The sequence below is a fragment of the Lissotriton vulgaris genome, chromosome 10, assembly GCF_964263255.1.
Source record: "Lissotriton vulgaris chromosome 10, aLisVul1.2, whole genome shotgun sequence".
NCBI lineage: Eukaryota > Metazoa > Chordata > Amphibia > Caudata > Salamandridae > Lissotriton > Lissotriton vulgaris.
Genome location: NC_141698.1, coordinates 805,048,823 through 805,120,911, shown reverse-complemented (window position 1 = coordinate 805,120,911; position 72,089 = coordinate 805,048,823).

Below are 72,089 nucleotides of genomic sequence, written 5' to 3'. Positions count from 1 at the left end.
ACCAAGCCAATTCTTACACTGGGAAGGAAACAAGCTTCCAGGGACCGGTTTGTGACATTTCAGCCGTCGTCGGCCCGGCTTGCTTGAATCCTGATGGTGCAATGAGCAAGGGACTCACATCTGAGTATACCCTTCCATGCTTTGGGTGGACAAAATATTTAACAACAAGGGGTGGTGATGGACAAAGTTTCTGAATGAAGCAGAATACTCTCACCCAGTCAAGAGATCAGGGCTAGATCCAACACCGTTTTTTAGCTCACTGCACCATCCCAGCTCAGAACCTGGCTATATGCAAATTAGTCCGTTCCTGTCCCAGTGCATGATGGGAACAGGGCAAACCAAACTACCAAGCCAATTCTTACACTGGGAAGGAAACAAGCTTCCGGGGACCAGTTTGTGGCATTTCAGCCGTCGTCGGCCCGGCTTGCTTGAATCCTGATGGTGCAATGAGCAAGGGACTCACATCTGAGTATACCCTTCCATGCTTTGGGTGGACAAAATATTTAACAACAAGGGGTGGTGATTGACAGAGTTTCTGAATTAAGCAGAATACTCTCACCCAGTCAAGAGATCAGGGCTAGATCCAACACCGTTTTTTAGCTCACTGCACCATCTCAGCTCAGAACCTGGCTATATGCAAATTAGTCCGTTCCTGTCCCAGTGCATTATGGGAACAGGGCAAACCAAACTACCAAGCCAATTCTTACACTGGGAAGGAAACCAGCTTCCGGGGAACGGTTTCTGGCATTTCAGCCGTCATCGGCCCGGCTTGCTTGAATCCTGATGGTGCAATGAGCAAGGGACTCACATCTGAGTATACCCTTCCACGCTTAGGGTGGACAAAATATTTAACAACAAGGGGTGGTGATGGACAGAGTTTCTGAATTAAGCAGAATACTCTCACCCAGTCAAGAGATCAGGGCTAGATCCAACACCGTTTTTTAGCTCACTGCACCATCCCAGCTCAGAACCTCGCTATATGCAAATTAGTCCGTTCCTGTCCCAGTGCATGATGGGAAAAGGGCAAACCAAACTACCAAGCCAATTCTTACACTGGGAAGGAAACAAGCTTCCGGGGACCGGTTTCTGGCATTTCAGCCATCGTCGGCCCGGCTTGCTTGAATCCTGATGGTGCAATGAGCAAGGGACTCACATCTGAGTATACCCTTCCACGCTTAGGGTGGACAAAATATTTAACAACAAGGGGTGGTGATGGACAGAGTTTCTGAATTAAGCAGAATACTCTCACCCAGTCAAGAGATCAGGGCTAAATCCAACACCGTTTTTTAGCTCACTGCACCATCCCAGCTCAGAACCTGGCTATATGCAAATTAGTCCGTTCCTGTCCCAGTGCATGATGGGAACAGGGCAAACCAAACTACCAAGCCAATTCTTACACTGGGAAGGAAACAAGCTTCCGGGGTCCGGTTTGTGGCATTCCAGCCGTCGTCGGCCCAGCTTGCTTGAATCCTGATGGTGCAATGAGCAAGGGACTCACATCTGAGTATACCCTTCCATGCTTTGGGTGGACAAAATATTTAACAACAAGGGGTGGTGATGGACAGAGTTTCTGAATGAAGCAGAATACTCTCACCCAGTCAAGAGATCAGGGCTAGATCCAACACCGTTTTTTAGCTCACTGCACCATCCCAGCTCAGAACCTGGCTATATGTAAATTAGTCCGTTCCTGTCCCAGTGCATGACGGGAACAGGGTAAACCAAACTACCAAGCCAATTCTTACACTGGGAAGGACACAAGCTTCCGGGGACCGGTTTATGATTTCAGCCATCGTCGGCCCGGCTTGCTTGAATCCTGATGGTGCAATGAGCAAGGGACTCACATCTGAGTATACTTTTCCATGTTAGGGTGGACAAAATATTTAACAACAAGGGGTGGTGATGGACAGAGTTTCTGAATTAAGCAGAATACTCTCACCCAGTCAAGAGATCAGGGCTAGATCCAACACCGTTTTTTAGTTCACTGCACCATCCCAGCTCACAACCTGGCTATATGCAAATTAGTCCGTTCCTGTCCCAGTGCATGATGGGAACAGGGCAAACCAAACTACCAAGCAAATTCTTACACTGGGAAGGAAACAAGCTTCCGGGGACCGGTTTCTGGCATTTCAGCCGTCGTCGGCCTGGCTTGCTTGAATCCTGATGGTGCAATGAGCAAGGGACTCACATCTGAGTATACCCTTCCACGCTTAGGGTGGACAAAATATTTAACAACAAGGGGTGGTGATGGACAGAGTTTCTGAATTAGGCAGAATGCTCTCACCCAGTCAAGAGATCAGGGCTAGATCCAACACCGTTTTTTAGCTCACTGCACCATCCCAGCTAAGAACCTGCCTATATGCAAATTAGTCCGTTCCTGTCCCAGTGCATGATGGGAACAGGGCAAACCAAACTACCAAGCCCATTCTTACACTGGGAAGGAAACAAGCTTCCGGGGACCGGTTTCTCGCATTTCAGCCGTCGTCGGCCCGGCTTGCTTGAATCCTGATGGTGCAATGAGCAAGGGACTCACATCTGAGTATACCCTTCCACGCTTAGGGTGGACAAAATATTTAACAACAAGGGGTGGTGATGGACAGAGTTTCTGAATTAAGCAGAATACTCTCACCCAGTCAAGAGATCAGGGCTAGATCCAACACCGTTTTTTAGCTCACTGCACCATCCCAGCTCAGAACCTGGCTATATGCAAATTAGTCCGTTCCTGTCCCAGTGCATGATGGGAACAGGGCAAACCAAACTACCAAGCCAATTCTTACACTGGGAAGGAAACAAGCTTCCGGGGACCGGTTTTTGGCATTTCAGCCGTCGTCGGCCCGGCTTGCTTGAATCCTGATGGTGCATTGAGCAAGGGACTCACATCTGAGTATACCCTTCCACGCTTAGGGTGGACAAAATATTTAACAACAAGGGGTGGTGATGGACAGAGTTTCTGAATTAAGCAGAATACTCTCACCCAGTCAAGAGATGAGGGCTAGATCCAACACCGTTTTTTAGCTCACTGCACCATCCCAGCTCAGAACCTGGCTATATGCAAATTAGTCCGTTCCTGTCCCAGTGCATGATGGGAACAGGGCAAACCAAACTACCAAGCCAATTCTTACACTGGGAAGGAAACAAGCTTCCGGGGATCGGTTTGTGGCATTTCAGCCGTCGTCGGCCCGGCTTGCTTGAATCCTGATGGTGCAATGAGCAAGGGACTCACATCTGAGTATACCCTTCCATGCTTTGGGTGGACAAAATATTTAACAACAAGGGGTGGTGATTGACAGAGTTTCTGAATTAAGAAGAATACTCTCACCCAGTCAAGAGATCAGGGCTAGATCCAACACCGTTTTTTAGCTCACTGCACCATCTCAGCTCAGAACCTGGCTATATGCAAATTAGTCCGTTCCTGTCCCAGTGCATTATGGGAACAGGGCAAACCAAACTACCAAGCCAATTCTTATACTGGGAAGGAAACAAGCTTCCGGGGAGTGGTTTCTGGCATTTCAGCCGTCGTCGGCCCGGCTTGCTTGAATCCTGATGGTGCAATGAGCAAGGGACTCACATCTGAGTATACCCTTCCACGCTTAGGGTGGACAAAATATTTAACAACAAGGGGTTGAGATGGACAGAGTTTCTGAATTAAGCAGAATACTCTCACCCAGTCAAGAGATCAGGGCTAAATCCAACACCGTTTTTTAGCTCACTGCACCATCCCAGCTCAGAACCTGGCTATATGCAAATTAGTCCGTTCCTGTCCCAGTGCATGATGGGAACAGGGCAAACCAAACTACCAAGCCAATTCTTACACTGGGAAGGAAACAAGCTTCCGGGGACCGGTTTGTGGCATTTCAGCCGTCGTCGGCCCGGCTTGCTTGAATCCTGATGGTGCAATGAGCAAGGGACTCACATCTGAGTATACCCTTCCATGCTTTGGGTGGACAAAATATTTAACAACAAGGGTTGGTGATGGACAGAGTTTCTGAATGAAGCAGAATACTCTCACCCAGTCAAGAGATCAGGGCTAGATCCAACACCGTTTTTTAGCTCACTGCACCATCCCAGCTCAGAATCTGGCTATATGCAAATTAGTCCGTTCCTGTCCCAGTGCATGATGGGAACAGAGTAAACCAAACTACCAAGCCAATTCTTACACTGGGAAGGAAACAAGCTTCCGGAGACCGGTTTTTGGCATTTCAGCCGTCGTCGGCCCGGCTTGCTTGAATCCTGATGGTGCATTGAGCAAGGGACTCACATCTGAGTATACCCTTCCACGCTTAGGGTAGACAAAATATTTAACAACAAGGGGTGGTGATGGACAGAGTTTCTGAATTAAGCAGAATACTCTCACCCAGTCAAGAGATCAGGGCTAGATCCAACACCGTTTTTTAGCTCACTGCACCATCCCAGCTCAGAACCTGGCTATATGCAAATTAGTCTGTTCCTGTCCCAGTGCATGATGGGAACAGGGCAAACCAAACTACCAAGCCAATTCTTACACTGGGAAGGAAACAAGCTTCCGGGGACCGGTTTTTGGCATTTCAGCCGTCCTCGGCCCGGCTTGCTTGAATCCTGATGGTGCAATGAGCAAGGGACTCACATCTGAGTATACCCTTCCATGCTTTGGGTGGACAAAATATTTAACAACAAGGGGTGGTGATTGACAGAGTTTCTGAATTAAGCAGAATACTCTCACCCAGTCAAGAGATCAGGGCTAGATCCAACACCGTTTTTTAGCTCACTGCACCATCTCAGCTCAGAACCTGGCTATATGCAAATTAGTCCGTTCCTGTCCCAGTGCATGATGGGAACAGGGCAAACCAAACTACCAAGCCAATTCTTACACTGGGAAGGAAACAAACTTCCGGGGACCGGTTTGTGACATTTCAGCCGTCGTCGGCCCGGCTTGCTTGAATCCTGATGGTGCAATGAGCAAGGGACTCACATCTGAGTATACCCTTCCATGCTTTGGGTGGACAAAATATTTAACAACAAGGGGTGGTGATGGACAAAGTTTCTGAATGAAGCAGAATACTCTCACCCAGTCAAGAGATCAGGGCTAGATCCAACACCGTTTTTTAGCTCACTGCACCATCCCAGTTCAGAACCTGGCTATATGCAAATTAGTCCGTTCCTGTCCCAGTGCATGATGGGAACAGGGTAAACCAAACTACCAAGCCAATTCTTACACTGGGAAGGAAACAAGCTTCCGGGGACCAGTTTCTGGCATTTCAGCCGTCGTCGGCCCGGCTTGCTTGAATTCTGATGGTGCAATGAGCAAGGGACTCACATCTGAGTATACCCTTCCACGCTTAGGGTGGACAAAATATTTAACAACAAGGGGTGGTGATGGACAGAGTTTCTGAATTAAGCAGAATACTCTCACCCAGTCAAGAGATCAGGGCTAGATCCAACACCGTTTTTTAGCTCACTGCACCATCCCAGCTCAGAACCTGGCTGTATGCAAATTAGTCCGTTCCTGTCCCAGTGCATGATGGGAACAGGGCAAACCAAACTACCAAGCCAATTCTTACACTGGGAAGGAAACAAGCCTCCGGGGACCGGTTTATGGCATTTCAGCCGTCGTCGGCCCGGCTTGCTTGAATCCTGATGGTGCAATGAGCAAGGGACTCACATCTGGGTATACCCTTCCATGCTTAGGGTGGACAAAATATTTAACAACAAGGGGTGGTGATGGACAGAGTTTCTGAATTAAGCAGAATACTCTCACCCAGTCAAGAGATCAGGGCTAGATCCAACACCATTTTTTAGCTCACTGCACCATCCCAGCTAAGAACCTGCCTATATGCAAATTAGTCCGTTCCTGTCCCAGTGCATGATGGGAACAGGGCAAACCAAACTACCAAGCCAATTCTTACACTGGGAAGGAAACAAGCTTCCGGGGACCGGTTTTTGGCATTTCAGCCGTCGTCGGCCCGGCTTGCTTGAATCCTGATGGTGCATTGAGCAAGGGACTCACATCTGAGTATACCCTTCCACGCTTAGGGTGGACAAAATATGTAACAACAAGGGGTGGTGATGGACAGAGTTTCTGAATTAAGCAGAATACTCTCACCCAGTCAAGAGATCAGGGCTAGATCCAACACCGTTTTTTAGCTCACTGCACCATCCCAGCTCAGAACCTGGATATATGCAAATTAGTCTGTTCCTGTCCCAGTGCATGATGGGAACAGGGCAAACCAAACTACCAAGCCAATTCTTACACTGGGAAGGAAACAAGCTTCCGGGGACCGGTTTTTGGCATTTCAGCCGTCGTCGGCCCGGCTTGCTTGAATCCTGATGGTGCAATGAGCAAGGGACTCACATCTGAGTATACCCTTCCATGCTTTGGGTGGACAAAATATTTAACAACAAGGGGTGGTGATTGACAGAGTTTCTGAATTAAGCAGAATACTCTCACCCAGTCAAGAGATCAGGGCTAGATCCAACACCGTTTTTTAGCTCACTGCACCATCTCAGCTCAGAACCTGGCTATATGCAAATTAGTCCGTTCCTGTCCCAGTGCATGATGGGAACAGGGCAAACCAAACTACCAAGCCAATTCTTACACTGGGAAGGAAACAAGCTTCCGGGGACCGGTTTGTGACATTTCAGCCGTCGTCGGCCCGGCTTGCTTGAATCCTGATGGTGCAATGAGCAAGGGACTCACATCTGAGTATACCCTTCCATGCTTTGGGTGGACAAAATATTTAACAACAAGGGGTGGTGATGGACAAAGTTTCTGAATGAAGCAGAATACTCTCACCCAGTCAAGAGATCAGGGCTAGATCCAACACCGTTTTTTAGCTCACTAAACCATCCCAGCTCAGAACCTGGCTATATGCAAATTAGTCCGTTCCTGTCCCAGTGCATGATGGGAACAGGGTAAACCAAACTACCAAGCCAATTCTTACACTGGGAAGGAAACAAGCTTCCGGGGACCGGTTTCTGGCATTTCAGCCGTCGTCGGCCCGGCTTGCTTGAATTCTGATGGTGGAATGAGCAAGGGACTCACATCTGAGTATACCCTTCCACGCTTAGGGTGGACAAAATATTTAACAACAAGGGGTGGTGATGGACAGAGTTTCTGAATTAAGCAGAATACTCTCACCCAGTCAAGAGATCAGGGCTAGATCCAACACCGTTTTTTAGCTCACTGCACCATCCCAGCTCAGAACCTGGCTATATGCAAATTAGTCCGTTCCTGTCCCAGTGCATGATGGGAACAGGGCAAACCAAACTACCAAGCCAATTCTTACACTGGGAAGGAAACAAGCTTCCGGGGACCGGTTTCTGGCATTTCAGCCGTCGTCGGCCCGGCTTGCTTGAATCCTGATGGTGCAATGAGCAAGGGACTCACATCTGAGTATACCCTTCCACGCTTAGGGTGGACAAAATATTTAACAACAAGGGGTGGTGATGGACAGAGTTTCTGAATTAAGCAGAATACTCTCACCCAGTCAAGAGATCAGGGCTAGATCCAACACCGTTTTTTAGCTCACTGCACCATCCCAGCTCAGAACCTGGCTATATGCAAATTAGTCAGTTCCTGTCCCAGTGCATGATGGGAACAGGGCAAACCAAACTACCAAGCCAATTCTTACACTGGGAAGGAAACAAGCTTCCGGGGAACGGTTTCTGGCATTTCAGCCGTCGTCGGCCCGGCTTGCTTGAATCCTGATGGTGCAATGAGCAAGGGACTTACATCTGAGTATACCCTTCCACGCTTAGGGTGGACAAAATATTTAACAACAAGGGGTGGTGATGGACAGAGTTTCTGAATTAAGCAGAATACTCTCACCCAGTCAAGAGATCAGGGCTAAATCCAAAACCGTTTTTTAGCTCACTGCACCATCCCAGCTCAGAACCTGGCTATATGCAAATTAGTCTGTTCCTGTCCCAGTGCATGATGGGAACAGGGCAAACCAAACTACCAAGCCAATTCTTACACTGGGAAGGAAACAAGCTTCCGGGGTCCGGTTTGTGGCATTCCAGCCGTCGTCGGCCCAGCTTGCTTGAATCCTGATGGTGCAATGAGCAAGGGACTCACATCTGAGTATACCCTTCCATGCTTTGGGTGGACAAAATATTTAACAACAAGGGGTGGTGATGGACAGAGTTTCTGAATGAAGCAGAATACTCTCACCCAGTCAAGAGATCAGGGCTAGATCCAACACCGTTTTTTAGCTCACTGACCATCCCAGCTCACAACCTGGCTATATGCAAATTAGTCCGTTCCTGTCTCAGTGCATGATGGGAACAGGGCAAACCAAACTACCAAGCCAATTCTTACACTGGGAAGGAAACAAGCTTCCGGGGACCGGTTTCTGGCATTTCAGCCGTCGTCGGCCTGGCTTGCTTGAATCCTGATGGTGCAATGAGCAAGGGACTCACATCTGTGTATACCCTTCCACGCTAAGGGTGGACAAAATATTTAACAACAAGGGGTGGTGATGGACAGAGTTTCTGAATTAAGCAGAATGCTCTCACCCAGTCAAGAGATCAGGGCTAGATCTAACACCGTTTTTTAGCTCACTGCACCATCCCAGCTAAGAACCTGCCTATATGCAAATTAGTCCGTTCCTGACCCAGTGCATGATGGGAACAGGGCAAACCAAACTACCAAGCCAATTCTTACACTGGGAAGGAAACAAGCTTCCGGGGACCGGTTTCTGGCATTTCAGCCGTCGTCGGCCTGGCTTTCTTGAATCCTGATGGTGCAATGAGCAAGGGACTCACATCTGAGTATACCCTTCCACGCTTAGGGTGGACAAAATATTTAACAACAAGGGGTGGTGATGGACAGAGTTTCTGAATTAAGCAGAATACTCTCACCCAGTCAAGAGATCAGGGCTAGATCCAACACTGTTTTTTAGCTCACTGCACCATCCCAGCTCAGAACCTGGCTATATGCAAATTAGTCTGTTCCTGTCCCAGTGCATGATGGGAACAGGGCAAACCAAACTACCAAGCCAATTCTTACACTGGGAAGGAAACAAGCTTCCGGGGACCGGTTTTTGGCATTTCAGCCATCGTCGGCCCGGCTTGCTTGAATCCTGATGGTGCATTGAGCAAGGGACTCACATCTGAGTATACCCTTCCACGCTTAGGGTGGACAAAATATTTAACAACAAGGGGTGGTGATGGACAGAGTTTCTGAATTAAGCAGAATACTCTCACCCAGTCAAGAGATGAGGGCTAGATCCAACACCGTTTTTTAGCTCACTGCACCATCCCAGCTCAGAACCTGGCTATATGCAAAGTAGTCCGTTCCTGTCCCAGTGCATGATGGGAACAGGGCAAACCAAACTACCAAGCCAATTCTTACACTGGCAAGGAAACAAGCTTCCGGGGACCAGTTTGTGGCATTTCAGCCGTCGTCGGCCCGGCTTGCTTGAATCCTGATGGTGCAATGAGCAAGGGACTCACATCTGAGTATACCCTTCCATGATTTGGGTGGACAAAATATTTACCAACAAGGGGTGGTGATTGACAGAGTTTCTGAATTAAGAAGAATACTCTCACCCAGTCAAGAGATCAGGGCTAGATCCAACACCGTTTTTTAGCTCACTGCACCATCCCAGCTCAGAATCAGGCTATATGCAAATTAGTCCGTTCCTGTCCCAGTGCATGATGGGAACAGAGTAAACCGAACAACCAAGCCAATTCTTACACTGGGAAGGAAACAAGCTTCCGGGGACCAGTTTCTGGCATTTCAGCCGTCGTCGGCCCGGCTTGCTTGAATTCTGATGGTGCAATGAGCAAGGGACTCACATCTGAGTATACCCTTCCACGCTTAGGGTGGACAAAATATTTAACAACAAGGGGTGGTGATGGACAGAGTTTCTGAATTAAGCAGAATACTCTCACCCAGTCAAGAGATCAGGGCTAGATCCAACACTGTTTTTTAGCTCACTGCACCATCCCAGCTCAGAACCTGGCTGTATGCAAATTAGTCCGTTCCTGTCCCAGTGCATGATGGGAACAGGGCAAACCAAACTACCAAGCCAATTCTTACACTGGGAAGGAAACAAGCTTCCGGGGACCAGTTTATGGCATTTCAGCCGTCGTCGGCCCGGCTTGCTTGAAGAATCCTGATGGTGCAATGAGCAAGGGACTCACATCTGAGTATACCCTTCCATGCTTAGGGTGGACAAAATATTTAACAACAAGGGGTGGTGATGGACAGAGTTTCTGAATTAAGCAGAATACTCTCACCCAGTCAAGAGATCAGCGCTAGATCCAACACCGTTTTTTAACTCACTGCACCATCCCAGCTCAGAACCTGGCTATATGCAAATTAGTCCGTTCCTGTCCCAGTGCATGATGGGAACAGGGTAAACCAAACTACCAAGCCAATTCTTACACTGGGAAGGAAACAAGCTTCCGGGGACCGGTTTCTGGCATTTCAGCCGTCGTCGGCCTGGCTTGCTTGAATCCTGATGGTGCAATGAGCAAGGGACTCACATCTGAGTATACCCTTCCACGCTTAGGGTGGACAAAATATTTAACAACAAGGGGTGGTGATGGACAGAGTTTCTGAATTAAGCAGAATACTCTCACCCAGTCAAGAGATCAGGGATAGATCCAACACCATTTTTTAGCTCACTGCACCATCCCAGCTAAGAACCTGCCTATATGCAAATTAGTCCGTTCCTGTCCCAGTGCATGATGGGAACAGGGCAAACCAAACTACCAAGCCAATTCTTACACTGGGAAGGAAACAAGCTTCCGGGGACCGGTTTTTGGCATTTCAGCCGTCGTCGGCCCGGCTCGCTTGAATCCTGATGGTGCAATGAGCAAGGGACTCACATCTGAGTATACCCTTCCACGCTTAGGGTGGACAAAATATTTAACAACAAGGGGTAGTGATGGACAGAGTTTCTGAATTAAGCAGAATACTCTCACCCAGTCAAGAGATCAGGGCTAGATCCAACACCGTTTTTTAGCTCACTGCACCATCCCAGCTCAGAACCTGGCTGTATGCAAATTAGTCCGTTCCTGTCCCAGTGCATGATGGGAACAGGGCAAACCAAACTACCAAGCCAATTCTTACACTGGGAAGGAAACAAGCTTCCGGGGACCGGTTTATGGCATTTCAGCCGTCGTCGGCCCGGCTTGCTTGAATCCTGATGGTGCAATGAGCAAGGGACTCACATCTGAGTATACCCTTCCATGCTTAGGGTGGACAAAATATTTAACAACAAGGGGTGGTGATGGACAGAGTTTCTGAATTAAGCAGAATACTCTCACCCAGTCAAGAGATCAGGGCTAGATCCAACACCGTTTTTTAGCTCACTGCACCATCCCGGCTCAGAACCTGGCTATATGCAAATTAGTCCGTTCCTGTCCCAGTGCATGATGGGAACAGGGCAAACCAAACTACCAAGCCAATTCTTACACTGGGAAGGAAACAAGCTTCCGGGGACCGGTTTTTGGCATTTCAGCCGTCGTCGGCCTGGCTTGCTTGAATCCTGATGGTGCAATGAGCAAGGGACTCACATCTGAGTATACCCTTCCACACTTAGGGTGGACAAAATATTTAACAACAAGGGGTGGTGATGGACAGAGTTTCTGAATTAAGCAGAATACTCTCACCCAGTCAAGAGATCAGGGCTAGATCCAACACCATTTTTTAGCTCACTGCACCATCCCAGCTAAGAACCTGCCTATATGCAAATTAGTCCGTTCCTGTCCCAGTGCATGATGGGAACAGGGCAAACCAAACTACCAAGCCAATTCTTACACTGGGAAGGAAACAAGCTTCCGGGTACCGGTTTGTGGCATTTCAGCCGTCGTCGGCCCGGCTTGCTTGAAGAATCCTGATGGTGCAATGAGCAAGGGACTCACATCTGAGTATACCCTTCCATGCTTAGGGTGGACAAAATATTTAACAACAAGGGGTGGTGATGGACAGAGTTTCTGAATTAAGCAGAATACTCTCACCCAGTCAAGAGATCAGGGCTAGATCCAACACCGTTTTTTAGCTCACTGCACCATCCCAGCTCAAAACCTGGCTATATGCAAATTAGTCCGTTCCTGTCCCAGTGCATGATGGGAACAGGGCAAACCAAACTACCAAGCCAATTCTTACACTGGGAAGGAAACAAGCTTCCGGGGACCGGTTTCTGGCATTTCAGCCGTCGTCGGCCTGGCTTGCTTGAATCCTGATGGTGCAATGAGCAAGGGACTCACATCTGAGTATACCCTTCCACGCTTAGGGTGGACAAAATATTTAACAACAAGGGGTGGTGATGGACAGAGTTTCTGAATTAAGCAGAATACTCTCACCCAGTCAAGAGATCAGGGCTAGATCCAACACTATTTTTTAGCTCACTGCACCATCCCAGCTAAGAACCTGCCTATATGCAAATTAGTCCGTTCCTGTCCCAGTGCATGATGGGAACAGGGCAAACCAAACTATCAAGCCAATTCTTACACTGGGAAGGAAACAAGCTTCCGGGGACCGGTTTTTGGCATTTCAGCCGTCGTCGGCCCGGCTTGCTTGAATCCTGATGGTGTATTGAGCAAGGGACTCACATCTGAGTATACCCTTCCACGCTTAGGGTGGACAAAATATTTAACAACAAGGGGTGGTGATGGACAGAGTTTCTGAATTAAGCAGAATACTCTCACCCAGTCAAGAGATCAGGGCTAGATCCAACACCGTTTTTTAGCTCACTGACCCATCCCAGCTCAGAACCTGGCTATATGCAAATTAGTCTGTTCCTGTCCCAGTGCATGATGGGAACAGGGCAAACCAAACTACCAAGCCAATTCTTACACTGGGAAGGAAACAAGCTTCCGGGGACCGGTTTGTGGCATTTCAGCCGTCGTCGGCCCGGCTTGCTTGAATCCTGATGGTGCAATGAGCAAGGGACTCACATCTGAGTATACCCTTCCACGCTTAGGGTGGACAAAATATTTAACAACAAGGGGTGGTGATGGACAGAGTTTCTGAATTAGGCAGAATACTCTCACCCAGTCAAGAGATCAGGGCTAGATCCAACACCGTTTTTTAGCTCACTGCACCATCCCAGCTCAGAACCTGGCTGTATGCAAATTAGTCCGTTCCTGTCCCAGTGCATGATGGGAACAGGGCAAACCAAACTACCAAGCCAATTCTTACACTGGGAAGGAAACAAGCTTCCGGGGACCGGTTTATGGCATTTCAGCCGTCGTCGGCCCGGCTTGCTTGAATCCTGATGGTGCATTGAGCAAGGGACTCACATCTGAGTATACCCTTCCACGCTTAGGGTGGACAAAATATTTAACAACAAGGGGTGGTGATGGACAGAGTTTCTGAATTAAGCAGAATACTCTCACCCAGTCAAGAGATCAGGGCTAGATCCAACACCGTTTTTTAGCTCACTGCACCATCCCAGCTCAGAACCTGGCTATATGCAAATTAGTCTGTTCCTGTCCCAGTGCATGATGGGAACAGGGCAAACCAAACTACCAAGCCAATTCTTACACTGGGAAGGAAACAAGCTTCCGGGGACCGGTTTGTGGCATTTCATCCGTCGTCGGCCCGGCTTGCTTGAATCCTGATGGTGCAATGAGCAAGGGACTCACATCTGAGTATACCCTTCCATGCTTTGGGTGGACAAAATATTTAACAACAAGGGGTGGTGATTGACAGAGTTTCTGAATTAAGCAGAATACTCTCACCCAGTCAAGAGATCAGGGCTGGATCCAACACCGTTTTTTAGCTCACTGCACCATCTCAGGTCAGAACCTGGCTATATGCAAATTAGTCCGTTCCTGTCCCAGTGCATGATGGGAACAGGGCAAACCAAACTACCAAGCCAATTCTTACACTGGGAAGGAAACAAGCTTCCGGGGACCGGTTTGTGACATTTCAGCCGTCGTCGGCCCGGCTTGCTTGAATCCTGATGGTGCAATGAGCAAGGTACTCACATCTGAGTATACCCTTCCATGCTTTGGGTGGACAAAATATTTAACAACAAGGGGTGGTGATGGACAAAGTTTCTGAATGAAGCAGAATACTCTCACCCAGTCAAGAGATCAGGGCTAGATCCAACACCGTTTTTTTAGCTCACTGCACCATCCCAGCTCAGAACCTGGCTATATGCAAATTAGTCCGTTCCTGTCCCAGTGCATGATGGGAACAGGGCAAACCAAACTACCAAGCCAATTCTTACACTGGGAAGGAAACAAGCTTCCGGGGACCGGTTTGTGGCATTTCAGCCGTCGTCGGCCCGGCTTGCTTGAATCCTGATGGTGCAATGAGCAAGGGACTCACATCTGAGTATACCCTTCCATGCTTTGGGTGGACAAAATATTTAACAACAAGGGGTGGTGATTGACAGAGTTTCTGAATTAAGCAGAATACTCTCACCCAGTCAAGAGATCAGGGCTAGATCCAACACCGTTTTTTAGCTCACTGCACCATCTCAGCTCAGAACCTGGCTATATGCAAATTAGTCCGTTCCTGTCCCAGTGCACTATGGGAACAGGGCAAACCAAACTACCAAGCCAATTCTTACACTGGGAAGGAAACCAGCTTCCGGGGAACGGTTTCTGGCATTTCAGCCGTCATCGGCCCGACTTGCTTGAATCCTGATGGTGCAATGAGCAAGGGACTCACATCTGAGTATACCCTTCCACGCTTAGGGTGGACAAAATATTTAACAACAAGGGGTGGTGATGGACAGAGTTTCTGAATTAAGCAGAATACTCTCACCCAGTCAAGAGATCAGGGCTAGATCCAACACCGTTTTTTAGCTCACTGTACCATCCCAGCTCAGAACCTGGCTATATGCAAATTAGTCCTCCGTTCCTGTCCCAGTGCATGATGGGAAAAGGGCAAACCAAACTACCAAGCCAATTCTTACACTGGGAAGGAAACAAGCTTCCGGGGACCGGTTTCTGGCATTTCAGCCATCGTCGGCCTGGCTTGCTTGAATCCTGATGGTGCAATGAGCAAGGGACTCACATCTGAGTATACCCTTCCACGCTTAGGGTGGACAAAATATTTAACAACAAGGGGTGGTGATGGACAGAGTTTCTGAATTAAGCAGAATACTCTCACCCAGTCAAGAGATCAGGGCTAAATCCAACACCGTTTTTTAGCTCACTGCACCATCCCAGCTCAGAACCTGGCTATATGCAAATTAGTCCGTTCCTGTCCCAGTGCATGATGGGAACAGGGCAAACCAAACTACCAAGCCAATTCTTACACTGGGAAGGAAACAAGCTTCCGGGGTCCGGTTTGTGGCATTCCAGCCGTCGTCGGCCCAGCTTGCTTGAATCCTGATGGTGCAATGAGCAAGGGACTCACATCTGAGTATACCCTTCCATGCTTTGGGTGGACAAAATATTTAACAACAAGGGGTGGTGATGGACAGAGTTTCTGAATGAAGCAGAATACTCTCACCCAGTCAAGAGATCAGGGCTAGATCCAACACCGTTTTTTAGCTCACTGCACCATCCCAGCTCAGAACCTGGCTATATGTAAATTAGTCCGTTCCTGTCCCAGTGCATGACGGGAACAGGGTAAACCAAACTACCAAGCCAATTCTTACACTGGGAAGGACACAAGCTTCCGGGGACCGGTTTATGGCATTTCAGCCGTCGTCGGCCCGGCTTGCTTGAATCCTGATGGTGCAATGAGCAAGGGACTCACATCTGAGTATACCCTTCCATGTTAGGGTGGACAAAATATTTAACAACAAGGGGTGGTGATGGACAGAGTTTCTGAATTAAGCAGAATACTCTCACCCAGTCAAGAGATCAGGGCTAGATCCAACACCGTTTTTTAGTTCACTGCACCATCCCAGCTCACAACCTGGCTATATGCAAATTAGTCCGTTCCTGTCCCAGTGCATGATGGGAACAGGGCAAACCAAACTACCAAGCAAATTCTTACACTGGGAAGGAAACAAGCTTCCGGGGACCGGTTTCTGGCATTTCAGCCGTCGTCGGCCTGGCTTGCTTGAATCCTGATGGTGCAATGAGCAAGGGACTCACATCTGAGTATACCCTTCCACGCTTAGGGTGGACAAAATATTTAACAACAAGGGGTGGTGATGGACAGAGTTTCTGAATTAGGCAGAATGCTCTCACCCAGTCAAGAGATCAGGGCTAGATCCAACACCGTTTTTTATCTCACTGCACCATCCCAGCTAAGAACCTGCCTATATGCAAATTAGTCCGTTCCTGTCCCAGTGCATGATGGGAACAGGGCAAACCAAACTACCAAGCCAATTCTTACACTGGGAAGGAAACAAGCTTCCGGGGACCGGTTTCTGGCATTTCAGCCGTCGTCGGCCCGGCTTGCTTGAATCCTGATGGTGCAATGAGCAAGGGACTCACATCTGAGTATACCCTTCCACGCTTAGGGTGGACAAAATATTTAACAACAAGGGGTGGTGATGGACAGAGTTTCTGAATTAAGCAGAATACTCTCACCCAGTCAAGAGATCAGGGCTAGATCCAACACCGTTTTTTAGCTCACTGCACCATCCCAGCTCAGAACCTGGCTATATGCAAATTAGTCCGTTCCTGTCCCAGTGCATGATGGGAACAGGGCAAACCAAACTACCAAGCCAATTCTTACACTGGGAAGGAAACAAGCTTCCGGGGACCGGTTTTTGGCATTTCAGCCGTCGTCGGCCCGGCTTGCTTGAATCCTGATGGTGCATTGAGCAAGGGACTCACATCTGAGTATACCCTTCCACGCTTAGGGTGGACAAAATATTTAACAACAAGGGGTGGTGATTGACAGAGTTTCTGAATTAAGCAGAATACTCTCACCCAGTCAAGAGATCAGGGCTGGATCCAACACCGTTTTTTAGCTCACTGCACCATCTCAGCTCAGAACCTGGCTATATGCAAATTAGTCCGTTCCTGTCCCAGTGCATGATGGGAACAGGGCAAACCAAACTACCAAGCCAATTCTTACACTGGGAAGGAAACAAGCTTCCAGGGACCGGTTTGTGACATTTCAGCCGTCGTCGGCCCGGCTTGCTTGAATCCTGATGGTGCAATGAGCAAGGGACTCACATCTGAGTATACCCTTCCATGCTTTGGGTGGACAAAATATTTAACAACAAGGGGTGGTGATGGACAAAGTTTCTGAATGAAGCAGAATACTCTCACCCAGTCAAGAGATCAGGGCTAGATCCAACACCGTTTTTTAGCTCACTGCACCATCCCAGCTCAGAACCTGGCTATATGCAAATTAGTCCGTTCCTGTCCCAGTGCATGATGGGAACAGGGCAAACCAAACTACCAAGCCAATTCTTACACTGGGAAGGAAACAAGCTTCCGGGGACCAGTTTGTGGCATTTCAGCCGTCGTCGGCCCGGCTTGCTTGAATCCTGATGGTGCAATGAGCAAGGGACTCACATCTGAGTATACCCTTCCATGCTTTGGGTGGACAAAATATTTAACAACAAGGGGTGGTGATTGACAGAGTTTCTGAATTAAGCAGAATACTCTCACCCAGTCAAGAGATCAGGGCTAGATCCAACACCGTTTTTTAGCTCACTGCACCATCTCAGCTCAGAACCTGGCTATATGCAAATTAGTCCGTTCCTGTCCCAGTGCATTATGGGAACAGGGCAAACCAAACTACCAAGCCAATTCTTACACTGGGAAGGAAACCAGCTTCCGGGGAACGGTTTCTGGCATTTCAGCCGTCATCGGCCCGGCTTGCTTGAATCCTGATGGTGCAATGAGCAAGGGACTCACATCTGAGTATACCCTTCCACGCTTAGGGTGGACAAAATATTTAACAACAAGGGGTGGTGATGGACAGAGTTTCTGAATTAAGCAGAATACTCTCACCCAGTCAAGAGATCAGGGCTAGATCCAACACCGTTTTTTAGCTCACTGCACCATCCCAGCTCAGAACCTCGCTATATGCAAATTAGTCCGTTCCTGTCCCAGTGCATGATGGGAAAAGGGCAAACCAAACTACCAAGCCAATTCTTACACTGGGAAGGAAACAAGCTTCCGGGGACCGGTTTCTGGCATTTCAGCCATCGTCGGCCCGGCTTGCTTGAATCCTGATGGTGCAATGAGCAAGGGACTCACATCTGAGTATACCCTTCCACGCTTAGGGTGGACAAAATATTTAACAACAAGGGGTGGTGATGGACAGAGTTTCTGAATTAAGCAGAATACTCTCACCCAGTCAAGAGATCAGGGCTAAATCCAACACCGTTTTTTAGCTCACTGCACCATCCCAGCTCAGAACCTGGCTATATGCAAATTAGTCCGTTCCTGTCCCAGTGCATGATGGGAACAGGGCAAACCAAACTACCAAGCCAATTCTTACACTGGGAAGGAAACAAGCTTCCGGGGTCCGGTTTGTGGCATTCCAGCCGTCGTCGGCCCAGCTTGCTTGAATCCTGATGGTGCAATGAGCAAGGGACTCACATCTGAGTATACCCTTCCATGCTTTGGGTGGACAAAATATTTAACAACAAGGGGTGGTGATGGACAGAGTTTCTGAATGAAGCAGAATACTCTCACCCAGTCAAGAGATCAGGGCTAGATCCAACACCGTTTTTTAGCTCACTGCACCATCCCAGCTCAGAACCTGGCTATATGTAAATTAGTCCGTTCCTGTCCCAGTGCATGACGGGAACAGGGTAAACCAAACTACCAAGCCAATTCTTACACTGGGAAGGACACAAGCTTCCGGGGACCGGTTTATGATTTCAGCCATCGTCGGCCCGGCTTGCTTGAATCCTGATGGTGCAATGAGCAAGGGACTCACATCTGAGTATACTTTTCCATGTTAGGGTGGACAAAATATTTAACAACAAGGGGTGGTGATGGACAGAGTTTCTGAATTAAGCAGAATACTCTCACCCAGTCAAGAGATCAGGGCTAGATCCAACACCGTTTTTTAGTTCACTGCACCATCCCAGCTCACAACCTGGCTATATGCAAATTAGTCCGTTCCTGTCCCAGTGCATGATGGGAACAGGGCAAACCAAACTACCAAGCAAATTCTTACACTGGGAAGGAAACAAGCTTCCGGGGACCGGTTTCTGGCATTTCAGCCGTCGTCGGCCTGGCTTGCTTGAATCCTGATGGTGCAATGAGCAAGGGACTCACATCTGAGTATACCCTTCCACGCTTAGGGTGGACAAAATATTTAACAACAAGGGGTGGTGATGGACAGAGTTTCTGAATTAGGCAGAATGCTCTCACCCAGTCAAGAGATCAGGGCTAGATCCAACACCGTTTTTTAGCTCACTGCACCATCCCAGCTAAGAACCTGCCTATATGCAAATTAGTCCGTTCCTGTCCCAGTGCATGATGGGAACAGGGCAAACCAAACTACCAAGCCCATTCTTACACTGGGAAGGAAACAAGCTTCCGGGGACCGGTTTCTCGCATTTCAGCCGTCGTCGGCCCGGCTTGCTTGAATCCTGATGGTGCAATGAGCAAGGGACTCACATCTGAGTATACCCTTCCACGCTTAGGGTGGACAAAATATTTAACAACAAGGGGTGGTGATGGACAGAGTTTCTGAATTAAGCAGAATACTCTCACCCAGTCAAGAGATCAGGGCTAGATCCAACACCGTTTTTTAGCTCACTGCACCATCCCAGCTCAGAACCTGGCTATATGCAAATTAGTCCGTTCCTGTCCCAGTGCATGATGGGAACAGGGCAAACCAAACTACCAAGCCAATTCTTACACTGGGAAGGAAACAAGCTTCCGGGGACCGGTTTTTGGCATTTCAGCCGTCGTCGGCCCGGCTTGCTTGAATCCTGATGGTGCATTGAGCAAGGGACTCACATCTGAGTATACCCTTCCACGCTTAGGGTGGACAAAATATTTAACAACAAGGGGTGGTGATGGACAGAGTTTCTGAATTAAGCAGAATACTCTCACCCAGTCAAGAGATGAGGGCTAGATCCAACACCGTTTTTTAGCTCACTGCACCATCCCAGCTCAGAACCTGGCTATATGCAAATTAGTCCGTTCCTGTCCCAGTGCATGATGGGAACAGGGCAAACCAAACTACCAAGCCAATTCTTACACTGGGAAGGAAACAAGCTTCCGGGGATCGGTTTGTGGCATTTCAGCCGTCGTCGGCCCGGCTTGCTTGAATCCTGATGGTGCAATGAGCAAGGGACTCACATCTGAGTATACCCTTCCATGCTTTGGGTGGACAAAATATTTAACAACAAGGGGTGGTGATTGACAGAGTTTCTGAATTAAGAAGAATACTCTCACCCAGTCAAGAGATCAGGGCTAGATCCAACACCGTTTTTTAGCTCACTGCACCATCTCAGCTCAGAACCTGGCTATATGCAAATTAGTCCGTTCCTGTCCCAGTGCATTATGGGAACAGGGCAAACCAAACTACCAAGCCAATTCTTATACTGGGAAGGAAACAAGCTTCCGGGGAGTGGTTTCTGGCATTTCAGCCGTCGTCGGCCCGGCTTGCTTGAATCCTGATGGTGCAATGAGCAAGGGACTCACATCTGAGTATACCCTTCCACGCTTAGGGTGGACAAAATATTTAACAACAAGGGGTTGAGATGGACAGAGTTTCTGAATTAAGCAGAATACTCTCACCCAGTCAAGAGATCAGGGCTAAATCCAACACCGTTTTTTAGCTCACTGCACCATCCCAGCTCAGAACCTGGCTATATGCAAATTAGTCCGTTCCTGTCCCAGTGCATGATGGGAACAGGGCAAACCAAACTACCAAGCCAATTCTTACACTGGGAAGGAAACAAGCTTCCGGGGACCGGTTTGTGGCATTTCAGCCGTCGTCGGCCCGGCTTGCTTGAATCCTGATGGTGCAATGAGCAAGGGACTCACATCTGAGTATACCCTTCCATGCTTTGGGTGGACAAAATATTTAACAACAAGGGTTGGTGATGGACAGAGTTTCTGAATGAAGCAGAATACTCTCACCCAGTCAAGAGATCAGGGCTAGATCCAACACCGTTTTTTAGCTCACTGCACCATCCCAGCTCAGAATCTGGCTATATGCAAATTAGTCCGTTCCTGTCCCAGTGCATGATGGGAACAGAGTAAACCAAACTACCAAGCCAATTCTTACACTGGGAAGGAAACAAGCTTCCAGAGACCGGTTTTTGGCATTTCAGCCGTCGTCGGCCCGGCTTGCTTGAATCCTGATGGTGCATTGAGCAAGGGACTCACATCTGAGTATACCCTTCCACGCTTAGGGTAGACAAAATATTTAACAACAAGGGGTGGTGATGGACAGAGTTTCTGAATTAAGCAGAATACTCTCACCCAGTCAAGAGATCAGGGCTAGATCCAACACCGTTTTTTAGCTCACTGCACCATCCCAGCTCAGAACCTGGCTATATGCAAATTAGTCTGTTCCTGTCCCAGTGCATGATGGGAACAGGGCAAACCAAACTACCAAGCCAATTCTTACACTGGGAAGGAAACAAGCTTCCGGGGACCGGTTTTTGGCATTTCAGCCGTCCTCGGCCCGGCTTGCTTGAATCCTGATGGTGCAATGAGCAAGGGACTCACATCTGAGTATACCCTTCCATGCTTTGGGTGGACAAAATATTTAACAACAAGGGGTGGTGATTGACAGAGTTTCTGAATTAAGCAGAATACTCTCACCCAGTCAAGAGATCAGGGCTAGATCCAACACCGTTTTTTAGCTCACTGCACCATCTCAGCTCAGAACCTGGCTATATGCAAATTAGTCCGTTCCTGTCCCAGTGCATGATGGGAACAGGGCAAACCAAACTACCAAGCCAATTCTTACACTGGGAAGGAAACAAGCTTCCGGGGACCGGTTTGTGACATTTCAGCCGTCGTCGGCCCGGCTTGCTTGAATCCTGATGGTGCAATGAGCAAGGGACTCACATCTGAGTATACCCTTCCATGCTTTGGGTGGACAAAATATTTAACAACAAGGGGTGGTGATGGACAAAGTTTCTGAATGAAGCAGAATACTCTCACCCAGTCAAGAGATCAGGGCTAGATCCAACACCGTTTTTTAGCTCACTGCACCATCCCAGTTCAGAACCTGGCTATATGCAAATTAGTCCGTTCCTGTCCCAGTGCATGATGGGAACAGGGTAAACCAAACTACCAAGCCAATTCTTACACTGGGAAGGAAACAAGCTTCCGGGGACCAGTTTCTGGCATTTCAGCCGTCGTCGGCCCGGCTTGCTTGAATTCTGATGGTGCAATGAGCAAGGGACTCACATCTGAGTATACCCTTCCACGCTTAGGGTGGACAAAATATTTAACAACAAGGGGTGGTGATGGACAGAGTTTCTGAATTAAGCAGAATACTCTCACCCAGTCAAGAGATCAGGGCTAGATCCAACACCGTTTTTTAGCTCACTGCACCATCCCAGCTCAGAACCTGGCTGTATGCAAATTAGTCCGTTCCTGTCCCAGTGCATGATGGGAACAGGGCAAACCAAACTACCAAGCCAATTCTTACACTGGGAAGGAAACAAGCCTCCGGGGACCGGTTTATGGCATTTCAGCCGTCGTCGGCCCGGCTTGCTTGAATCCTGATGGTGCAATGAGCAAGGGACTCACATCTGGGTATACCCTTCCATGCTTAGGGTGGACAAAATATTTAACAACAAGGGGTGGTGATGGACAGAGTTTCTGAATTAAGCAGAATACTCTCACCCAGTCAAGAGATCAGGGCTAGATCCAACACCATTTTTTAGCTCACTGCACCATCCCAGCTAAGAACCTGCCTATATGCAAATTAGTCCGTTCCTGTCCCAGTGCATGATGGGAACAGGGCAAACCAAACTACCAAGCCAATTCTTACACTGGGAAGGAAACAAGCTTCCGGGGACCGGTTTTTGGCATTTCAGCCGTCGTCGGCCCGGCTTGCTTGAATCCTGATGGTGCATTGAGCAAGGGACTCACATCTGAGTATACCCTTCCACGCTTAGGGTGGACAAAATATGTAACAACAAGGGGTGGTGATGGACAGAGTTTCTGAATTAAGCAGAATACTCTCACCCAGTCAAGAGATCAGGGCTAGATCCAACACCGTTTTTTAGCTCACTGCACCATCCCAGCTCAGAACCTGGATATATGCAAATTAGTCTGTTCCTGTCCCAGTGCATGATGGGAACAGGGCAAACCAAACTACCAAGCCAATTCTTACACTGGGAAGGAAACAAGCTTCCGGGGACCGGTTTTTGGCATTTCAGCCGTCGTCGGCCCGGCTTGCTTGAATCCTGATGGTGCAATGAGCAAGGGACTCACATCTGAGTATACCCTTCCATGCTTTGGGTGGACAAAATATTTAACAACAAGGGGTGGTGATTGACAGAGTTTCTGAATTAAGCAGAATACTCTCACCCAGTCAAGAGATCAGGGCTAGATCCAACACCGTTTTTTAGCTCACTGCACCATCTCAGCTCAGAACCTGGCTATATGCAAATTAGTCCGTTCCTGTCCCAGTGCATGATGGGAACAGGGCAAACCAAACTACCAAGCCAATTCTTACACTGGGAAGGAAACAAGCTTCCGGGGACCGGTTTGTGACATTTCAGCCGTCGTCGGCCCGGCTTGCTTGAATCCTGATGGTGCAATGAGCAAGGGACTCACATCTGAGTATACCCTTCCATGCTTTGGGTGGACAAAATATTTAACAACAAGGGGTGGTGATGGACAAAGTTTCTGAATGAAGCAGAATACTCTCACCCAGTCAAGAGATCAGGGCTAGATCCAACACCGTTTTTTAGCTCACTAAACCATCCCAGCTCAGAACCTGGCTATATGCAAATTAGTCCGTTCCTGTCCCAGTGCATGATGGGAACAGGGTAAACCAAACTACCAAGCCAATTCTTACACTGGGAAGGAAACAAGCTTCCGGGGACCGGTTTCTGGCATTTCAGCCGTCGTCGGCCCGGCTTGCTTGAATTCTGATGGTGGAATGAGCAAGGGACTCACATCTGAGTATACCCTTCCACGCTTAGGGTGGACAAAATATTTAACAACAAGGGGTGGTGATGGACAGAGTTTCTGAATTAAGCAGAATACTCTCACCCAGTCAAGAGATCAGGGCTAGATCCAACACCGTTTTTTAGCTCACTGCACCATCCCAGCTCAGAACCTGGCTATATGCAAATTAGTCCGTTCCTGTCCCAGTGCATGATGGGAACAGGGCAAACCAAACTACCAAGCCAATTCTTACACTGGGAAGGAAACAAGCTTCCGGGGACCGGTTTCTGGCATTTCAGCCGTCGTCGGCCCGGCTTGCTTGAATCCTGATGGTGCAATGAGCAAGGGACTCACATCTGAGTATACCCTTCCACGCTTAGGGTGGACAAAATATTTAACAACAAGGGGTGGTGATGGACAGAGTTTCTGAATTAAGCAGAATACTCTCACCCAGTCAAGAGATCAGGGCTAGATCCAACACCGTTTTTTAGCTCACTGCACCATCCCAGCTCAGAACCTGGCTATATGCAAATTAGTCAGTTCCTGTCCCAGTGCATGATGGGAACAGGGCAAACCAAACTACCAAGCCAATTCTTACACTGGGAAGGAAACAAGCTTCCGGGGAACGGTTTCTGGCATTTCAGCCGTCGTCGGCCCGGCTTGCTTGAATCCTGATGGTGCAATGAGCAAGGGACTTACATCTGAGTATACCCTTCCACGCTTAGGGTGGACAAAATATTTAACAACAAGGGGTGGTGATGGACAGAGTTTCTGAATTAAGCAGAATACTCTCACCCAGTCAAGAGATCAGGGCTAAATCCAAAACCGTTTTTTAGCTCACTGCACCATCCCAGCTCAGAACCTGGCTATATGCAAATTAGTCTGTTCCTGTCCCAGTGCATGATGGGAACAGGGCAAACCAAACTACCAAGCCAATTCTTACACTGGGAAGGAAACAAGCTTCCGGGGTCCGGTTTGTGGCATTCCAGCCGTCGTCGGCCCAGCTTGCTTGAATCCTGATGGTGCAATGAGCAAGGGACTCACATCTGAGTATACCCTTCCATGCTTTGGGTGGACAAAATATTTAACAACAAGGGGTGGTGATGGACAGAGTTTCTGAATGAAGCAGAATACTCTCACCCAGTCAAGAGATCAGGGCTAGATCCAACACCGTTTTTTAGCTCACTGACCATCCCAGCTCACAACCTGGCTATATGCAAATTAGTCCGTTCCTGTCTCAGTGCATGATGGGAACAGGGCAAACCAAACTACCAAGCCAATTCTTACACTGGGAAGGAAACAAGCTTCCGGGGACCGGTTTCTGGCATTTCAGCCGTCGTCGGCCTGGCTTGCTTGAATCCTGATGGTGCAATGAGCAAGGGACTCACATCTGTGTATACCCTTCCACGCTAAGGGTGGACAAAATATTTAACAACAAGGGGTGGTGATGGACAGAGTTTCTGAATTAAGCAGAATGCTCTCACCCAGTCAAGAGATCAGGGCTAGATCTAACACCGTTTTTTAGCTCACTGCACCATCCCAGCTAAGAACCTGCCTATATGCAAATTAGTCCGTTCCTGACCCAGTGCATGATAAGAACAGGGCAAACCAAACTACCAAGCCAATTCTTACACTGGGAAGGAAACAAGCTTCCGGGGACCGGTTTCTGGCATTTCAGCCGTCGTCGGCCTGGCTTTCTTGAATCCTGATGGTGCAATGAGCAAGGGACTCACATCTGAGTATACCCTTCCACGCTTAGGGTGGACAAAATATTTAACAACAAGGGGTGGTGATGGACAGAGTTTCTGAATTAAGCAGAATACTCTCACCCAGTCAAGAGATCAGGGCTAGATCCAACACTGTTTTTTAGCTCACTGCACCATCCCAGCTCAGAACCTGGCTATATGCAAATTAGTCTGTTCCTGTCCCAGTGCATGATGGGAACAGGGCAAACCAAACTACCAAGCCAATTCTTACACTGGGAAGGAAACAAGCTTCCGGGGACCGGTTTTTGGCATTTCAGCCATCGTCGGCCCGGCTTGCTTGAATCCTGATGGTGCATTGAGCAAGGGACTCACATCTGAGTATACCCTTCCACGCTTAGGGTGGACAAAATATTTAACAACAAGGGGTGGTGATGGACAGAGTTTCTGAATTAAGCAGAATACTCTCACCCAGTCAAGAGATGAGGGCTAGATCCAACACCGTTTTTTAGCTCACTGCACCATCCCAGCTCAGAACCTGGCTATATGCAAAGTAGTCCGTTCCTGTCCCAGTGTATGATGGGAACAGGGCAAACCAAACTACCAAGCCAATTCTTACACTGGCAAGGAAACAAGCTTCCGGGGACCAGTTTGTGGCATTTCAGCCGTCGTCGGCCCGGCTTGCTTGAATCCTGATGGTGCAATGAGCAAGGGACTCACATCTGAGTATACCCTTCCATGATTTGGGTGGACAAAATATTTACCAACAAGGGGTGGTGATTGACAGAGTTTCTGAATTAAGAAGAATACTCTCACCCAGTCAAGAGATCAGGGCTAGATCCAACACCGTTTTTTAGCTCACTGCACCATCCCAGCTCAGAATCAGGCTATATGCAAATTAGTCCGTTCCTGTCCCAGTGCATGATGGGAACAGAGTAAACCGAACAACCAAGCCAATTCTTACACTGGGAAGGAAACAAGCTTCCGGGGACCAGTTTCTGGCATTTCAGCCGTCGTCGGCCCGGCTTGCTTGAATTCTGATGGTGCAATGAGCAAGGGACTCACATCTGAGTATACCCTTCCACGCTTAGGGTGGACAAAATATTTAACAACAAGGGGTGGTGATGGACAGAGTTTCTGAATTAAGCAGAATACTCTCACCCAGTCAAGAGATCAGGGCTAGATCCAACACTGTTTTTTAGCTCACTGCACCATCCCAGCTCAGAACCTGGCTGTATGCAAATTAGTCCGTTCCTGTCCCAGTGCATGATGGGAACAGGGCAAACCAAACTACCAAGCCAATTCTTACACTGGGAAGGAAACAAGCTTCCGGGGACCAGTTTATGGCATTTCAGCCGTCGTCGGCCCGGCTTGCTTGAAGAATCCTGATGGTGCAATGAGCAAGGGACTCACATCTGAGTATACCCTTCCATGCTTAGGGTGGACAAAATATTTAACAACAAGGGGTGGTGATGGACAGAGTTTCTGAATTAAGCAGAATACTCTCACCCAGTCAAGAGATCAGCGCTAGATCCAACACCGTTTTTTAACTCACTGCACCATCCCAGCTCAGAACCTGGCTATATGCAAATTAGTCCGTTCCTGTCCCAGTGCATGATGGGAACAGGGTAAACCAAACTACCAAGCCAATTCTTACACTGGGAAGGAAACAAGCTTCCGGGGACCGGTTTCTGGCATTTCAGCCGTCGTCGGCCTGGCTTGCTTGAATCCTGATGGTGCAATGAGCAAGGGACTCACATCTGAGTATACCCTTCCACGCTTAGGGTGGACAAAATATTTAACAACAAGGGGTGGTGATGGACAGAGTTTCTGAATTAAGCAGAATACTCTCACCCAGTCAAGAGATCAGGGATAGATCCAACACCATTTTTTAGCTCACTGCACCATCCCAGCTAAGAACCTGCCTATATGCAAATTAGTCCGTTCCTGTCCCAGTGCATGATGGGAACAGGGCAAACCAAACTACCAAGCCAATTCTTACACTGGGAAGGAAACAAGCTTCCGGGGACCGGTTTTTGGCATTTCAGCCGTCGTCGGCCCGGCTCGCTTGAATCCTGATGGTGCAATGAGCAAGGGACTCACATCTGAGTATACCCTTCCACGCTTAGGGTGGACAAAATATTTAACAACAAGGGGTAGTGATGGACAGAGTTTCTGAATTAAGCAGAATACTCTCACCCAGTCAAGAGATCAGGGCTAGATCCAACACCGTTTTTTAGCTCACTGCACCATCCCAGCTCAGAACCTGGCTGTATGCAAATTAGTCCGTTCCTGTCCCAGTGCATGATGGGAACAGGGCAAACCAAACTACCAAGCCAATTCTTACACTGGGAAGGAAACAAGCTTCCGGGGACCGGTTTATGGCATTTCAGCCGTCGTCGGCCCGGCTTGCTTGAATCCTGATGGTGCAATGAGCAAGGGACTCACATCTGAGTATACCCTTCCATGCTTAGGGTGGACAAAATATTTAACAACAAGGGGTGGTGATGGACAGAGTTTCTGAATTAAGCAGAATACTCTCACCCAGTCAAGAGATCAGGGCTAGATCCAACACCGTTTTTTAGCTCACTGCACCATCCCGGCTCAGAACCTGGCTATATGCAAATTAGTCCGTTCCTGTCCCAGTGCATGATGGGAACAGGGCAAACCAAACTACCAAGCCAATTCTTACACTGGGAAGGAAACAAGCTTCCGGGGACCGGTTTTTGGCATTTCAGCCGTCGTCGGCCTGGCTTGCTTGAATCCTGATGGTGCAATGAGCAAGGGACTCACATCTGAGTATACCCTTCCACACTTAGGGTGGACAAAATATTTAACAACAAGGGGTGGTGATGGACAGAGTTTCTGAATTAAGCAGAATACTCTCACCCAGTCAAGAGATCAGGGCTAGATCCAACACCATTTTTTAGCTCACTGCACCATCCCAGCTAAGAACCTGCCTATATGCAAATTAGTCCGTTCCTGTCCCAGTGCATGATGGGAACAGGGCAAACCAAACTACCAAGCCAATTCTTACACTGGGAAGGAAACAAGCTTCCGGGTACCGGTTTGTGGCATTTCAGCCGTCGTCGGCCCGGCTTGCTTGAATCCTGATGGTGCAATGAGCAAGGGATTCACATCTGAGAATACCCTTCCATGCTTTGGGTGGACAAAATATTTAACAACAAGGGGTGGTGATTGACAGAGTTTCTGAATTAAGCAGAATACTCTCACCCAGTCAAGAGATCAGGGCTAGATCCAACACCGTTTTTTAGCTCACTGCACCATCACAGCTCAGAACCTGGCTATATGCAAATTAGTCCGTTCCTGTCCCAGTGCATGATGGGAACAGGTCAAACCAAACTACCAAGCCAATTCTTACACTGGGAAGGAAACAAGCTTCCGGGGACTGGTTTGTGACATTTCAGCCGTCGTCGGCCCGGCTTGCTTGAATCCTGATGGTGCAATGAGCAAGGGACTCACATCTGAGTATACCCTTCCATGCTTTGGGTGGACAAAATATTTAACAACAAGGGGTGGTGATGGACAAAGTTTCTGAATGAAGCAGAATACTCTCACCCAGTCAAGAGATCAGGGCTAGATCCAACACCGTTTTTTAGCTCACTGCACCATCCCAGCTCAGAACCTGGCTATATGCAAATTAGTCCGTTCCTGTCCCAGTGCATGATGGGAACAGGTTAAACCAAACTATCAAGCCAATTCTGTCGCCACATCTCCCGTCATCTCCTCCTTGGCGAATGTTTTCCCGTGCTTCCAATCAGTTAGCCAGGAACAAATAAAAAACACACTGCTGACCATTAAATCAGGCTCCCCCCTCGACCCTTGTCCCCTATCGGTACTCAGACCAGCTTTAGAAGTCATCCTGCCGGCTCTCACACATGTCTGTAATCTGATACTGGGGTCAGGCCAATACCCTAATTCACTCAAAAACACGCTACTAAAGCCCCTGCTAAAAAAAACCTTCGCTCGATAAAAATGAGCTGAAAAATTATCGACCAATTGCCAGCTTACCGTTCATTGCTAAGACCATCGAAAAGATTATGAACATCCAGATCTCTGAGTTCATCGAGTATAACCAGCTCCTGGACGATACACAGTTCGGGTTCCGTAAATTTCACGGGACTGAGACCGCCCTGATTAAAGCCGCGGATGACATCAGGGAGATTAGGGACCAAGGTGGCACTGCCATATTGGTTCTGTTAGACCTTTCAGCGGCTTTTGACACGGTCGACCACAACATCTTGGTCGGCCGTGTCCAAGGATTTGGCATCTGTCACTCTGCCAAAAACTTAATAGCCTCCTTCCTTGCCAATAGAACGCAGGCGGTCATCCTAGGACCCTTTCAATCAGCACAACTCTCCGCCCCCTGTGGTGTCCCTCAAGGCTCATCCCTTAGTCCGACACTTTTTAACATCTATGTGTCGGACCTAGCTAAGACCATCAAAGCTCACGGGATGAGCCTTACCTCGTACGCTGATGACACCCAACTAGTGCTGGCGATCAAGGGGGACGGAGAGCAAGTAGCCGAAAAATTTAAGAAAGGGCTCCTAGACATAGGAGACTGGATGGAAACCAATTGTTTAAAGCTGAACTCAGAGAAAACTGAGGTGCTTGTCTTCGGCCCTTTGTCTCCAGCCTGGTCCACCAGTTGGTGGCCAGAGACCTTTGGTACCCCTCCCACACCGATCTCGAAGGTCAGGAATCTGGGGGTTATCTTCGACGATGGTTTGAACTTTATGGATCACGCTAATAAGACAGCATCCACAGCGCACTTAAAATTAAAAATGATTCGCAAAATTCGTCCATTTCTACCCGAACAGGCGATTAAGACTCTGGTCTCGGCTCTTGTCCTTTCATCTCTGGACTACTGTAATGGCTTATTTCTTAATGCGCAATCTCGAGTCACCACAAAACTTCAAACTATACAGAATGCAGCAGCTCGTCTCATCACCGGCAAAACAAAGTTTGAACCTATTGCCCAAAACATAAAAGACCTGCACTGGCTGACTGTACAAAAAAGGATCCTCTTCAAGGCTTTCTGTATAGTCTTTAAATCAGTTAACAACCAAGGACCACATTTCTTGAGAGACAAACTTCAATTTTACAAACCGACAAGAGCTTTACGCTCTGCCACTCTCAATCAATTGTCTGTTCCACGCACCAAAACAGTGTCCTGGGGAGACCGTCGCTTTCTTGTGGCTGCCCCCAGATTTTGGAACACCTTGCCTCTCAACATCAGACGGAGTGCTACGCTGTTTCAGTTTCGTAAACTCCTGAAAACCTGGCTGTTTTCCCATTAATCATGCTTAACTGTCACCCTGTTCATTCTTTTCTCCTGCCTATTCTTACCTCCCTCCCTTTCAATAATGGTTTTAGCGCCTTGACGCCTAAGGGTATAAGTAGCGCTTTACAAGTGTCAAAAATAAATAAATAAATAAATACATTCTTACACTGGGAAGGAAACAAGCTTCCGGGGACCGGTTTCTGGCTTTTCAGCCGTCGTCGGCCCGGCTTGCTTGAATTCTGATGGTGCAATGAGCAAGGGACTCACATCTGAGTATACCCTTCCACGCTTAAGGTGGACAAAATATTTAACAACAAGGGGTGGTGATGGACAGAGTTTCTGAATTAAGCAGAATACTCTCACCCAGTCAAGAGATCATGGCTAGATCCAACACCGTTTCTTAGCTCACTGCACCATCCCAGCTCAGAACCTGGCTATATGCAAATTAGTCCGTTCCTGTCCCAGTGCATGATGGGAACAGGGCAAACCAAACTACCAAGCCAATTCTTATACTGGGAAGGAAACAAGCTTCCGGGGTCCGGTTTATGGCATTTCAGCCATCGTCGGCCCGACTTGCTTGAATCCTGATGGTGCAATGAGCAAGGGACTCACATCTGAGTATACCCTTCCATGCTTAGGGTGGACAAAATATTTAACAACAAGGGGTGGTGATGGACAGAGTTTCTGAATTAAGCAGAATACTCTCACCCAGTCAAGAGATCAGGGCTAGATCCAACACCGTTTTTTAGCTCACTGCACCATCCCAGCTCAGAACCTGGCTATATGCAAATTAGTCCGTTCCTGTCCCAGTGCATGATGGGAACAGGGCAAATCAAACTACCAAGCCAATTCTTACACTGGGAAGGAAACAAGCTTCCGGGGACCGGTTTCTGGCATTTCAGCCGTCGTCGGCCTGGCTTGCTTGAATCCTGATGGTGCAATGAGCAAGGGACTCACATCTGAGTATACCCTTCCACGCTTAGGGTGGACAAAATATTTAACAACAAGGGGTGGTGATGGACAGAGTTTCTGAATTAAGCAGAATACTCTCACCCAGTCAAGAGATCAGGGCTAGATCCAACACCGTTTTTTAGCTCACTGCACCATCCCAGCTCAGAACCTGGCTATATGCAAATTAGTCCGTTCCTGTCCCAGTGCATGATGGGAACAGGGCAAACCAAACTACCAAGCCAATTCTTACACTGGGAAGGAAACAAGCTTCCGGGGACCGGTTTGTGGCATTTCAGCCGTCGTCGGCCCGGCTTGCTTGAATCCTGATGGTGCAATGAGCAAGGGACTCACATCTGAGTATACCCTTCCATGCTTTGGGTGGACAAAATATTTAACAACAAGGGGTGGTGATTGACAGAGTTTCTGAATTAAGCAGAATACTCTCACCCAGTCAAGAGATCAGGGCTAGATCCAACACCGTTTTTTAGCTCACTGCACCATCTCAGCTCAGAACCTGGCTATATGCAAATTAGTCCGTTCCTGTCCCAGTGCATTATGGGAACAGGGCAAACCAAACTACCAAGCCAATTCTTACACTGGGAAGGAAACCAGCTTCCGGGGAACGGTTTCTGGCATTTCAGCCGTCATCGGCCCGGCTTGCTTGAATCCTGATGGTGCAATGAGCAAGGGACTCACATCTGAGTATACCCTTCCACGCTTAGGGTGGACAAAATATTTAACAACAAGGGGTGGTGATGGACAGAGTTTCTGAATTAAGCAGAATACTCTCACCCAGTCAAGAGATCAGGGCTAGATCCAACACCGTTTTTTAGCTCACTGCACCATCCCAGCTCAGAACCTGGCTATATGCAAATTAGTCCGTTCCTGTCCCAGTGCATGATGGGAAAAGGGCCAACCAAACTACCAAGCCAATTCTTACACTGGGAAGGAAACAAGCTTCCGGGGACCGGTTTCTGGCATTTCAGCCATCGTCGGCCCGGCTTGCTTGAATCCTGATGGTGCAATGAGCAAGGGACTCACATCTGAGTATACCCTTCCACGCTTAGGGTGGACAAAATATTTAACAACAAGGGGTGGTGATGGACAGAGTTTCTGAATGAAGCAGAATACTCTCACCCAGTCAAGAGATCAGGGCTAGATCCAACACCGTTTTTTAGCTCACTGCACCATCCCAGCTCAGAACCTGGCTATATGCAAATTAGTTCGTTCCTGTCCCAGTGCATGATGGGAACAGGGCAAACCAAACTACCAAACCAATTCTTACACTGGGAAGGAAACAAGCTTCCGGGGACTGGTTTCTGGCATTTCAGCCGTCGTCGGCCCGGCTTGCTTGAATCCTGATGGTGCAATGAGCAAGGGACTCACATCTGAGTATACCCTTCCATGCTTAGGGTGGACAAAATATTTAACTACAAGGGGTGGTGATGGACAGAGTTTCTGAATTAAGCAGAATACTCTCACCCAGTCAAGAGATCAGGGCTAGATCCAACACCGTTTTTTAGCTCACTGCACCACCCCAGCTCAGAACCTGGCTATATGCAAATTAATCCGTTCCTGTCCCAGTGCATGATGGGAACAGGGCAAACCAAACCACCAAGCCAATTCTTGTACTGGGAAGGAAACAAGCTTCCGGGGACCGGTTTCTGGCATTTCAGCCGCCGTCGCCCCGGCTAGCTTGAATCCTGATGGTGCAATGAGCAAGGGACTCACATCTGAGTATACCCTTCCACGCTTAGGGTGGACAAAATATTTAACAACAAGGGGTGGTGATGGACAGAGTTTCTGAATTAAGCAGAATACTCTCACCCAGTCAAGAGATCAGGGCTAGACCCAACACCGTTTTTTAGCTCACTGCACCATCCCATCTCAGAACCTGGCTATATGCAAATTAGTCCGTTCCTGTCCCAGTGCATGATGGGAACAGGGCAAACCAAACTACCAAGCCAATTCTTACACTGGGAAGGAAACAAGCTTCCGGGGACCGGTTTCTGGCATTTCAGCCGTCGTCGGCCCGGCTTGCTTGAATCCTGATGGTGCAATGAGCAAGGGACTCACATCTGAGTATACCCTTCCACGCTTAGGGTGGACAAAATATTTAACAACAAGGGGTGGTGATGGACAGAGTTTCTGAATTAAGCAGAATACTCTCACCCAGTCAAGAGATCAGGGCTAGGTCCAACACCGTTTTTTAGCTCACTGCACCATCCCAGCTCAGAACCTGGCTATATGCCAATTAGTCCGTTCCTGTCCCAGTGCATGATGGGAACAGGGCAAACCAAACTACCAAGCCAATTCTTACACTGGGAAGGAAACAAGCTTCCGGGGACTGGATTCTGGCATTTCAGCCGTCGTCGGCCCGGCTTGCTTGAATCCTGATGGTGCAATGAGCAAGGGACTCACATCTTAGTATACCCTTCCGAGCTTAGGGTGGACAAAATATTTAACAACAAGGGGTGGTGATGGACAGAGTTTCGAATTAAGCAGAATACTCTCACCCAGTCAAGAGATCAGGGCTAGATCCAACACCGTTTTTTAGCTCACTGCACCATCCCAGCTCAGAACCTGGCTATATGCAAATTAGTCCGTTCCTGTCCCAGTGCATGATGGGAACAGGGCAAACCAAACTACCAAGCCAATTCTTACACTGGGAAGGAAACAAGCTTCCGGGGACCGGTTTCTGGCATTTCAGCCGTCGTCGGCCTGGCTTGCGTGAATCCTGATGGTGCAATGAGCAAGGGACTCACATCTGAGTATACCCTTCCACGCTTAGGGTGGACAAAATATTTAACAACAAGGGGTGGTGATGGACAGAGTTTCTGAATTAAGCAGAATACTCTCACCCAGTCAAGAGATCAGGGCTAGATCCAACACGGTTTTTTAGCTCACTGCACCATCCCAGCTCAGAACCTGGCTATATGCAAATTAGTCCGTTCCTGTCCCAGTGCATGATGGGAACAGGGCAAACCAAACTACCAAGCCAATTCTTACACTGGGAAGGAAACAAGCTTCCGGGGACCGGCTTCTGGCATTTCAGCCGTCGTCGGCCCGGCTTGCTTGAATCCTGATGGTGCAATGAGCAAGGGACTCACATCTTAGTATACCCTTACACGCTTAGGGTGGACAAAGTATTTAACAACAAGGGGTGGTGATGGACAGAGTTTCGAATTAAGCAGAATACTCTCACCCAGTCAAGAGATCAGGGCTAGATCCAACACCGTTTTTTAGCTCACTGCACCATTCCAGCTCAGAACCTGGCTATATGCAAATTAGTCCGTTCCTGTCCCAGTGCATGATGGGAACAGGGCAAACCAAACTACCAAGCCAATTCTTACACTGGGAAGGAAACAAGCTTCCGGGGACCGGTTTCTGGCATTTCAGCCGTCGTCGGCCCGGCTTGCTTGAATCCTGATGGTGCAATGAGCAAGGGACTCACATCTGAGTATACCCTTCCACGCTTAGGGTGGACAAAATATTTAACAACAAGGGGTGGTGATGGACAGAGTTTCTGAATTAAGCAGAATACTCTCACCCAGTCAAGAGATCAGGGCTAGATCCAACACCGTTTTTTAGCTCACTGCACCATCCCAGCTCAGAACCTGGCTATATGCAAATGAGTCCGTTCCTGTCCCAGTGCATGATGGGAAAAGGGCAAACCAAACTACCAAGCCAATTCTTACACTGGGAAGGAAACAAGCTTCCGGGGACCGGTTTCTGGCATTTCAACCATCGTCGGCCCGGCTTGCTTGAATCCTGATGGTGCAATGAGCAAGGGACTCACATCTGAGTATACCCTTCCACGCTTAGGGTGGACAAAATATTTAACAAAAAGGGGTGGTGATGGACAGAGTTTCTGAATGAAGCAGAATACTCTCACCCAGTCAAGAGATCAGGGCTAGATCCAACACCGTTTTTTAGCTCACTGCACCATCCCAGCTCAGAACCTGGCTATATGCAAATTAGTCCGTTCCTGTCCCAGTGCATGATGGGAACAGGGCAAACCAAACTACCAAACCAATTCTTACACTGGGAAGGAAACAAGCTTCCGGGGACTGGTTTCTGGCATTTCAGCCGTCGTCGGCCCGGCTTGCTTGAATCCTGATGGTGCAATGAGCAAGGGACTCACATCTGAGTATACCCTTCCACGCTTAGGGTGGACAAAATATTTAACTACAAGGGGTGGTGATGGACAGAGTTTCTGAATTAAGCAGAATACTCTCACCCAGTCAAGAGATCAGGGCTAGATCCAACACCGTTTTTTAGCTCACTGCACCATCCCAGCTCAGAACCTGGCTATATGCAAATTAGTCCGTTCCTGTCCCAGTGCATGATGGGAACAGGGCAAACCAAACCACCAAGCCAATTCTTGCACTGGGAAGGAAACAAGCTTCCGGGGACCGGTTTCTGGCATTTCAGCCGCCGTCGCCCCGGCTAGCTTGAATCCTGATGGTGCAATGAGCAAGGGACTCACATCTGAGTATACCCTTCCACGCATAGGGTGGACAAAATATTTAACAACAAGGGGTGGTGATGGACAGAGTTTCTGAATTAAGCAGAATACTCTCACCCAGTCAAGAGATCAGGGCTAGACCCAACACCGTTTTTTAGCTCACTGCACCATCCCATCTCAGAACCTGGCTATATGCAAATTAGTCCGTTCCTGTCCCAGTGCATGATGGGAACAGGGCAAACCAAACTACCAAGCCTATTCTTACACTGGGAAGGAAACAAGCTTCCGGGGACCGGTTTCTGGCCTTTCAGCCGTCGTCGGCCCGGCTTGCTTGAATCCTGATGGTGCAATGAGCAAGGGACTCACATCTTAGTATACCCTTCCACGCTTAGGGTGGACAAAATATTTAACAACAAGGGGTGGTGATGGACAGAGTTTCGAATTAAGCAGAATACTCTCACCCAGTCAAGAGATCAGGGCTAGATCCAACACCGTTTTTTAGCTCACTGCACCATCCCAGCTCAGAACCTGGCTATATGCAAATTAGTCCGTTCCTGTCCCAGTGCATGATGGGAACAGGGCAAACCAAACTACCAAGCCAATTCTTACACTGGGAAGGAAACAAGCTTCCGGGGACCGGTTTCTGGCATTTCAGCCGTCGTCGGCCCGGCTTGCGTGAATCCTGATGGTGCAATGAGCAAGGGACTCACATCTGAGTATACCCTTCCACGCTTAGGGTGGACAAAATATTTAACAACAAGGGGTGGTGATGGACAGAGTTTCTGAATTAAGCAGAATACTCTCACCCAGTCAAGAGATCAGGGCTAGATCCAACACGGTTTTTTAGCTCACTGCACCATCCCAGCTCAGAACCTGGCTATATGCAAATTAGTCCGTTCCTGTCCCAGTGCATGATGGGAACAGGGCAAACCAAACAACCAAGCCAATTCTTACACTGGGAAGGAAACAAGCTTCTGGGGACCGGCTTCTGGCATTTCAGCCGTCGTCGGCCCGGCTTGCTTGAATCCTGATGGTGCAATGAGCAAGGGACTCACATCTTAGTATACCCTTACACGCTTAGGGTGGACAAAATATTTAACAACAAGGGGTGGTGATGGACAGAGTTTCGAATTAAGCAGAATACTCTCACCCAGTCAAGAGATCAGGGCTAGATCCAACACCGTTTTTTAGCTCACTGCACCATCCCAGCTCAGAACCTGGCTATATGCCAATTAGTCCGTTCCTGTCCCAGTGCATGATGGGAACAGGGCAAACCAAACTACCAAGCCAATTCTTACACTGGGAAGGAAACAAGCTTCCGGGGACTGGATTCTGGCATTTCAGCCGTCGTCGGCCCGGCTTGCTTGAATCCTGATGGTGCAATGAGCAAGGGACTCACATCTTAGTATACCCTTCCGAGCTTAGGGTGGACAAAATATTTAACAACAAGGGGTGGTGATGGACAGAGTTTCGAATTAAGCAGAATACTCTCACCCAGTCAAGAGATCAGGGCTAGATCCAACACCGTTTTTTAGCTCACTGCACCATCCCAGCTCAGAACCTGGCTATATGCAAATTAGTCCGTTCCTGTCCCAGTGCATGATGGGAACAGGGCAAACCAAACTACCAAGCCAATTCTTACACTGGGAAGGAAACAAGCTTCCGGGGACCGGTTTCTGGCATTTCAGCCGTCGTCGGCCCGGCTTGCGTGAATCCTGATGGTGCAATGAGCAAGGGACTCACATCTGAGTATACCCTTCCACGCTTAGGGTGGACAAAATATTTAACAACAAGGGGTGGTGATGGACAGAGTTTCTGAATTAAGCAGAATACTCTCACCCAGTCAAGAGATCAGGGCTAGATCCAACACGGTTTTTTAGCTCACCGCACCATCCCAGCTCAGAACCTGGCTATATGCAAATTAGTCCGTTCCTGTCCCAGTGCATGATGGGAACAGGGCAAACCAAACTACCAAGCCAATTCTTACACTGGGAAGGAAACAAGCTTCCGGGGACCGGCTTCTGGCATTTCAGCCGTCGTCGGCCCGGCTTGCTTGAATCCTGATGGTGCAATGAGCAAGGGACTCACATCTTAGTATACCCTTACACGCTTAGGGTGGACAAAATATTTAACAACAAGGGGTGGTGATGGACAGAGTTTCGAATTAAGCAGAATACTCTCACCCAGTCAAGAGATCAGGGCTAGATCCAACACCGTTTTTTAGCTCACTGCACCATACCAGCTCAGAACCTGGCTATATGCAAATTAGTCCGTTCCTGTCCCAGTGCATGATGGGAACAGGGCAAACCAAACTACCAAGCCAATTCTTACACTGGGAAGGAAACAAGCTTCCGGGGACCGGTTTCTGGCATTTCAGCCGTCGTCGGCCCGGCTTGCTTGAATCCTGATGGTGCAATGAGCAAGGGACTCACATCTGAGTATACCCTTCCACGCTTAGGGTGGACAAAATATTTAACAACAAGGGGTGGTGATGGACAGAGTTTCTGAATTAAGCAGAATACTCTCACCCAGTCAAGAGATCAGGGCTAGATCCAACACCGTTTTTTAGCTCACTGCACCATCCCAGCTCAGAACCTGGCTATATGCAAATGAGTCCGTTCCTGTCCCAGTGCATGATGGGAAAAGGGCAAACCAAACTACCAAGCCAATTCTTACACTGGGAAGGAAACAAGCTTCCGGGGACCGGTTTCTGGCATTTCAACCATCGTCGGCCCGGCTTGCTTGAATCCTGATGGTGCAATGAGCAAGGGACTCACATCTGAGTATACCCTTCCACGCTTAGGGTGGACAAAATATTTAACAACAAGGGGTGGTGATGGACAGAGTTTCTGAATGAAGCAGAATACTCTCACCCAGTCAAGAGATCAGGGCTAGATCCAACACCGTTTTTTAGCTCACTGCACCATCCCAGCTCAGAACCTGGCTATATGCAAATTAGTCCGTTCCTGTCCCAGTGCATGATGGGAACAGGGCAAACCAAACTACCAAACCAATTCTTACACTGGGAAGGAAACAAGCTTCCGGGGACTGGTTTCTGGCATTTCAGCCGTCGTCGGCCCGGCTTGCTTGAATCCTGATGGTGCAATGAGCAAGGGACTCACATCTGAGTATACCCTTCCACGCTTAGGGTGGACAAAATATTTAACTACAAGGGGTGGTGATGGACAGAGTTTCTGAATTAAGCAGAATACTCTCACCCAGTCAAGAGATCAGGGCTAGATCCAACACCGTTTTTTAGCTCACTGCACCATCCCAGCTCAGAACCTGGCTATATGCAAATTAGTCCGTTCCTGTCCCAGTGCATGATGGGAACAGGGCAAACCAAACCACCAAGCCAATTCTTGCACTGGGAAGGAAACAAGCTTCCGGGGACCGGTTTCTGGCATTTCAGCCGCCGTCGCCCCGGCTAGCTTGAATCCTGATGGTGCAATGAGCAAGGGACTCACATCTGAGTATACCCTTCCACGCATAGGGTGGACAAAATATTTAACAACAAGGGGTGGTGATGGACAGAGTTTCTGAATTAAGCAGAATACTCTCACCCAGTCAAGAGATCAGGGCTAGACCCAACACCGTTTTTTAGCTCACTGCACCATCCCATCTCAGAACCTGGCTATATGCAAATTAGTCCGTTCCTGTCCCAGTGCATGATGGGAACAGGGCAAACCAAACTACCAAGCCAATTCTTACACTGGGAAGGAAACAAGCTTCCGGGGACCGGTTTCTGGCATTTCAGCCGTCGTCGGCCCGGCTTGCTTGAATCCTGATGGTGCAATGAGCAAGGGACTCACATCTGAGTATACCCTTCCACGCTTAGGGTGGACAAAATATTTAACAACAAGGGGTGGTGATGGACAGAGTTTCTGAATTAAGCAGAATACTCTCACCCAGTCAAGAGATCAGGGCTAGATCCAACACCGTTTTTTAGCTCACTGCACCATCCCAGCTCAGAACCTGGCTATATGCAAATTAGTCCGTTCCTGTCCCAGTGCATGATGGGAACAGGGCAAACCAAACTACCAAGCCAATTCTTACACTGGGAAGGAAAGAAGCTTCCGGGGACCGGATTCTGGCATTTCAGCCGTCGTCGGCCCGGCTTGCTTGAATCCTGATGGTGCAATGAGCAAGGGACTCACATCTTAGTATACCCTTCCACGCTTAGGGTGGACAAAATATTTAACAACAAGGGGTGGTGATGGACAGAGTTTCGAATTAAGCAGAATACTCTCACCCAGTCAAGAGATCAGGGCTAGATCCAACACCGTTTTTTAGCTCACTGCACCATCCCAGCTCAGAACCTGGCTATATGCAAATTAGTCCGTTCCTGTCCCAGTGCATGATGGGAACAGGGCAAACCAAACTACCAAGCCAATTCTTACACTGGGAAGGAAACAAGCTTCCGGGGACCGGTTTCTGGCATTTCAGCCGTCGTCGGCCCGGCTTGCGTGAATCCTGATGGTGCAATGAGCAAGGGACTCACATCTGAGTATACCCTTCCACGCTTAGGGTGGACAAAATATTTAACAACAAGGGGTGGTGATGGACAGAGTTTCTGAATTAAGTAGAATACTCTCACCCAGTCAAGAGATCAGGGCTAGATCCAACACGGTTTTTTAGCTCACTGCACCATCCCAGCTCAGAACCTGGCTATATGCAAATTAGTCCGTTCCTGTCCCAGTGCATGATGGGAACAGGGCAAACCAAACAACCAAGCCAATTCTTACACTGGGAAGGAAACAAGCTTCCGGGGACCGGCTTCTGGCATTTCAGCCGTCGTCGGCCCGGCTTGCTTGAATCCTGATGGTGCAATGAGCAAGGGACTCACATCTTAGTATACCCTTACACGCTTAGGGTGGACAAAATATTTAACAACAAGGGGTGGTGATGGACAGAGTTTCGAATTAAGCAGAATACTCTCACCCAGTCAAGAGATCAGGGCTAGATCCAACACCGTTTTTTAGCTCACTGCACCATCCCAGCTCAGAACCTGGCTATATGCAAATTAGTCCGTTCCTGTCCCAGTGCATGATGGGAACAGGGCAAACCAAACTACCAAGCCAATTCTTACACTGGGAAGGAAACAAGCTTCCGGGGACCGGTTTCTGGCATTTCAGCCGTCGTCGGCCCGGCTTGCTTGAATCCTGATGGTGCAATGAGCAAGGGACTCACATCTGAGTATACCCTTCCACGCTTAGGGTGGACAAAATATTTAACAACAAGGGGTGGTGATGGACAGAGTTTCGAATTAAGCAGAATACTCTCACCCAGTCAAGAGATCAGGGCTAGATCCAACACCGTTTTTTAGCTCACTGCACCATCCCAGCTCAGAACCTGGCTATATGCAAATTAGTCCGTTCCTGTCCCAGTGCATGATGGGAACAGGGCAAACCAAACTACCAAGTCAATTCTTACACTGGGAAGGAAACAAGCTTCTGGGGACCGGTTTCTGGCATTTCAGCCGTCGTCGGCCCGGCTTGCTTGAATCCTGATGGTGCAATGAGCAAGGGACTCACATCTGAGTATACCCTTCCACGCTTAGGGTGGACAAAATATTTAACAACAAGGGGTGGTGATGGACAGAGTTTCTGAATTAAGCACAATATAAACATAATTGAAGTTTTCTACTTCTTTCTTTTTCCTCTGACGTGAGTGGACCTCTGAGTGTCCCTATTTGCATAGGCTCAGGTTCAGGGAGTTTATTATCTGTGTCTTTCTTCTCATGTCTAATAACAGTTAACCGCAATTCCAATTTGGATTTATCTCCCTTTCTTTCTCATAATCTGTGTTCCAATTTCACAACTAAATCTACAAAGTCAGAATAGTCTTCTGGTAAATCAACGATATGAGCCAGCGCGTCTTTTAACTCGTCTCTCAAACCTTTATAAAAAAGGGAGACACGCTTTTCTTCTGGCCAACGTGTCTCGGTGAGTAAGCGATTAAAACTAGTGAGATAGGTCAATAAATCATTGTTACCTTGTTTAAGATTTAAAAGCTCATCATCACTTGCCTGCATAAAAGTGTGTTTTGCAAAAAGGCTGGTCATAGTACGTTTAAATTGATTCCAATTATGGAGGATGGCCAATTGGCTGCTGTACCGCCCAAATAAGACAAAGACAAATGCCACTTTCGTAGCATAAGTAGGGAACTGTTGTGGTTTACAAACGAAGTGTAATTGACATTGATTGATAAAAACATGGAATTTGTTACTATCTCCATGAAAATGTTCAGGTGCTGCTAAAGGCACAGCATTAGGAACATTAACAGTAACCTCAACTGGGGGAGGGGAAAGTTGCATGTTTTGCTCGCGCCCCTGTCTCTGAGGAGGTTTTAAACAAAGGCGTAAAACCTGTGTTCCACTGAGATTCCCTAGGTTTATACCTGCTTAAATCCTGTTTTAAAAAGGTGTTTTCCAACTTTAATTTCTCTATTTCCTCTTTCATATGTTGCAAGATGCCAGACTCTGATTCATTATGGGCCAAGTCCTCGGTTAGGGCCTGCGCCATATCCGTGGCGTCAATGCCCTCTGTTTCTTCCCTGGCATTCATCGTCCAACAGAACTGAATATTTTAAAGGCTTGTGCTTTTGTCAAAGCCCAGCTTACCTGAGTTTCTGTTCAGTTCTGATGGAGGTTGAAGACAGTCCGACCCCACCCTGAAACTGCTTGTTCCAGCACACTAGTTTTAAAACAGTGCGCTAAGAACAAGAAGCTCAAGGGAAGGGGGGAAGTGAATAACATAAAAAAAGAGAGACAACACCGTTCTTGCGTTTCCACTGAAAAAGAGCTGCTAAAATCTGCGGCCCTCTCTGACTTCTGTAGAAACTGGTGCCTAATGAAACATAAACAAAGAACAGATAAGTGCAACCTATCCCTAAATGTGTTCCTGACTAAACCTTAATCTTATTAAAAATTCTCTTCTAAAAGTACCTCTTGGATCCTGGTCTCTAGCTTCCAGGTTTGGAATGTATTACTGTTCTGGGATGTGCTTTCTATTACTGTAAACCTTCTGTAAAATCAAAACGAATATATTTATCAGAATTACCAACGTCTAACATTCACCTTAATATAACTAAAGCCTAAATTTTTAATAGCAAACTCACTTTTCACACATTTCCAGACTTTTTATAAAACAAATACTGTACTTTTACATCAAAATACAGCGGGTTATTTGTGCAAGTCCTTGATTTACTGTTTGCCTTGCTGTCAATGGTTTCCTCTGTTCGATTCTTAAAAAACAATGTTTATTTCACAAAGTTCCACAAAGTATTCTTGTAACAAAGTGTTTGAACCACAAGGTTTGTGGGAGATATCTTGTTCCAAATTGTCTTTACATGAATCCAGAAATCACTGATAAAGTTCTTTCAGGTAATAAAAAGTTTTGCACTTACTTGTTGCTGAAAAGGGATACTGATCAGTCTAACCTTGACCTCTTTCTCTTTTGCAGGTCGATTGCAGTGGACAGAGTGGGGCTGAGGCAAGAAGTAGCCGGAAACCAGAAGAAGGAAGAGCCAGAAGCCGCGCCCGTTGAAGTTAATGAAGGTCTGGAGAGAGCAGGAGTGCCAGCGCCGAAGGATCTGTTCTCAGGTAAGTGGGAGGTAGACGAGCACACGCACTGGGTGAGGCTCAGGGGCTGCCTTTTATAGACAGGGCTGGGTGTGGTTCGAAGAGCTAGGTGTGGTTCGAAGAACTGGGTGTGGTTCTCACAAGCAGGTGTCCAGAGTTTCAGTTATTATGCTAATGAGGTGAAGTAACACATGGCCTAGGGAGGAGTGTTCTGAATAAGCCTTGGTAAAAGCAAGGTCCAATGTTGTCTAAATAAGCCTTGGTAAAAGCAAGGTCCAATGTGCAAACAAGACAGCAATGTCCAAACTTGTGAATACATTGAGCAACATACACAGAAGTCTTAGGGAGGGGCTGAGATAACAAGAAAGGCTTTCAGTAGTATGTTTAAAGAGAGCTATTACAGAGACCACAAGTGCAATGAGATGGGACATGCTCTTTGCTGTGCACAAACCCTAACAGTCGCCCCCCCTCAAATGCCCTCCTACTGGACGGGGTTTCCCTGGATCTTTTAGATAAAACTGTCTAACACATCTCCCTTTGTTCCAAATGAAGCTCCCCAGGGCTGAATGAAATGTGTGAAATGTTGATCTAGGGATATGTATTGTATGGTTGTGGAATTAGTAGAATACGCTGGAAGCATCACATTTTCGACAAGGACACTCTGCCTTGCCCTGTAAGTGGCAATGTGCTCCAGAATGCCATTTGTGGATGGAGAGATGTGATGGCTCTGGTTAGACTGTCATCAATGAGGTCCTGTGTCTCCTGGGAAATATGTATACTCAGCTATCGGAATGTGTGGGGCTCCAACATAAGGGCTGTAGTTCCACCATCAGCTGCTGTTGTGGACAATTTAGATGCAGTGGGTACAAGCAGAATTTGCCGCAACTCACTCCTAAATCTGAGGCATCACGGAATTCTTCTGAGATGTCCTGAATATCGGCTATGCCCTTCGGATGTCACATATTTATTCATTAACAAGTCGTCTGCATACAGCGAGACAACATGTATCTCCCAATTAAGTGGGATGCCCCAAGCCTGCCCCATTTGTGCGAAGGGCTCCATTGCCAGGGCAAAGAGCAGTGGGGACAGCGGACATCCATGCCTCTGCCAGTGCATCTGCTCACTTGAAACAGTGGAGAAATGCATTGGCCAATCTTCAGTCTGGCAGTGGACTTGGAGTATAGCAAATGAATGAGCCTGTGCAGCCTTCCCATAATGGCAAATGAGATCAGAGTTGAGAATAGATAATCCGAATCCACTGTATCCAAAGCATTCTCCAAGTCCAGCACGATGCAAGCACCATAGGGCCACTGGACTGGAGAGAACTGCATCATTCTGTGTAAGCACATGGTATTGAGGGTGATAGATCTTCCTGGCACAATACCATTCTGGTCAGGGTGTACCAACATTGGCATATGTTCATACACTCCGCCTGTAGCGTAGTTCCTATTTTCCCAATAGGCCCTGCGCATTGGAATAACATAAACAGTAGTATCGACGTAGAAGTGCGGATCTTCCAGGCCTCTACTGACTATGCTAAACTTAATTGGGCTTGTTACCAACTAGCTCAGAGGTCACTGGAAACTTTCTTGACTGAAATAGGAAGTGATCACCTTCCCTGGCACAGACAAGAAGGGATTCAGTTTTCCAACAACCGTGCAACATGACAACTTTGCTCCTCAGATCAAGAGTCAATCTCTAGGGTCGTGTGAAACAATAGACAGTTATTTTACTCAGTCAGGTTGGTGCAGTTTACTTTCACAATATGTAGAGAACAGAGAGACGGGCGTTTTTCAATAAAAGGTTAACATTTATTGAACAGTCTTTCTTCTCGTACAAGAGAAATGAATTGCCACAATTGCAAGACTTCTTATTATAAAAAGTACGTACAGTAAGATAAGTATTGCGAAATAATACTGTAAAAGCATTGATATGGTTTCTTAGCCATACAATGGTTTAAAGGTAATAAAACATATATACATTCATATATACATTAGGCTAAAATACTCAACTGGTGCTTCTAACTACGCCTACCCCAGTGTACCTGACCTAAGCCTAATACTTGGGAGGGTAGTAAGTAAGTAGCTTTAAGTTAAGTTGGTTTTGCCAAGGTTTGTTTCAAGAATTCTCACTAAGGGTTTAGTCAACACCATACCTCTGAATAGAATGATGGAGGTCTGGTATCTCCCTCAGGGCTCGATATCCCAGTCACCCGCAAGGGTAGACCAGAAACGCTGGAGCTGGATTTCTCTGCAGAAGAAAGGCAGCGTCTCTTCTTCAGCGCGTCGAGGAGCAGAAGGAGGGGGACAGCGTCTGCGGGCAGCTTGCATCTGCTGGGCTCTTGCAGGGGGACGGCTGTTCAGCTCCTAGGTTCACCACACCATCGTTCGCTAGTTAGCAGCGATAGCAGTAGCGATAGCAGCTATGATATCTTCAGCATAACAGCAGCTTCAGGCGACGGGCAACAGGGGGGTTGCTTCACCAACAGCAACGAGACAGCAGCAGCGTTTGCTTAAGGCAACGTTGGTAGTATTTATACCTGAAAGGTACCATGTTTGACGTAAGTTTGCTGGACATAAGACGTCAATAAAGATGTCACTTAGGAAGTGATCGCTTATGAGTTGCTCATTAGAGTTCTATTACTAATGAAAACACAGCAAGGGGGATTTCCAGGTTTGCTGAGTTTTTATCTTGTTGAAGAACTCAGAGTGTTAATCTAGGAATCTCAGATAGGGACTTCTGCTATGTCATTGCACTAATTGGTTGCAAAGGAAGTGGCAGAGAAAGCTATCCTGGAATGTGGCTCTGTTCGTGTGAGGCCAGAGATGAGTTTCTGAATATTGCACTTGAACGGTTATGCCAATATAAGGAATAAATGGATTTATAGCCGAATAGGGGCATAAGGTCACAGTATCGATCAGGATCCTAGATTAGAACGCTACACCCACTCCACGAATTCATGTCCATCAAATTACTAAAACTAGAGCAATAAGATGCATGTGTAACATTGCCCACCTCACAATACATATATGCATTTGAAATAGGCGTATATTGTAATACGTGAAAATTTAGGTACTGTACGTTTTTGAAGCATAGAAATCATTCAAAAATTATAGCATATGAAATCAATGAACGATTATGCAAAAAGAATTACACATGAAATATCTCTGAAACAGAAGAAGGGCGAGATAAATCATCACATATAAATGCATTGCAATAAATGTGCTAGAGGCCGGTTTAAAGCTATTTTGTCTCTAGATGTATGAAGAAATAGAAGTTGAAGCTTCTGTTCTCTATGAATAGTTTTTACTTTAAGCAAAGAATCTTTCATGCCAAAAAGGGTGATTATTAAAAAGTGTTCAATTCAAAAGAATTAATGCTTGAACGGGGAAATTAGAGTTCCAACGCTTTTAGCAGTTTTTGTTGTTCAAAACTGAAGGCCGAATTCAGAGTTCATGGGAACGCTGTGTGTCGGAAAGCTTCTCCAAAGTTATTATTTCTGTTCGGGTGAGAACATCATATCAGACAGGCTCTCAAAGAATTGGTCTACAAAATAAGGTGACAGTTCGACCAAATTCGATAGTGCTGTAACTTGGCAAGTGTGAGAATGATTGCTGTCATCATAGTCGGGATCAGCAATGCTCACAGAAGGTCGTACCTGGGTGATGCTGCTTTTGTCACTCGCTCCACTGTTACCACCTAGTAGTAGCACAGGAGTCTCAACGAATGCCGTCATCAGGATTGGTAGCCGCTGGGGACAACACAATGCGTGAGCCGTTATCGGACTTAGCAAAGTATCGACGTCCATTGGTACTGCCGATGGAAGTGAAAGGCAGATGTCCAACACGCACTCATCTCCGCATAGCATACATCATAGTACCGGTAAGATACAGTTCTGCCATATAGGTCTGAATGAAAGGAACCAGGTCATGTTTAGATCTCTCAGCCTGGCCAATCCAAGGACGTTAGTTATCCTGTCCCGGTAGCGCATTGCTAGGATTGTCTCTTCCATTACCATGGGAGCTATGTCTGAGCTTTGGCTTGCCATAACGAAGCAGGACGGTCAAAAATAAAATCCCTGCTACAAGTCCCAAAAATAAGGGTATGCCGTCAAAAACAGAGTGGACAAAATTAGGAACGATTCCCAGAATTGCTTGAAACGGTGTTAGCAGTCCCGTAAAAATCGTCTTAAGTATGCCTGGGATGCCTGTGGCACTAGACATGTTAAGGAGTTGGCTAAGCATTTCTACGAAATGCACGGGGCAATTTGTTGATAAAAGGTCATGAACCTGCGTAGCTGTCCTTGCAACTAGAAGATCATACGTCTCTTTTGATGACGTTATGGGCACTGTTGTCTGCAATAGCACAGACTTCATTTTGCTTAAAGTATCAATTCGTATAGAATAGAGATTCATACACCAGCCAAACTATTTGCCTGGGGTGTTAGGAATGATGATTGCTGCCCGAGATGCAATAAGGGGCAAGCAGATTTATTACATATGTTTTTTACTTGTGTGCGATTGGCCCCTGTCCTGGATGGAATAACAAAATTCTGGGAGGGGCTGCTAGGTCATAAGATTGATTTATCCCCAACACTGATGTTATTTGGCTCAGATGCAAAACTGGTTTTAACAGAGGATGAGGCTGCTTTGGTTTTTATGTCGGTCGCTGAGCTTAGAATCTTAATCTCGGCCAGATGGAAGGATGTTACAGCCCCCTCTTTTCAAATGTGGGTGTCCAGATTTTTGGGTATTTATAATATTGAGTCGTGTCTCTATAAATTTAAAGGTGTTAAAAAACGAGAGATGGGAAGACGATTATGGGCCCCGGTTAAGAAATGGCTGGAGGACAGAATAAGAACTTGAAAAGTATTGTATTGTTATATTGTTATATTTATTGATAGATCTTCATTCTTTTTTTTTCCCCACGAGAAATAATGTGTTTTTGGATGCTTTATTCGAGTGATCATGTAATTGTATCAGATGTTATCATACCTTGCTTGCGGTCAATTATGTACTTTTTCATTGCACCATGAACTCCAATAAAAAAAATAAAAATAAAAAAAAAGAGATTGAGACGAGGCCAGATGGGAGTCTCTGTGTCTACAGGCCCGCTCGGAAACAATGCCTGCATACAGCATTTGACCATGAATGTTACTCTTACAAGATAACTTTTCCCTGGAACAAGGCCACAACATCTGTGATCCGTTCTAAGAATGTAACTCCTGTTTGCAAGTTGCATAAAGAAGGGCTCTATCTGAGTTGCAGGTGTGACTAGCTGGTGGCATGAAAGGTTGTTAGAATTACCTTCACAGGCTCCGTGTAAATTAATACCCTGGCACAAAAGTATACCGCTTAGTGAATGTTTACAATTTTCACCACTAAGAAATACATTTTTGACGCTGTGACTATAGCATGAATGTGTGTATGGTAATTTCCATTCTGATTTTACATAACCTTTACCCAATCGTTCATACTGGCCAGTAGGTATGTATTCAAGGCACTTTTTAAATTGGAAAGTTGTTATCGGAATAGTGATAATTCCGTGTATTATCCATTCAATGACAGGACTCTCGGACATTGTCAATGGTAATCTCTCAAGTTTTTCGATGCTCAGGATTGTATAGTCTGCTCCTTTCTGTGCCAAACTGATTTGTTTATCAGTAAGGTTAAAAATGGAAAATTATGACGTTGTGTTGACTAAACGCCAAGGCACATAGCCTGAACGAAGATTTTGCAGCGTCCAGCATAATTGTACAATAGAACGTAATTGAGATTGGCCATGCTGTAACATTAGCAAGTCTCTGTCTATTATGTCAAAGGCAGAAGATACAATATTGTCCAACGAATATATTCTGGAGGACAGAGTCATTAACCCATTGTCCACTACAGAAAGTGATTTTTCCAAATGAATACGATCAATTTCTCGTATTTTTTCAGCTGTTTCAATTTGTGTGACTTTCCAAGCCTCGTTGTACGCAGCATAGATACTGGTCGCTATGAAACACTTTTGACGCTGTTTGCGTGGTCCAAGAATGAAATCGCGCAAATCAGCACCATCTTTTAGTAAAGACAAGTGTTGCTTAATTTCAGCCAGTGTGGATGTTCCTAGCCATTCAAGGCAGAGTTTTCCTACACTGTATGTTGTTACTATCCCTGGATGTTGTCTCTGGGAGTATCTAGGGTCTTGTCTGGTCATTTTTAACCCCTGTGTTTTGTTCAGGAATCTATCTTGACAGTTGTTTGTGTCAGTAGGCCAGATTAACCACTTTTTCCAATCAGGATGTGTTCTGTTAAAATGTAAAATTTGTGAAACGTCTAACTCAATATCTGTAGTTGTATTTTCAGGTATTGGCTTTGGAATAGACGGTTTGTTAAGGTCTTTGATCTTAGCTAGGCCAAGACAGGATGTTTGGTGTATTGTGTCATTTAAAAACATCATTTGTTCTGGTATCATGCAGGTTCTGAATAGTGCTTCAAGGCCTTGTACCTGCCAATCTTTTGTACCCCAAATTGTTTTTGTTTCAATGTTATTTTTCCAATAATCAAAACCAAATGTCATCATTTTGTCATAAAATGCTTCTGAATATATCAATTTAGAATTTGTCAGCATTGTTTTCATTCCTGTTTTATCTAACATTTTGTAATAAAACGTTTCTGCATCACTGGTGTTAAACCCTGAGAAGAATTTGAATTTCTCAAAAAATGCTTTAGAACTGCTTTTAGGTGGTGTAGCACAATGTTCCCATTGATTATACTTAAAAACATTTCTAGGCTGTGCAGATTTATGCAAATAATGATCGCCATAATGTGTGTAGCAGAATAACTGTTCATAACTTGACGAACCTTGTAAATAATCATGTTCTGTGAATCTAGCTGACATTACTAAATCAGACATCATGTCATTTATACTGTTAAAGTCCCAATCATCAGAGAATGTACTAGGTTTTACAAAGTCACTTAAGGAAACCTTCAGTTGAGGAGGATACTTCAGGTTCTCGACCGGACCATAGATCTCATAGTCAGTTTTCTCCCATACTACCCCACCAGGTATTGGAATTGCTGTGACATTTATTGTTGACAGTTCTCTTTTCTTCACGTGGGATGATCTGTGTGGTTTGAGGACTAGGTTGATGTTCTGACTTGCTGTGTCCATTGTACTATATTTTCCCTCAATGAATTTTCCCAAACAAAGTACCATGATGAGCCAAAGAAGGAGGAAAAATACACCTAGACCGAACCAGAACTCTAACCAAGGGGAAATAAGGTAGATTTCCTTTAGTTGATGAAAGAGTTCCATTGCTTTTTCTTTAAAAGTCTTTTTTGTTTCTGGCATCACTTCGGGGTCGTTTTGATCTTCAGAGAAGTTGTCGAAGTTGATGAAATAACCAGAGGCAGTTCTGTCAACTGTTGGGATTGTTCTTTCAATCTGTCTTTCGGTAGCATTTTCTGATGCCACATTATTGTAGACTGGTGTTTCATGACGAACTGTTTCAATCTGTGTCTCAAGAGGCATGAGTTCCATGGCATTATTGCATAGTCCTTCTCTGTGCACTGCAGGCTGATCGAATGTGATTAGTCTTTCAGTTTGAACCTCTTGGATTGTTGCAAGTTTGGGTATTCTGTTGTTTCTTGGGAATCCACTGGGCCTACTGTTGATTATAGGCCACATGGTTGTGGTTTTACCAGGTCGATAGACACGACTCTGTTCTCCTTTTTACCAGCAAGGGGCGGTAGTACAACTGATCTTGTTCCGGTGACTGCCAAGACAGGTACTGCTTTTCTGTAAGAAGGCCCAAATTCCTTCTTCACCGCGATTTTTTCTCTGACTAGATCCCCAATCTTTGGAATCCAGACAGGCCTTGCTGGGGCTGTTGCTTGTGGTGCCTCGTCAGTGGTATCTGGCTGTTGCTTTAACTTTATGTTGCTTAAGGATTTTCTTGTTTCATTCAGTTCCTGTAAAACAGCCAAACGATCTTTGATGTCAAAGTCTGTTGTTTTTTCTTGTACCACTGACATCTGACTATCGAGGTCCTGAATGTTCATTCTAATTCCGAACAATAGTTCGTATGGGCTGAAACATTTTAGAGAATTTCTTGGCAAATTGTTAAGACTGGTCTGGACACTTATTAAATGTTTAACCCACCCAGCGCCTGAACCTAATACCTTCGCTGTTATAGATCGCTTTATGTCTCGTTTTTTTCTTTCTACCACACTATTCCCTTCGGGGTGCGACGGACAAGAATACCGCAACCCAATTCCCATGCTGGCCATGGCCTCCTTATAAGCTTGAGAGCTGAAAGCAGGACCCTGGTCAGAATGGAACGTGGTAATTGCGTATGTGCCGATAAAGACTCGCAGATCTTTTATAACCGTTCTAGCGTCAGCCAAGCGCTGGGGCCATATTTTTTAAGTTTGTTTAGCCTTAAGGATGTACAATGGGACGCGCTTCTCTTCTTTGATTGCGCAGATAGACCGCCTTATGCTGTCTAGCAGGGTTCCTGAAACTACACTGGCCTGTTCATTACTGCGATCTCTGTTGCAGTTTTCACAATTTTGAGCAAAACATTGAATATCTATGCTCATTCCTGGCCACCAGTACTCTGATTGTAATACTTTCAGAGAATCCTTAATTGTTTGATGTCTCAGACCCAACCCCATGTGTGCTTCCAGTAAGAGGAAGCCCCTCCTGCTCCTGTTTGGAATTACTCTGTCCCCCACTCCAGGGATTCGAGCAAAAGGAACGGAGTTTGCATCGATTATGTATGCATAATTGAGTGGATAGTTCACGGGTAGTGCTGCACAGTCGCCTTTTACGGTCGTTGTTACTGCCAGCATGGTTTCCCCGTCTATATATTTTTCTGTACGCTTTTTTGTGGCTACGGAAGCCGGTTTAGTTGCTTCCGCTGTGGCTGTATTAGCCAATGAATTCCCTGCAACGTGAACGCCATCAAGTTGAAGACTCTGTGCGTGTACCACGTGCGTCTTTTGTAGTTCTTTGTGTAAAAGAGCTACCTGTTTCCAGAGCAATTTATGCTTTATTGTGGCACCTGTGTCATCTTTGTAGTCGTTTTCAATCCAGCTCTGCAGTTTATTATTGTAAGAGTTGACGCAAAAATGAGAATCGCAAACGATAAGTGTCGGGAATTCACGTTCTGCATTTTCGAGCGCCATCTTTAAACATCTGATTTCAGCTCTTTTAGCTGAACAGTTTCTCAATGATTCAGTTTTTGTTACTTTCGGTCTGAATTTACCGCACAGCCAACGACCTTTAATAATCGCACATGCTGCATCGTAGGATTTGCTCTCTATGTTGAAATGCTGTACAAATCTATCTGTATAGATTATACAGGCGTATTGTGGGAGAGGCAGAAGTTCGATTGGCAGAGGATATTCTTCTTCATATTCTAAATCATTCAGTTCTTCAAATTGTGGAGCGAAATAGTATCTCACATCTTCCGCTCCTAGAGAATCTACACACTGTATCCATTTCGGATCCAGTGATACTGTAGGCAGGTTTACTGGGCTGAATAGCGCCTCAAAGGCGGATTCCGCTGTCAGGATATTAATCCTTTTGCCGTGTGCTAGTTCTCGTTCATTTGCTAATGCAATTTGCACTGCTTTCACAGTTCTTTCTGTGAGACTGAATGCTTTTTCTGCTTGTGTGTACAAGTGAGATTTAATTGAAATTGGTACCTTTTCACCCTCATTAGAGGTTAGGTACATGAATCCGCATCTTCCTGGGATGACTCGGATTACAAGACCGCGTGTATTGTCACGTGTATCTAATTTAGTTTTAGCTAACATGTCTGTTTGCAATGATCTCAAAATTTCTGTGTGTTTTTGAGTCCAATTGATTTGTTTAAAATCAGGTTTAATTAGTTCGTAGAGAGGTTTAACCCTCTCTGCGTAATTTAGAATGTATGTTCTTCCAAAATTCAGAAAACCTAGTATGGATTGTAAATTCTTCAGCGTTTTTGGTGCTTGGAGTACAGCGCACTTCTCTAAGAAGTTGTCCGCTAGGCTTCTTCCTTCACTTGATAATTCGTACCCTAAGAATAGTACTGTCAGATGGGCAATTCGAGACTTTTTAAAGTTGAATTTGTAACCCTCTGCTGCGAACCCAAGTATAATGGTGTTCACTCTTTTCAAGTGAGTATCCAAGTCGTCGTCTGTGAGATAAATATCATCTACGTAAGATAATGCCTCATCATCATACATTTGTAGTAACTCTGTTACCCTTGCTGAGAATAGTCCTGGGCTGTTCTTGAACCCCTGTGGGAGTCGACAGAATTTTTCTGCGACCCAAATGCTGAGAAAGCGGTGAAATATCTGCTTTCTGGTGCAATGTTTTGACAAAAGAAACCATTAGATATGTCTAATGTCGTTTTATATTTTTTCCTAACTATGTTATTCATTAGGGCTGCACTATGCGAGTTTTGTACTGCAAATGTTTTACAACATGCATTAAGATGCCTGTAGTCCAAAACTAGACGATATGAATTGTCTGGCTTGGATACAGGAAACAAAGGATTGTTCATTTGAGAGGTGCATGTTTCAATCACCCCCTGGTATTCAAGTTGATCTAAGATCTCCCTGACCTGTTTTTTAGCTTCTTGCTTAATGGGATACTGCCGATGGGCAGTTGTTTCACTTTTTAATTGGATTTTGTGAGGAGGTGAGTCCTCATTCCATCCTACATGATTTTTATATAATGCCGGTGCTTGGGCTACTGCCCATTTCCTTGCATATGTATATTTTTTGTGAATCGGAATGTGATTCGAGAAGGCAGGCATAATCACTTCTTCGCCACGAGGGCACTCCCTGACAAACTCTGGGGGCCAATATTTTTCAGCTAACAGAATATCATAGCCTTTTGAGAGTTTATCCCAAAATAGACCTCTTATTTTCCTAGTCTTATCACCCTCTATACGCAATGTTATTTCGTATAATTTATGGGGCTCGCTAAGTCTGGTGTCGGCAGTTTTCAACCTGAATGAATTCATTCGTGTCCACTGTCTCCAGATGACTCATCAGGATCTTGCAGGCTATACTGATTTCTGCTGCACTGTCCAACATTGTCAATGCCCACTCCCCGTTTTTCAACTGTGTCCTCAGTATTCTCGGCATGGTTGATTACTCTAATACTGGCTACCTTCTTTTTTGGAAATTGAGATTTTTTACTCTGAGCAGGTTCCTTGTCTTTGGACTTGGTGTGCTCTCCTGGGTCTGACCGTCCTCTTCTTTCCGATTTCTGCGAAAAAGATCAAGAGGGACGTGTATCAATACTTTGATATCTATCAGGTTTTTTCAGATTATCCCTATTTCTAAGGTTATATCTTTTCTCAGAGGGCTCCCTCTGGGGAGACTGGTGTTCTCGAGTCGGAGTTCTTTCCCTCCGTCGAGGAGACCTTCCTCTGGACTGGAAAACTTTTTCCTTGGGAGTGGATTGTTTATTTCCATCCCAGCTCTTTTTAGGAGTGTTTGAATTATTTTTAATAAATAATTTCTCTGGATTTTCGAGCAGTTGGGGCTTTACTGGTTTTCCACCCAAGCTGTCTCTGCCTAATTCTTCATAGCATTTTTCTATGATTCTGGCAAGCTCAACTGGCTGCTCTGTTATATCTGTTTCCTTCAACTTCTGGCGGATCGCCACAGATGCTGCTTCTACTTTTATGTTGGCTAATAATATAGCCGAGACCTGCTTAAAGTCTTTCAGTAATTTCATACCAAGATTTAAGGCTGGCTCTGGACCGTATTCATTTTGAATCTGTTTTAGCACTTCTGGTATTACCGCCATAGACGGAACACCGTGTGTTTTTGTGTAAATGGAAGCAAAGACTGTACCCCAAGTGTCGCAGTCCTCTATGTGTGGTGCGATTCCCATAGGAAGGCAGATGGTCAAGATTCTGTGTTTCTCTATAGGGGTAGTATCAGGAAATACTGCCTCTATTTGAGTGATTTTCTGTGCTAACCAGAAAGGAATTTGTTCCCTTTTTACGGGTGTTTTACCAAGACATGACTGTATGTTCTGTGGTGTAATTTTATTAGTGTTCCCCTGATGAGGGGTCAGCTGTGGTACATTAACAGCTGGCTGGACTGTTGCAGTCCGCATTACATATTGCACTAATTGCCTATGTATTTTTATAAGGGTTTTTAGCTGTACTAACAGCTCTTCTCTAGACATTTTTGCAATGTCCGGATGTGGTGTGTAGCTGGCTAGAACCGGCCACGTTGCTCCTGGTCTACCTAGTGGACCGAGCCTGGAAATATGATCATTATGTTTTAGGGCGCCATTAAACCAGAGCAGGTGCTCTTGGAATTTTAGTGGGATTTCAGTCTCCTCGAAAGGAGCGTACTCTTCCGGAGGTTTCTCTATTTTGTAATAGTGAAACTCTTTTGTTCTAGCGTTTGCCGCTGGAAAGTTTATCCATGAATAGAATACCTCTGTCTGCCGCTATTCGTGAGCCTCTATCACGAAAATTACTGTACCACCTTGTGGTGTCAGTCCGTTTTCTATAAGTTTTAAAGTTATAGATTTTCTTAAGTGGACCGGAATGTCGATAGCATCCGGGTCAGTCTGTAGGAGACTCGAGTCTTCCTCTATTAGTAGGGTTGCCAGCCTAGCTGCTTCCCTTTCTTCTTCACTGTCTGACATTTTATAAATGCAGGCTTTGCAGAGTAGGTCTCCAAGGAGACAAAGATTAGGTGCACCATATTTTGGAACACTGTATCCTTCAACGTTGAATAAACCAGAGCTTTACATAGGAATCTCTTCCTACTGAGTTCGGGCGGATTTTAACCTTTCACCCACTCCAGACGTCTATTGGAGTATTTACGGGAGAAAGGGGTCTGTGTGAAATATGCAGACTGAGTTACTCTAACGTCTTGCGTTAGTTTATCGCCTTACCAAACGTTGGGCGCCATGTAGTGTAGTTCCTATTTTCCCAATAGGCCCTGCGCATTGGAATAACATAAACAGTAGTATCGACGTAGAAGTGCGGATCTTCCAGGCCTCTACTGACTATGCTAAACTTAATTGGGTTTGTTACCAACTAGCTCAGAGGTCACAGGAAACTTTCTTGACTGAAATAGGAAGTGATCAGCTTCCCTGGCACAGACAAGAAGGGATTCAGTTTTCCAACAACCGTGCAACATGACAACTTTGCTCCTCAGATCAAGAGTCAATCTCTAGGGTCGTGTGAAACAATAGACAGTTATTTTACTCAGTCAGGTTGGTGCAGTTTACTTTCACAATATGTAGAGAACAGAGAGACGGGCGTTTGTCAATAAAAGGTTAACATTTATTGAACAGTCTTTCTTCTCGTACAAGAGAAATGAATTGCCACAATTGCAAGACTTGTTATTATAAAAAGTACGTACAGTAAGATAAGTATTGCGAAATAATACTGTAAAAGCATTGATATGGTTTCTTAGCCATAAAACATATATACATTCATATATATATTAGGCTAAAATACTCAACTGGTGCTTCTAACTACGCCTACCCCAGTGTACCTGACCTAAGCCTAATACTTGGGAGAGGAGTAAGTAAGTAGCTTTAAGTTAAGTTGGTTTTGCCAAGGTTTGCTTCAAGAATTCTCACTAAGGGTTTAGTCAACACCATTCCTCTGAATAGAATGATGGAGGTCTGGTATCTCCCTCAGGGCTCGATATCCCAGTCACCCGCAAGGGTAGACCAGAAACGCTGGAGCTGGATTTCTCGGCAGGAGAAAGGCAGCGTCTCTTCTTCAGCGCGTCGAGGAGGAGAAGGAGGGGGGACAGCATCCGCGGGCAGCTTGCATCTGCTGGGCTCTTGCAGGGGGATGGCTGTTCAGCTCCTAGGTTCACCACACCATCGTTCGCTAGTTAGCAGCGATAGCAGTAGCGATAGCAGCTATGATATCTTCAGCATAACAGCAGCTTCAGGCGACGGGCAACAGGGGGGTTGCTTCACCAACAGCAACGAGACAGCAGCAGCGTTTGCTTAAGGCAACGTTGGTAGTATTTATACCTGAAAGGTGCCATGTTTGACATAAGTTTGCTGGACTTAAGACGTCAATAAAGATGTCACTTAGGAAGTGATCGCTTATCAGTTGCTCATTAGAGTTCTATTACTAATCAAAATACAGCAAGGGGGATTTCCAGGTTTGCTGAGTTTTTATCTTGCTGAAGAACTCAGAGTGTTAATCTAGGAATCTCAGATAGTGACTTCTGCTATGTCATTGCACTAATTGGTTGCAAAGGAAGTGGCAGAGAAATCTATCCTGGAATGTGGCTCTGTTCGTGTGAGGCCAGAGATGAGTTTCTGAATATTGCACTTGAACGGTTATGCCAGTATAGGGAATAAATGGATTTATAGCCGAATAGGGGCATAAGGTCACAGTATCGATCAGGATCCTAGATTAGAATGCTACACGCCTACTATGACTTTGCTCAAAATCTTGTAATCTGACCTGCATAGATAATGGGCGATATGAGGATTGCTCCTAAGGGTCCATTTCAGGTTTTGGGAGAAAACCATTAACGATTCCCTCAGTGATGGTGGGAACCAACTGTCTGTTAGAGCTGTTTGGTACAGCTCCAACAGTTTGGGATTGAACAGATAATCATACGCCTCATAAAATTCAATGGGGAACCCATCTAGTCCTCTGGTCTTGTGTGTGGCAGCACCTCGTACAGCCCCTTGGATTTCCTGCAGTGTGATGGGCACAATAAGCTACTCTCTGTACCAGGGCTCTCTGGAAGTTAGTGTAATTGCACCAAGAAAGTGCTGTATAGCCGGCTAAGGATCAATGAAAGGAGGTTCATAAAGGGATTGGCAGTGGGCTGTGAATGCTTTGTGTATGTCCACCTGATTGATGGCTACTTGTGTTGGGGTTCTCCTAATCATAGTGATCGGTGTGATGGGTTTGGCGCATGTTCAGCTTGGGTGGCTGTCTCCAAAGCCTCTTATGACATTTCAATGCACACAAAGTCCCTCTACAGATCTACCCTGACCCCTACCACTGCATGGATGCAATGAACCCCAAGTACCACCTATAGTGCCTTCCAGTCTATTAGTTTGAAGAGGCCGTGCCCCACTTCTCTATCAGGTAATGTGATAATGTCTTGCTGTTTGCATATCTGAAGACCTGGTGTTCCAGCATGGTAGGCATGGAGTCACTAGGTGGGGACTGGTGGCCTTGGGTCTCCCAACCCTAACTGCAACTGCAGAGGGTTATGATCAGATAAAGTCTTTCCTAAATATTCCACCCACCGGCCAGGAGTCATGTTGCTGGGTCGCAGGGTTTCATGTGTAAATCATAAGGTCGAGTAATAGTAGTACTCTCTAGTGTCTGGCTGGGGTGATCGCCAGCAGTTCAGTAGGGACCAGTGTGCGAGCCTTTGAGACAGATGGGCAGCAGTGGTTACTACCAGGGAATTTGGTAAAGGTGGGTGGAAATGTTCTGACTGCGGGTTTATCACACAGTTAAAGTCCCATTCAACTATCAATGTGATATGCGCCCATGGAGTATGTAGATTCGACAAGTTGGACGGGAAAGCCAGCTGGGCTACATTGGGAGTATATGTGCTCCCCAACAGGACAGGTCTACCATCTAATTGTCCTTCGGCTAAAGCATAGTGCCCCTCTGCGTCTATCTCTGCTATTGCATAACAGAAAGAGACTCCAGGCCGGACCCAAACCATTTTCCCCCTGGCAAAGCCTGAGTATGTAGTGCAGTAACATTGGCCAAGCCAGTGCTTTACAACCTGGTATCCTCCCCTCCTGCAAATTGAATCTCCTGCAACAATGCCCCTACTAATATATGGTTGCACAGCATGACTCTTTTGCGCCATGCCCATTTCATGGACGTTCCACGTTACCATGCTAGCTCTTGCCATTGTGCTACAGCTACCACAGGGTGGGCACAAGGGGTAACATTGAATTGTGAACTAATGGCTCTGCACTTAACTGCATAAATACATTGCTAATCAATGGATGTTAGTGTCCATAGTTCATCATAGATGGAGGTAAAGTAGTATCTCTCAAATAAAGCACATTACCAGATGTGTTTTCGGGAAAAATGTTTTCTTTTTTTTCTTTATTCTTTTATTCAATTGATGTTTCTCAAAATCACAGCACACAATTGACAGCCAACACGTTTCGTCCCACTTGGGACTTCTTCAGGGCTTAACATGTCAGGGACATGTTCCTGTTCCACAAGTTCTTCAAGTCAGGCTTTAGTGTGGCGAAATATTGGTATAAGGAGTGAATGGGAAATGGATCTCCTGACTTCACGCTTGGGAGCTAAATATCCTCTTAATTTCTTTCCCCATCATTGGGGACGTAGAAGGGTCACGTCTTTGGCTCACTGCACCACATCTGAATTCATCTTTATAGCCATTACATGAGATTGACTGGTGCAGGTCTTCAATGCCTTGACCTTTTCTATGTGCTTCTGAGAACATTGAATTGTGCAGCTGCTTCCACATGCTCAAACTCAGAGGGTACATATTGCATATAGTAAGATAATAGTACACTACATGACTTTGTGAACTGTTGAATTAGAATCCTCAACTCCTCTCCCAGGGCGGCCCGAGAACTTGTGGTTGCCCAAACATTAAATAAACGTTCCCATAGATGGGTTACTCCCAACTGTGTGCAAGCGAGCACTTTGGTCGCCCAGGAGCAAGCAAACCAGACTGTCATGGGACCCCACCACATGTGGACAGTCTGTATGTATCGCTAGTGGTGGGTCTATTTGGGGGACTCATTTCTTCTCAGTACATGTCAGAATAGGTACATCTCAGTAGGTAGTCTCTACATCGGCTGCCCTAGGTCCCCGCCGCGTGCCATGCCCTCCAGAAGAATATCATACCCATACTCGCTGTGATTTTTCACAATAACCTTCTGCTATCTGTGGCATCACATCTGGGAGCACCATAGAGGACAGGCTGTTTATGCAATGGCTGGACTCATTGTGTGATGTGCCTTCATCCTGCATATGAGCTGGTGGAGACCACCGATCCACCCATGTGTTCGCATTTGCCAGTGCTCGAATCTGTTGTCTTTCATCTTTATGGGGTGAGAGCCCCCTGGTCCATAGCACTTTTGGCAGTTTTAGCTTTGCGCTTGTTACGGCTTTGGGCCCAGGCAGTGCATGGCTGACGTGCAGACAACAGTGGAGTGGAGGATTCATAACGATGTTGTTCGACCCTATCTCATGCGTCTGCTGGTTCAGTGAAAAAGTAGCTTTTATTTCTGACCCTGACATTAAGCTTACCCCTAAAGAGCAGCCAGTAGTTAAGTTCAACCTGACGCAGTCTGCGTTTCACTCCCAGGAAGGGGGGACTGTGATGCTGCACTGATAGAGTGTAATCTGAAAAAAACAAATATATGGTCATTCTCATAGTGAAGCAGTGCAGTTGCCTGTAGCAGAGCCTCTTTGTCCCTATAGTTCATTATTTGTGCCACTACAGGTCAGGTGGGGGCCCCTGCTGGTGGTTGTTGTGCCAGGACCTGGTGGGCTCACTCCACTAAGAAGTGGGAGGCACCGCTTACCTGGAGTCATCACCTGCATCAGCCAGGTTTCGAAGAATTTTGCTGGGTCTGCACCCTTGGCCCCTTCTGGGAAGCCTGCTATGCAGAGTTTATTTCGGCATGAGTATCCCTCTGAGTCTTCTGCCCTACCCTCCAATTTCTGGACCTTAGTGGATAGTGAGTGCCTCACCAAGCCTTTTATAGATAGTTGTAGCTCGGCAATTGCGCTTTTGGGGTGTGTAATGTGGTCTGATAGTGTGACCTGATCATCCCGCAGCATGCCCAGCTCAACTGCTATTGAGTCAACTCTATTTTGCAAGTCTTGCCTAGTGTCTGCAATGGCCTCAAGTATTTTGTCTAGTTTTATGTCAGTGCACCCCATAATTGAAGTTTATGATGGAGGCTTCAGGTAAGAGTGTTCCGTGGTGCCTTTGCTCAGGCACCTCTGCGACTGTGTTCCTGTTCCACCCCTGCGCCCTATGGCCAGTCTCCACAAGTAGCTTATTGCAACATCAGACAATCAACCCACCTGCATTAAGAGTGACATTAAACAGTGTGCAGAGATGCCGTAGACCCGCCTGGCCCACGGCTCTCTCTTGTCGGATCATGCAGTGGGCGGCACAAGCAGTCCTGGGAAAAGAAATGCAGGTCCCGATGTGATCTGCTTCGGAGCGCGCCACTGGTTCTCTGTGCTAAAGTGCAGTGGGCCAATGGCCATAGGTGCTACTTCCTCACCCGTCGCCTGGGTCCCACTTCCCTCAATCTGAGTCTCATCTCGACTCCAACAATGCCACCCAGCAGGACCCGCCTCATTCCTAGACCTCCGAGTGGTCATCACTGCAGGGGGGCATGAGTAGCCCAGATGTCATGCCAAATGTGAATAATAAACGAAGAATCAAAATGGGGAGTGAAGAGGTAGTACTAAAACGCACTTCGGTGGGCGCACCCTCCTCCAGTTAATGGTATAAGTAAACAACAAGGTCCACCTCTAGAAGGTATTCTGTGAGCCAGAGTATATCAGGCATACACAGTATTTGTTAAAATACCCCTAACACACCAAAAGGGCACTTTGTGTCACGCTTCATCATCGGGGTCTTCCCGCCCCGCTGCGGGACGGGGCATGCTACGACTAGCGACTACGCTGGAGCACTTAGATATTGTAAGTGATATGTGAAGTGCATTGAGTGAGTGTGAGTAGGGTCAGGAGTGATATAGAAAAGTGAGATTTAAAACAATATCTGGCCTTATGAAAGCAAAAGATTATTTATTAGTCATAGGCTGGTACCGTTAAAAATAGTGTGGCGGAGACAATCTAGCTTAACAATGGACTAGTTCTCCTGGTGTTGTCAACATGTTTCGAGGCTGACTGCCTCTTCGTCAGGACGGGGTCAGATCCCTCTGTCACTCACTAAGGTTGGCAACAATGTGTGCTATGAGTATATACATCCGTGGTGTCTACGGAAGCTGCGGATGAGGGAGGATGCGAGGACTGCTCTTGAACTAATGGAAGTTCCATGTACCCCTCTTCCAGTCCGGCTCATGGGGCACCGACTCCTATTTATTCCAGCCCACGACTCAGAAAAACTGACAGGGCTATAACTGTTCAAGATTGAATGCCATTTTGCAGTTGTATTATAATCTATTTTCCATTCACCTGTATATACACATAGCACACATTGTTGCCAACCTTAGTGAGTGACACTGGAAAAAAAGGTCAGTTTTCAGTGGAAAAATATGATGAGTTCAGGTTGTGTTTTGGCCCATTTCCTGTAGCAGGCACCATGCTTACCCACACAAGTAAAGTACCCTTTTTATCAGAATACTTGTGGAAGCATAGAATAGTAGAAAATTTGTTATTACCGATTGGATTTCACTGCATTTGTGCCTTTCAAATGTTAGCCAGCCTATATGAAAGAAGATATTTTGAAAAATACCCTCTACATCATACCCTAGTACCAGTACCCACAAAATTAAAGATGTATAAATAACCACTACTACTAAACTCCATGCCTTGTGCCCATTTCAGAAATACATAGGTTTCCTTGATTCCACTTTAGTGATCACTTTTTTGGAGCTTTTTCTTTTAACATCGAGCGAGGCTCCTCGTCAGGCTGAGTTTCTAGTTAATGGCGGCGGCTTGGCTCAGCCCGATGCCTCAGACAACTCCTGGAAGTCTCATCAAGGACAAAAAGCTCAAGCGGTTTAGTGGGGCAAGCTTGAATCTTAAACCGAGTCTCGGTTTGACATTGCTGGCTTGACTCTCTTTGACTAGTCGGTCACATTATGGAGATTTTTAATAAAAATTCTGCAATCTTCTTCAAACTACTGGATCTTCTTCCAGAAGATCCTTTTGGGATTCCAAAGTGTCCTCAACACCAATGAAAGGTTCCAGAAGCGCTGAGTTGCTTCTTAGGATGTTGGGACGATGTCTCCCACAATGCACCTGTCCAAATCCTTTAAAGTCCAGCTGAAGGTGGTCAGCTGGTTTCTTCTTGCTTGAGATGATGCAAGTAGAGCTATTTTAACATGTTGCTTTCAGGGAGTCAAATCAAGGCAAAGTCCTTAGGGCTGTAGTTCTCAAAGTGTGCAGCAGGTGCAGTCATTCAGAGTGCAGTCCTCTTGGTGCAGACCAGGGCTCCATCAGGGCAGTCCTTCTTCTTCATGTAATTTCAGGCAGGGATCTGAGGTGCTGGGCAGGTCTCCCATATTTATCCAGTGTTCTTGGGTGACAAGCAGGGGGGCCCCCTCACCAATGAGGTACAGGGTGCCACCCTCAAGTATGGCCGGTTCCTCCAAAGTGTGGCATATGTGTGTCCCTGAAAGGCACTATTTCTTTAAAATCCAAAATGGAGAAACTCTCTCCTGGACGTTAAATTCGAGCTAAGCCAACCCACTGGCATGGCTAAGTTTCCCTAACACTCCTCTTCCAGGCCCTCTGCTAATTTAATTTCTAAGGCTCCTATCTGATGGGGTGCAGGAAGTGGGGGTGACCCTGTGTCCTATCCCAACTATCATTCCCTCTTTGAAGACCAGGCTGGATACCTAGTCCCCTTCCTGCCTTTTGCTCTGCCGCTTGCAGATCTCCTCTCACCAGTTGTCCTTTGTCTCACTCTCTATACAGAACAATTCACACCTCATCAGAGAAATCTGGCTCAGCCTGCCAGAGGCTGGCCAATCAGGAGAGGCTGCTGTAAGGCTGGATTTTAGTTCATCAGAAAAGAAAGTTCTATAACTTCTTTTCTGTAATAATTATAATAAATCTAACCTTGGTAAGTTGTTGGATTTATTCTATCATTTTATTACTTTGAAGTATATTTTGAGTTGGCTCCTGTCAATATTTATACTCTATTAAAGTATTCCTTGTTAGCCTATGGAGCCAATGTTTACCGCTTTGACCTCACCAGGGCATATATAACATATTTAATAATGTCCCTACTTTAGTTGTAAGGCATCCTACCCTTGGGGCACATAGGGAAATCTGGAGGGTGACTTTTATGTTCAAAATTAAGTAGTTTGATACTTTGAAGTACTTTTAACTCCAAAGCCAAAATTGCATATCATTTACTTAAAATCAGCATGCAAAGCAGGGCTGCCGTCAAAACTATAGCAGCCAACACAGCAGTGCACTAAATCTGCTGGGCCTCTAAACCCACATACCCTACCATTTACTAGGGGCTTAGAGGTAGGTTGTCATACCAATTGTAATTAAACCTAATTACCACATACCTTTTACACAGAGCACTGGCATTGGGTCTGGTTAGCAGAGCCTCTGGCTCAATTAGAGTTACATTACCACAAGTATCAATCGAAAAATAGGGGTGATCAGGGCAGAAAGCATGACTTTCTCACAGTTACAGATTAATTTTCAATATTTCTTTATTTCAACAGCTATTTTCCTTGGGGAAACCTTGAGGGATCTACACGTATGGCCTCTTGTTGAATTTACCATTGTGTCTACTTTTCAGAAATCTATAGCTTTTCTGGTAGATCGATGGCTTTCACACTGGTTTCCACCACAAACTGGAAGTAGGTTAAGGGCTGAAAACATAGGGAAAATGACCTACCTCTTTGAAAAATGTCAAAACTGTGATACAAAAGTAGGTTTTTTGATACAGCCCTGCAGGTTGCTGAAAGCTGGAAAAATTGTGAATTTAGTAGAGCAAACCATTTGTGGTTTCCATTTCTAGGAGAAAATAAAACAGCCACTTTTTACCTATTTTTCTCAAAAACTAAAAATTTTGCTATATTTTGCCTATTTTCTCAGTCCCGTCCAGTGTAATCCACAAATCCTGGGTACCTTTAGGAAAAGATTATGCAAATTTGGCATGGATACCTTATGTGGAAAAACAGTCCTGGAGCCCTAAGCGCAAACTACTCCAAATAGACAAAAGGGCTCAGCATTGGGGGTGAATGAATAAATGAAATAGTTTTATAAAGCGCGCATTACCCGAGGGTGTCTTAGCATTAGGCAGATCCAGCCCGAGAGAAGAAGTTGCAAGTTTAGGGGGGAAAGGAAAGCAAAATCAGGGTGACCCCACTAATTAAAGTGGAAACAGCCAAGTCTTTAGCTGCTTTCTAAACACCTGCAGTGTCGGCTGAGTGCAGAGAGCCAGGGAAAGAGAGTTCAATAGCTCTCTCCCCTGATAGGCTAGCGTTCTGCCACCCCAGTTTGATTGCTTCCTTCTTGGGACCGTGACCATGAATGCAGAGCTAGATCTAAGACTTCCGCTGGGCACGTACCATGTGAACCGTTCTTGAAAATAGGACGGGCCTGTCTTGTGAAGTGCCTTGCGCATAAGGCACAGTGCCTTAAAAGACACCCTCTTCTCCACTGGCAACCAGTGTAGATCATGCAGTAAATGAGACACTGGTTTAAACTTGGGAATTTTCAGTAGTGTCCGTGTTACAGCGTTCTGAAGAAACTGCTATTTTTTTGCAGATATTTTGAAGTCCCAAGAAAGAGTGAGTTGCAATAATTCGTTTTAGATGTGCAGAGGGCCATCATCACCGTCTTCTGCAAGTCAAATGGAATGTATGGGAGAACGTGCAGCATGAAAAATCCTCCTGACATTATTGCATTGATTTGAGCAGATAAGCACGGTTTAGTGTCAAAAATGACTCCCAGGATGGAACTGGATAACACTATCTATGTATCATCCGCATAGGACAGTATGGTCAGACCAAAACTGTGGAACAACTGCACCAGGGAGGTAACACACACGTCAAAAAGAGTGGGACTGAGTGCCAAGCCCTGCGGCACCCCACAGGGGAGCAAAAAAGGGTTTGATATTGTGTCTCCCATCTCCACCCACTGAGTTCTGTCTGCCAGACAGGACCTCAGCAGTGTTAGTGCAGACTTTCTAAAACCTAATGTAGTGTAGTTCCTATATTCCCAATAGGCTCTGCGCATTGGAATAATATATGCTATAAAATTGACGTAGGACTTAGGTCGACTAGGTCTCTATCAAATATATTAAACTTAATTGTGAGTGCCAGCTAGCTCAGAGGTCACTAGAAACTTTCTCGAATGAACAAGAAGGGATTAGTTTCTGACAACTTCATAAACATGACAACTTTGTTTCCCCAAGATGAAATGTATCTTCAGAGTCGTGGAAACAATAGATAGATATTTTACTCAGTCAATCGTGCATGCTTAGTTTCATCAGAGGTGCAGAGAAATAGAGAGACAGGCGTTTTCAATAAAAGGTGTTTATTGAACAGTCTTCTTTCTCATGCAGATGAAATGAACTGCTACAATCATAATACTGGCTGTAATGCGTACAGCAAGAAGAGTGTTATAAAATAATACTGTAAAAGCATGGTATAGTTTCTAAGCCATAAAATACATACATAAATAAATAAAGACTAAAAGTACTCAACTGGTGCTTCTAAAATACGCCTACCCAGATGTACCTAACCTAAGTCTAGTACGAGGGAAGAAGTAAGAGTGGTGTAGCATAAGTTTAGTATTCCTTTGCCAAGATTCTTTCCAAGATTTCTCTTAGGGTCTAATCAGCTCCGTACCTTTGTTTAGAATGAAGGAGGTCTGGTATCTCTCTGTCTCACGACTTGATTTCCTAACGCCCCGCAAGGAGAGCTCGAAAACACAGGAGCTGGATTGCTCGGCAAGAAAAAAAACGTCTCTCTCAGTGCATCTGCTGGAGGGTCAGCTCCCTTCGGCACTTGCTGTAGCGAGCTGGATCGGGCAGGTAGATAGTCGAACTGCTCCAAACCACTGTGTATTTGCTATGGTAAGTGTGGGCATATATTTATACCTTGAAGGTACTGAGTTTGACGTACAGTTGGACATAATAACATAATCAAAGAGTCTCAGTTCTTTGAAAACTCCATGAGTTCTTTGACAAATCAATATTCAAGCAAGGGGAAGTCCCTGACTGCTGAAGACGATTTTTACAAGAGATCACTGTGGCTTTTCGGAACTAGTGGAAGTAGCCATGCCGTATTTGGACTGCATGGGCCTTGTCTAAATATTGTTATGATTTCTATGCCTATATAAGGACAAGGTGATTTATACCTATATAAGGGCATGAATCGGGAAAATTACGCTAGGGTCCTAAAATGCTATACAACACTAAAGCAAACAGACACTTAATAAGTAATGCATGGTGGACCGTATCAAAGGCGGCAGAGTGATCCAGGAGGATTAGAGCCACTCTGCCGCCTTTGTCCACCCTTATTCTTACCTCCTCTGCTGCAGCTACCAGAGATGATTCTGTGCAATGGTTATCTCTGAACCCATATTGGGTAGAATCTAGCAGTTGATGTGTCTCCAGAAACGTTGAATTTCTTCGTTCTTGGCCTTTTCTAGCAGCTCAGCAGGGAATGGAAGTCAAGAAATTGGTCTGTAGCTTTCCACAAGCTTAGGGTCCAGGGAGGGTTTCTTCACCAAGGGAAGAATGGAAGCTTCTATCCAGCTGATTGGGTAGTGCCTGGAGTTAAGCACCCCATTCAATAGGATTCTAAGTGGTCCTACCACCATGCTGGTCACTTTGTTGAAAATCAAGGGGGGACCAGGGTCCGAAGGGGCACCAGATTTTGATGGAGCTCATAAGACTGATAATTTTATTCCCTGAGAGAGGAGAAAACTCCACGAATAACTGAGAAGGTCCGTCCCCTGAGGATGCCTCTGAGGTCACGGCCTCAGACTGATGAAGAGAAAGGTCAGATCTATAAGAATTTAGAGAGAATGCATGAAAGATAGTGTTGACCTAAGATTGAAAGAACTCCGCCAGCTTGTTCCAAAAAGGTATATCTGGTAAGAAGACATTACTGTTATTCCAATCGGACAAGTTTTTGACCGTTTTGAAAAGTTCCCTAGTGCAGTTTGCAGCGAGCCTGATTTTTTTCTGAGAAGTATTTAATATTTTCTGCTTTCATTAGCTATGTATACTCCAGGAGACATTTGGGTCTATGGGTGGGGGAAACCCAGGAGCTAATGGGTTAATATTAATAGTATTACCTTATTGGTAATATTAATTTTCTTTGCTTTCTTGTTTTTCTTATTAATGGTAGTATTATTACTATAGTGCTACTGCTACTACATAATACTACTACTACTATCACTATTGCTGCTACTATTAATAAAATCCCTAATAACCAAAAATAATCACACTAATTAGACTCATAATAATCGTAATTATCAAAACATCTAGGACCGTAATTTTGGGTGTTATTTTTGGCCAAAAGCAAATGAATGCTAATACTCATTTACAGTGTGGGGAGCTGTAATAAAAAGAATAGTGAGGGAGGTGGGCAGCCTGGGGATCCTGACTGGATTCATCTGGCATTCGATGCCATGTTGTTTCCTTCTCAAGCCCACAGACATACACTCTGTAGCAGCTGCGACACTTCATCCATTAATGCGCAGCGAGGCCGAGAGAAAGCGTCATCAATCTCCTCCCGTCCCTCGCTCCATTGCAGTCAGTCTGCTGACTCTTTCATATTCCTGTGCACCTGACATTTCCAAAACCTGAGCATGTTGAAGCAGTTAGGTAGCTTAAGAGTAAGTGAATAAACATACCAAGTACACTTACTTTTTTTCTCTGTCTCACAGTCTGCACCATCAATTTTCTGGATGCGTCAAAAGATAATTATCTCGGTCCCTCATCGCAAGTATGATAGTTGACCTAGCTGAAACCCTTGTTTTAGATTTATGGGTCTTCAGAGATTCAACTTCAGACTCCGGCGACTTTACTCTCCCCTGCTAATTGGCACATCAGTGCTAAGGGTGTCTGGCCCTCCAGGCAAAATAGCGTTTGGCAAAGGAGCGCCCCAAGCCCTAGAACACAGGTACTCATGGTATGGCCCTCGGGCCGTCAGCGGCCCGGCAAGCCTTCCTCGGCTGCCCACGGACCGTGCAGACATCGTACCTGTGTTAAAAAAAATGTTTTAAAGCAAACACTGCCGTTTGCAGCAGCCAGGACTCTCAGAGGCTCTGCTCTGTGGGGGCCGGGGGATTTCAGTAATTGTCGGAGTGGGGCTGCAGGGGCACTAAGAAGTGAAATACAACAAAGCCTCATTAACGAGAGAGAGGGAGACAGAGGGAGGGAGACAGAGAGGGACACCGAGAGAGTCAATCAGGGGGAGACAGAGGGAGGGAGAGGGAGTGGGACAGAGGGAGGGAGAGGGAGACAGAGGGAGAGGGAGAGAAGGAGAGGGAGGGAGGGAGGGAGACAGATGTTGACAGAGGGAGGGAGACAGAGGGTGACAGAGAGAGGGAGACAGAGAGGGAGACAGAGAGAGGCAGTCAGGGGAGACAGAGGCAGGGAGACAGAGGGTGATAGAGTGAGGGAGGGAGACAGAGGGTGACAGAGGGAGGGAGACAGAGGGTGACAGAGGGAGGTAGAGGAAGGGAGACAGAGAGAGGGAAGCAGAGAGGGAGGCAGAGAGGGAGGGAGACAGAGGGAGGGAGAGAGACACAGGGATGGAGACAGAGAGAGGAAGAGAGACAGGGAGAGAGATAGAGGGAGGGAGACAGAGGGAGGGAGACGGAGGGCGAGAGAGTGGGAGACAGAGCGGGAGAGAGACAGAGCGAGGGAGCTGAAGGGAGACAGAGGATGACAGAGTGAGGGAGGGAGACAGAGGGTGACAGAGTGAGGGAGGGAGACAGAGAGTGACAGAGTGAGGAAGGGAGACAGAGGGTGACAGAGGGAGGGAGGGAGACAGGGGGTGACAGAGGGAGGAAGAGGAAGGGAGACAGAGAGGGGTGCAGATAGGGAGGCAGAGAGTGAGGGAGCCAGATAGGGAGGGAGGGAGAGGGAGGGAGAGAGGGAGAGAGAGGGAGGGAAAGAGACAAAGGGAGGGACAGAGGGAGGGACAGAGGGAGGGATACAGAGGGAGAGTGACAGAGGGAGGGAGAGAGAGTGGGAGACAGAGAGGGAGGGAGACAGAGAGGGAGGGATACAGAGAGGGAGGGAGACAGGGGGGTACAGAGACACAGGGGGACGGAGACAGAGAGAGGGAGACGCAGGGAGGAGGGTGACAGAGGGAGACAGACAGAGGGAGGAGGGCGACAGGGAGGAAGGCGACAGAGGGAGGAGGGCGACAGAGGAGGGAGGGAGACAGTGGAGAGAGACAGAGGGGCGGAGACAGAGGGAGACCGAGAGAGAGAGAAGGACAGAGAGAGGGAGACAGAGAGAGAGAGGGAGACAGGGAGGGAGACAGAGCGAGACAGAGCGAGGAGGGCGATAGAGGGAGGGTGATGGAGGGAGGGCTATGGAGGAAGGGAAACAGAGGGAGGGTGACAGAGGGAGGCAGACAGAGGGAGACAGACGGAGGGAGACAGACGGAGGGAGACAGACGGAGGGAGACAGACACAGGGAGACGGAGAAGGAGTCAGGGAGGGAAAGAGAGGAAGACAGAGAGGGGGATAGGGAGAGAGAGAGAGAGGGGGAGAGAGGAAGAGAGAGAGAGAGAGAGATGTGTGGTGGTCTGGTGGCTCAGTGGATGAAGGCGTCTGCTGCAGGGACCTGTGTTCAACCTCATGGCCACAATTTATTTTTGTTTTAGCCCCGCCCCCTCCCCCTCTGACCCCACCCGCACCGGTGCAGCCCTCAGTCAAAAATCACACTGTAAATTTGGCCCTCAAGAGAAAGTTTGTGAGTACCCATGCCCTAGAACAAGTTATTGTTCGTGGCCTTTCCTTGTTATATAGGGCCACCTAGTGGTGGTGAGCTATATTGTGTTACCCTAGATTATCAGCACTAGTGCGCTTAGTGCCTCATCATGCCGTAAGGGGATATTTCAAAGGGCTCTTTCACTGTAGAGGGAAAAACATAATTTTTTTTACCAAGTTCTGTTGTAGAACTTGCTAACAAGAATTCTGGGCCATATGTATGACTCACCAATTTGTGAGTCGCAAATTGCGTCGCATTTGCGACTCGCAATTTGCAACTCGCAAATTGGGGTGCACAACAGTGTCTGAGACACTGTTTGTGATTCCCAATGGGGTCGCAAATTGCATGCCTCATGCATAATAATAAGGCAATTTGTGACCCCATAGGGAATGTCTGGCACTCCCAGGGACGGTGACCTGTTGGGGTCAACAGACCACCCTGTCTGGGACTGCTTTTAAATAAAGCACTTTCTTTCTTTTTAAATGCAATCTGTGTTCCTTAAAGG